Here is a 60948-nt window from a genome sequence, read left to right on the forward strand (position 1 = left end):
AGCAGCAAACGCTGGGAGTCCATTTAAAAAAAAACAACTCTTGTCTCATTTCAGTAATTTACTATGCAGAGGTTTTGTGTTTTTCATAATGGATTAGAACCTGTAATTTTGTATTTTGAATGCATGGACCTAATAACTCACGTAATGAAAATCTAACAGGCTTGAGGATGAGCCATTAATGAAACAGCAGTTTTATGATCCTCCACAATATATTGTAATAGTGAATCACTTACAGAGCTGTCCTGTGCTGATTTATGATGAAACTTGTTTGTGATGTGGAGATAGAACCATGTGCCTGTGCTTCCTGACAGTCATTAACCAATGGGAATCGTAATCGGGATTTATGGGGTTTGAAGCAGAGCAGTGGGAAAGGCCAATTAAGTACCATCCATGCTCAGGTACCTCAGTGAACCAGCCCTGCTAATTTATGCTGACTAATTAGTTTGTTTTCTCTCAAATTAGGAAGCTGGTCAAGAGCGCATGAGGGTGTGTGGGGCGGTGCCCTCGGCAGGTGCCACCTCTCCCCGCCGTGCCCTGGGTCTTCCTCCTCTGTCCCCTGCTCACACAGGTGCTGTGGGCTGCTCCTGGCTCCTGCAGTCAGGTCTTTGATCACCCCAAAGCCGCTGGCCATGGGCTGTGTTTTAGGGATGCTGGAGGTCCTGGGCACTGCGCTGGCCCAGCCTGGGGAGCCCCCGTGGCCCTGGCAGCTGTCTGGGTTTGTGGCACGGATAACCCAGTGCCTCGGGCTCTCTGGGGGATGGCTGCAGGCAGGGATGCACAGAGGGATGGTGTGTTTGCTTTCCCTGGCTGCTGCTGGCCTGAAAGTCTGGAGGGCAGTGACGGTGGTAGCAGTGCCAGGTCCCTGTGCAGGGGTGAGCACCCACTGCAGGGCCAGCCGGGCGCACAGTGCCCGCAGGGAGCTCACGGGGGCTGTGCCTGCTCACACCACAGCGGCTGCTGCTGCTGCCACAGGCTGCTGCTGGGGTGGGTGCTGGCCTCATCCTGGCTGCCACAGCTCCCTGTCCACTCCAGCCAGGCATTCCCTACCTGCTCCCTGCCTGCTCCAGCCAGGGGACCTCCAGTGCCATGAATCTGACTGCAGTGGATTTGATAGTTTACTCTAGTAATACAAGACCAATTTATAAATCTTTCCGTCCCATTAGTTTTTATTTGATTTGGATGTTCAGATGTCAAAGCAAATGATTTCATTAGTGCCAAGCTGGGCTGCAGGGATGCTGCATTTCCCCCAGGCTGGTGCTCCTTGCCTGGCCTGCAGCCCAGCTCCCAGTGCCAGAAGCAGATGGGTGTACCCAGGAGCCCATTTGCAGCTCTTGGGCCTGGCCAGGCCCCGGTGGGGTGGGTGATACCCTGGTGGGCACAAGCCCCACATCCCTGGGCAGCCCCCATCCAGCTCCCACCGGCAGAGCGGCACGGCCCGCTGGGGTCTGTCCACTGCTCCCCAAGGCTGCTTGTGGTGGTGGTGTGGCACAGCCGTCCCGTTCCTGCATCCTGGCCCTGGATGCACACTTGCTGCTGTGTGTGGGGCTGCCGGTGCCCCCGTCCTCTGCCCAGGCTGTCCCCTGGCACTGGGATGGACCTGGAAGCCATCCATGGCCAAGATCCTCCGCAGTGCTGCTGGAGGGGTCTGTGCCTGCTTGGTCCCACTGGGAGGGCACATGTCACCGGCCCCGTGGCGCTGTCACCACCTCCTGCCTGTCCCGGCTCCTTCCTTACCATCACCTTCTGCTTTGCTTGCAGGAGCCTGATGCCACGAACACTGGACAGCCAGATCACCGTGGAGAAGACCCCCAGCTACTTTGTGACCAAGGAGGCCCCGCGGCGGATCTTCAACATGTCGCGGGACACCAAGCTGATCGTGGTGGTGCGCAACCCCGTCACCCGCGCCATCTCGGACTACACGCAGACGCTGTCCAAGAAGCCAGACATCCCCACCTTCGAGGGGCTGACCTTCCGCAACCGCAGCCTGGGGCTGGTGGACACCTCCTGGAACGCCATCCGCATCGGCATGTACGCCGTGCACCTGCAGAGCTGGCTCCAGTACTTCCCCCTGTCCCAGATCCACTTTGTCAGCGGCGAGAAGCTGATCACGGACCCGGCGGGGGAGATGGGCAAAGTCCAGGATTTCCTGGGCATCAAACGGGTTATCACAGACAAGCACTTCTACTTCAACAAGACAAAAGGCTTTCCGTGCCTGAAGAAGTCAGAGAGCAGCGGCTTGCCCCGCTGCCTTGGCAAGTCCAAGGGCAGGACTCACGTGCAGATAGACCCCGAGGTGATCGAGCAGCTTCGGGACTTTTATAGACCTTATAATATCAAATTCTATGAAACAGTTGGACAGGACTTCAGATGGGAGTAAGTGTCCGGGAGCAGAGCTGCAGTGACAGGAAGCTGCAGTCTTCTCTGAGGAGGGCCCAAGGAGCCAGGACCCCCTCAGCCCATCCTGCCCAGAATTGCAAGCAGAGGCAGGCAAGGGGTTCCCCTGTCCCTTAGGAGTCTGCAGTGCTCTGGAGAACCAAGATGAGGAAGCCTCAGAGTCCTGCTGCAGCCACCAAGCTAAGGGATGAGTGCCCAGCAGCACTGCCTGTCCCGGCAGGCCAGCAGCCACGTGGCTTCCTCTGTGGGGTCCTGTTTGCTCTTAGCAACCCAGGGCCGCAGGGATGGCCCCATCTGCAGCCTGTGTTCAGGCTGCTCCAAAGCACATCCCTCTGTGTCCCAAAGCAGATGGGTGCTCCTGGACAGTGGCAGTGGGACTGTCCCTGCCAGGCCCTGTCCTGGGCTGGCAGAGCTGCACTTTGCCTTTGTCACTTGCGCGCCCTGTGTACCCCTGAGGACAGTGAGATGTATCTGCTTGACAAAGAATCTATGGAAAATGTTGTACTGATATTTTGTCCTGTGAATAAAGCACAGAATCCTGCTGTTACGGGTACTTTAGTGGCACTAGTTTCCTTGTTCAGCTTGTGATCCCTTCATGTAAATAAAGTGGCTTCCACCAGTCCGTATGCATGGGCTGTTCTTAGGCCAGGGCTGGGCAGAGCTGGGGGGCCACGGGGGCCCACACACCCCCAGGCAGGCGAGGGAATGGGCAGGGGCTCGGGCAGGACAGGGGTCAGCCCAACACCACCGAGGGGAACCAGCCCTGCCTGGGGCTGCCCAGGCTCATCCCCTGGCACAGGGCTGGGGATGTCTCAGAGTGGTGCACAGTGGCCATGTAGGGATGCAGCACACCATGGACCAGTTTGCAAGCACTTACTAAAAGTGATTAGTAACCAGTGAGCTCTAATAAAAAAAAATTGGAGTTAATTAGTGGACACCTAAGAGAGCCCCATCTGCATCTCTACCAATGCCAGCTGCAGGGGAGGAGGACACAGCAGTGAGGGGACCCAGAGGCAGTTATGGGCAGGTGGAGGGAGAGATGGGAATTAATGGCCATTGACAGGAAAATGGGATATTTGCTTGTATGATTTTTCCTTTAAAGGAGAAAAACATTCACAGCGAGACTCACAAATCCCAGCCTCACAGTAGAAAAGCCATTTCCAATCCACTCCAAGGAGGCAGAAGGTGCCAGGTTAGATTGATCCTCCTGACAATACTGTATTAGTGGAAAATTAGAGCTGGAGCCTGAGGAAACTGCTGCGATATCAAACAATTACTTTACATTTGTCCTTACAAATGGAGGGAGCAGAAATGTGCTTAAATCAAGTATTAGCTTTCCAAAGGGTGAGCAAATGAGGGCACGGGCAGGGCTGCACTGAAAATGCAGAGCACATTAGGAGCTCTTAAAAATGGCTTAAAAAGCCCCAAGCAGGCAATTTGCATGCCGAGGAGGCAGGGCAGGGGTTTGATGAGGATGGAAGGTTTGGTGAGGACCTGGAGTGGTGCTGGTTTGGTGATGTGGTGCCGAGCAGAAGGGCTGCCAGAGGGAGCCCCCCTGCCGGCCCAGCCTGGCTCTCCCCACTCAGGGGACACAGGCCCTGCTCTCAGGGCTGTCACCCCACTGTTTGCAGCCATCCCTGGCACAGCAGGGCCCCAGCCGTCCCCACAGCAGCCACCCCCATCATGTGTGCTGTGTTTTGATGGGTTCACTCAGGCCTGAACCCCAGAGAGCAGCTGTTCAATATTTATGAGCTCATAAATAATTAAACATAATGAATGTGGTTTAAGTGGTCCCTGATCCAACTGAAGAACTCTTGAGATGAGCTGGGCCAAGGGAGTCCTTCCCTGGCCCGTTCACATCAGTGATGAGTGCCCTGCCAGGAGGAGCAGAGCCACTGGCACATCCATGGACTCACGGCACTGGTGCAGCCTGGAAGCAGCCTCTCCTCCCAAAATGGTCCTCTCCCCACTGGGACTGCCCCAGGACCTCCCAGTCAGGATCTTCCCTTTGACACAGTGCCCCCACTAGTTCCTCACCCTGCCTGTCTCCTGATGAGGACACCCTGACCCAGGGGGGAGCAGCCCTGGGAGCACCACGACTCCAGGGTCTCCCCAGGGTCACTGAACCAGCTCGTTAAATTCAGTCCTGCTATTTCCAGGTGCACAAGGAGCATTGTTATCCCTCTGACCACGTTAGGATCACAGCACTGTGAGCACCAAGAAAACTTGATTAACTTCTTATTAAGCTAATATGATTCAATTTCACTGCTGGCTCCATGTTTACTGGAGCAGGCAGAGTCCTGGGAGTGGCTGTGGGGGACTGCCAGCCCTGTCCCCCCACTGCAATGCTTGGCAGTGTGCTCCTAACACACCTCCTTCCACACACACAGAGTATAAATACAATCATTAACAGAGACCTCCGACCCCTCGGGGATGATGGATGCTCAGGGGCAGCTGGGATTCACATACATTCAACTAGGTCAAGTTTCCTCCTATTGTTTCATCAGGCTGAAGCAAGGAACAGGAGCACAGGGCCAGTGTGACTCAGGGCTCTGTCACTGCTGCTCAGCACAGCTGGATGGGTATGGCTGGATGGGTACAGCTGGATGGGTACGGCTGGATAGGTATGGCTGGACAGGTACAGATGGGTACAGCTGGATGGGTACAGCTGGATGGGTACAGATTGGTACAGCTGGATGGGCACAGCTGGATGGGTATGGCTGGACAGGTACAGCTGGATGCGTTCGGCTGGACAGGTACAGATGGATACGGCTGGATGGGAACAAATGGATGGGTGCTGGATGGGTACAGATTGGTACAGCTGGATGTCACCCAGGGATGGCAGTGCCTGCCTGGGCAGCACAGAGACATGGAAGGGCTGTCTGTCCCTCTGACATCTGTCCTTCTGTCCTGGGGCGCTACAGGCTCCCCAGCACAGCTCACCAGCAGACTCCAGGAGCTGCTCCGCACTGCCAGTCCTGTCCCGGAGAATTCACGGACCCGGAGCTCCCGGGCACCGGCAGCCTCCGAGCCCCACTGCCGCCCTTCCCTCCCTCCCTCCCTCCCTCCCTCCCTCCCTCCCTCCCTCCCTCCCTCCCTCCCTCCCTCCCTCCCTCCCTCCCTCCCTCCCTCCCTCCCTCCCTCCCTCCAGCGCCTGTCCCGCCCGCCCGGGCTCACCGGGCACCGGAGCAGGCACGAGTCCCCGTGGAACACGAGCCCTGGGAGCAGGAGCTGCCCGGCTCTGGGACGTGCCCCTGCTCACAATGGATCAACACATTTCACTTGCTCTGAAAGTTTTCCACGTTCCTCTCCGAGCCCTGCCCAGGGTTCCACGAGCAGCAGCGTGCAGCCACGAGAGGACCTGATGGCACCAACGCTGCTCTGAAATCAAGGCATTGCTGCATAATTCATTACCTGGCAGCTAATTAGCCAGCTGGTCCAATTAGTGACTCCTGTACAGACAGGGCTGCAGGCAGCAGGGGACTGGCGGTCCCAGCAGGCGGGTGGCTGGGGGCTGGCATTGCCGGTGGCTGTGGAGGATGGCATTGCTGGTGGCTGTGGAGGATGGCATTGCCAGTGGCCATGGAGGATGGCATTGCCAGTGGCCGTGGGGGATGGCATTGCTAGTGGCTGTGGAGGATGGCATTGCCGGTGGCCGTGGAGGATGGCACTTGTCAGTGGCCATGGGGGCAGCTCGTGGGGCCCATGCAGTGCCAGCTGCCTGGACCTTCTGCCAAGAGCTGCTGGCGGGTGTGGCAGCTCGGGCCAGGGCAGCAGCGGCTGTCAAAGGCACTCCAGCACTGGCTGGGGCTCCTCACAGCGCCTGGGAGCTCGGGCCATGGCATCGCTGCTGCCAGCTCCCAGAGGGACAGGGGACATCGCTGCTGCCAGCTCCCAGAGGGACAGGGGACATCGCTGCTGGGGCTCATGCTGCGTGATGCTGAGTCCTGGCCAGCCCTGAGCCACAGCATGAGGCCAGAGCAGCACAGTGAGGAGGTGAACAGGTGTGTTAAGGTGTGTTAAGGTGTGTTAAGGTGTGTTAAGGTGTGTTAAGGTGTGTTAAGGTGTGTTAAGGTGTGAGGGACCTTGGCACGCTCATTCACCACAGCCCCGCTCCCGCCTTTGGCTCCTGCGGCGAGCACGGTGTGAGGACAGCAAAGCGTCTCTGGCACGCTCCAGTGGCTGGAGATAAGGACAGCTTAGGGATAAATATTTACCCAGTAACTGAATGGATTCAACTGAGTTCATTCCTATTAGAGAATCTGTTAGTAATTATCTGAAGACTCGTTATTACCTGGGGACCTATAATCTCCCACAGTAATGAGTTCAAGTGGCTCCTGTGGCATATCAAGCAGGAAAGGGAAGGTGGGAAGGGGCTGCTGCCACTGTAGCAAGGGCAGGGCAGGGCTCAAGGACAGGGGAGCTGGCTCAGCTTTGGGCAGCTGCCACTGGAGCACCGTGGCCATGGGGCACAGAGCTGCCACTTCGCCTCCCGGCCGGCTCAGGGGCAAGCCCTAGGCGGAGCTCAGGTCCAGACAGAGCTCAGAGAGCTCAGAGAGGAAAAAGCTGAGACTTGAATGGAGCTGCTGCATCCACAGCCAGGCGTGGCTGCCAGGAATCTGCTTCAGGACATGGCTCCTGTGCCAGGCACGGGTGAATCCCAGCCCCCTGGCAGCTCTGTGCCTCGCAGAGCTGGACTGAATCTCAGCAGCATTGTCCCAGTCTGCCACCCATAGGGATTAATTCTGCAAACCTGAACCCATTTTGTATGGCTCAAATAAAGTAACTGAAGAGCAAGATGCAAGGCAGAGCAGATATTGACAGATCCCACACCTGCAAGGGAGGAAAACCCCCTCCAGGGACACACATCCAGGGTTCCTGCATGCCAGCAGAGGGATGGTCCCCACTGCCATTGCCACTCAGGGCACGCTCATCCCCATGTCCATCTGCATACGCTGCAGGGCATAGCAGCTCCGTGCCACCACTCTGTGGATGCCCAAAAGAGCAACCCAGGAGGGAAAGTGCCCAGGAGGGACTGAGATGAGTTACTCTGCTGCTACTCCTGTGAAGGGTCCAAACTGGTAGCCAGAACACTCCATCTCTCCTTGTCACACACATGGACCCCTGGCTGGGCACGGCGGGGGTGGCAGCCTGGGCTCACACCAGGCTCTGCGGCCCCTCCTCTTTGCTCCTTCCCTGAGTGTTGGCAGGTCCTGGGGTGTTTGTGTGTTTTAAATAAATTTCTTTATTTATTTAAAACACACCAATTTTATTTAAAACACCCAACGAGTCTAATGCTCTCAGCCCCATCTCAGCTGCCATGTGGCAGTGATGTGTTTAGTCACAGCACTGTTATGAGACCAATCCATTCATTTAGCTCTAATCTCTAAAACAAGGATAAAATTACATGATTAAGATCTAATTAAAGTCTAACTACCAGCACCATGAATCACTTCAGCACAACTTTAATGGATGCCTTTCGAAGCCATCATGCATTCGGTTTCCTTCTGTGGCCAGTGATTTCCCTGCAGGGACTGGGTCTGCTCAGGCTGATGTTTGCTCTCACTGGCTCTGATTTGGCTGGGGACCACTAAAAATGTTTACATGTGAGCGAGGAGCTCGAAAATCCATTTCTAACCAGACAGAAAATTTCATTTGACAAGCTCATTCAGATGTGCTGTGTCTCTGCAGAGCTGAGTGGAGCAGGGGAGCACCTCACCCACCGCCAGCCCCGGCCCCAGCTGGGGACAGTCACCTCAGCCCTGCCTTGTGCTTGGTGTGGCACACAGGGTGCCCCAGTGGCTCAGCGCCTGGTGGCTGGTGGCCAGAGCTGCACTAAATGCCATTAGCTCTCCTTGGGGAGAAAAAGCAAATTAAAGTCTTTCTCGCAGCTCTTGGGTTGTCCACCCTGAGGCACAACCCTATAATAATGTTGATGGAGAATATTGTCATTTCCCTCTTTCCCAGCAAATCGCTGCCTGTCGTTGTCCCAGCGCTGTCCCTACCAGATCAACACAAGCACTTTAATGCACTTGCAGCTTGTCAAGGCAGAGACTCTGCCAAGGGCTGCCTCTTCCTAAGGGCTGCCTCCCTGGGACCAGCAGCCCTGGCAAAAATTGCAAGTCCAAATTATTAGTGCAATAGCCACCCCACTGCTGACGGCATCTTGTCCAGGGGAGCAGCTGAGGGATCCTCCCACGTGCAGCCCCACGGGATTACCCAAGGGGTTCTCCCACGTGCAGCCCCACGGGATTACCCAAGGGATCCCCCCACGTACTTGGGAGAGCACACCAAACCCTCTGCCTCCCCTTTGCTCACCCTCGTGGGACAGATGGAAATGGGTGTTGTGGGAAACAAGACAAAGAAAACTTTTGTCCAGTGTCTTTTTCAGCAGAAGGATGCGCAGTTTTCCTGATGGTGGCACATTAAGTGCACAGCGTCCTCTGGGGATGGCGGCTCTGCAACAGGTACCTGAGAGGCTCAGTGGGAGGGAAGATTATCATCATTAATCACCGCTGGGAAAAGAGGCACTTTCTCCAATCTGCAGCCCTGTGTAATGGGGATTGTGTACACATGAAGCTGTACGTCAGGGGAATGGTCCCTGGATGACTCAGCCAACCAGAGGAGATAAAAGAGTTGAAATTCAGGAATTTCAACTGCTGGCTTACATCTTCAGAGGGATGAGCCTCCTGAACCACTCATTCCTACACAGCAGGGCTCAGGACTGGGTCACTCCTGCTGCGGGCCAGACAAACACACCTTGGCTTTGGGAGGTACAGAACAGCAGCAGGACATGCCCAGGGGACAGTGGGCTCACAGGGGATCTGCCACAGGGGATTTTGGTGCCAGCAGCTCCCCTCACCCCTGTGCCAGGCACGGGGGCTCACTCATGGCCACTAAGCAGCTCTGGCTGCCACAGCTACCTGCCTAAAGCAACGTGGGCCAGCCTGCCTGCAAACACAGCTTAGCTCAGAGTCCGGCATGGCCCTGTCCCACCTGCTCAGGCTCTTCCCTGGCTGCAGAGCTGGGATGAGTGTGTGTGGTGGTGAGCAGCGTTGCACTGCAGGGACCAGTGCCAATCCTGTTGGATTGCAGGTGCCTGGGTAGCTATGGGAAGCACAGCAGGTTGACCCCTGGCTGGGCCAGGAAGAGACAGACTGGCCTGGGATTGACAGGGGGAGGAAGGGAAGAGTGTTGGCACGGGTGGAGCGGGGCCAAGGATGCTGCAGAACAGCACCACAGCCCTCCCTGCCAGCTCCAACAGGCCGTGGCTCACCTCCACACCAGGACAGGGCAAACTTCAAAAGGGGAAGAAAATGTTATTTCTCAGAGTTAATATTCCCTTGCGATCTCACTCTGCTCATTATTCTGGTCGTTACTTAAGCAGCAGCTGCTCGTCACTCGTGGTTCGGTGGTGAGAAGGGCTGAGTGCAAGAGGCTAATTTATTTTCTTTTAGTGCTTCTCATCCATGGCAGCCCCTGGCTGCTCCTCACCACTGGAAACCAACCAGAGGCATTTCAGATATTTCTAATGTATGACAGCAACTGGGAAACAGAAATTACCCTCCCTGAAATAATTCCTGAGACAGATTTCTTTTGGCACTTTGCAATGGAGACGCAGAAGAAACGCGAGCTGCATGTACTAGTTTGCTTTTCCTGGGCAATTTATTAGCCCCACCATCTGGTTAGACCTTGTTCCTCTCCCCAGACAAACACCCCTCATTGCAGGGAGGGCAGAGGAGACACAAGGGGCTCCCTGTCCTCCGTGGCCTCTGTGCTCCAGCAGCCCCAGCACCGTCACCTGCAGCACTTTCTGCCCTGTGGGGCTTTGCTGAGCCAGGCTCCCACCTTGATGGTGCTCCCGTGGCACGGGGGGAGCGTGGTGGCCGCACAGGAGGGACCAGTGGGTCCCTGCCCGTGAGTCCTGCCCCAGAGCCCAGCCCTGCAGCAGGGGGCAGCGGGGCTCGAAACCCTCCTGCTCTGGCCATCCCCGGTTCCATCCTTGAGGAGCTGCTGGCAGTGTGTCATGCGGTGTGTCCTCGCCAAGACCCAGAGCAGGAGACAAATGATCTGCTCAGGATGCGCTGCCTCCGCTCCACCTGCTCAGCCCAAATGAAATTAAAATATTGACAGAAACAATTTCCAGAGGGAAATTGGAAATGTAAGTGGCAGTGCTGGAGCCAAGTGGTTCCTGCAGCCTGGCTGCCTGTCACCTTCCAGGCAGTGGGGACAGGCAGCATCCTCCAGCCCAGGCATGGGGCAGCGAGTGCTCTGGCTGTGACATGCCACCTCACCATGGGATCTCCTGCCAGGGCACCAGAGATTTGGGCACAGTTCCTGCTGCTTTTATAACACTCAGAATCATTTTAATGTAAGAGTTTGAATAAAGCAAACTTAAAGTTTTGTGCACACATGTTTTCCCCAGAGAGCCAGTGCTGTGGGGAGGGGAGCTCTTGCTCCCGTGCCAGGCAGGCGATTCCTGCCCCAGAGCAGCAGGAGCAGCAGGAGCAGCAGGAGCAGCAGGAGCAGCAGGAGCAGCAGGAGCAGCAGGAGCAGCAGTCTGTCTCTCCTCCACTCAGCTGCCCGAGCACCAGGAGTTCCTGCCCCACAGCACCACTGCTCTCACACCTGGACGGGGACTCAGCTCCCCAGAAAGACACTGCCATCACCAGCTGCAGAACAAGGCTTTCCCTCAGTCCTGCATTCCAATCCATTTTCATCACTTGCTCCCCAGGCCATTGCTGTGCCACCACCAAACTCAGAACCTCATCAAAGAAGGAAATCAGGTCGGTTTGACAGGACCTACTTCTGCTCAACCACGCTGACAGGCATGAATTTATATTCCCAGGCTCTAATTCTCCCATTAATTGAATTTTGCAGTGATTTTTCCACATGTTTGCCCAGGATTAATGTCAGGCTAATTGGATGCAGTTGTCCGAACCATCTCACTCACTCACTCACTCACTCACTCACTCACTCACTCGGCTGTCTCTTCATTTATGCTCTCCTCCTGCCCGACACGAGGCTCCAGCTCTTCAGGATCAAGAGGGAAGCTCCAAGGGGAGCTGCTTCTGACCCTGGTAGAAACTTTCTGGTCCAGGCTGCCCAGGACCCTGCAGCAGCACCCAGCACCAGCTCTGTGCTTGCCACACACCCAGCACCCACCCCAGCTGACAGCCTCAGCCTGGCACAGCTCAGACCTGGTCCCTTTCCCTTCATCCTCACCATGCTCTGCACAGCCCGAGCAGGGCAGGAGGCAGCGCTGCCAGGGAAGGAGGGGACACCCAGTACCTGCGGCCACACTGATGGAGCATTCTCTGAAAACCCCCTGTGAGCTGGAGGCATGTCCTGCACCCACACTGGACATGGCCCCTGCCTGGGGCCACCCCAGAGTCACCCTTGTGGGACAGCTGTGGAAACAGCCGTGGCCCCACAGCCTCGGGGACACACACGTCCCCAGTGGGGCACAGCCTGCCCTGCTACTCTGCACACCACAGCCCTGGAGGGCTTGCAGAGCTGCTGCTTTACTTGTGCTTTTTTTCCCATTTGAAACCTTCTTCTTGAGCATTCAATAGATAATTTGCATCTTGCAGATTAATTTTTTAAAAATGTTTTTAATGAAGGTTCTTGGCTGCGTACATACCTGCATGTGCCACCCGTCCTGGCCATATAAACCTCTGCTACTTGTGGAAAAGCTAATTAAAGATAACCATGAAAACCTCATTAGTCCTCATTTACATAAGTTACACAGAGAAATTTCCTAACCTTTGATCGTGGCCATCACAGTTCATGAGACCTCCCTGCACGTTGGTTCAAAGGCAGGAGCACATCTCCAGCCCTGCACAAGCCAAGCCCTGAGCTCTGCTCTGGGCCACAAGAGGAGAGCTGGGCTGGCTGCTTGGAGGGCAGCTGGCAGAGCTCTGGGCTGGCACGTGCCACGGGCACAGCAAGGGGAGTGTGTTCTGCAACACAGGCACAGGTCAGCACATCCTGCCTGCCCTGAGCCTGCCCTGAGCCTGCTCTGAGCCTGCCCTGCACGAGAGCACACAGGACCTGACCCTGCCCTGGCGTTCCTTGTCCCAAGAGGTGTCACCTCTGTCACCCCCACCTGACCCATGGCTTTGCCCTGACCCCAATCCAACTGTCCAGCAACAAGAGCAGCTCTGCTGGAGAGAGAAAAGACCAAGAAATGGCCCTGGGGAACCCCAAGTTCCTGTTCCCTGCACATTTCCATCATCACCAGCCCCAGCCTCATCATCACCTCTATAATCTGTGTTGGTGGCTACACTGGGGCTCAGCACGGCAACTGGTGACAGTGAGAGCCACACTGCCAAGGTGCCCACCAGCCACCGTGTGCCAGCACAGCTCCCTCACACCGCGCAGACCCAAGGGCTCTAATGTTCCTGGTACTGCAGCAGTGCAATTAGAACCTGTCATGCCATAAAAATATTGGAGCATTAAATGTATTAGATAAAACTCCCTCTGCTATTACAGTAGCTCACATCCTGGAAATCTGAGCAGTGAGCAGTACAATTTCACCCAGTGATAGGACTGGATTAAGTTCTCCCCACAAAAGCCTCTTATTGTATGAAAAAGACCATTAGCAGCCATGGCAATCAATAGGGGCTGGCCGCGGTGCTGCAGCTCAGCCGGCACCGCCGAGAGCCGCAGCCAGCCCGGGGCTGCTCTGAGCTCCGCGGGAAGGAGCTGGGCCGAGGCCGGAGCTGGTGCCGTGCTGCTGCCAGCACTGGCAGCTGGCTGGGAGGAACGGTCCAAGAGCCCAGGGAAGCCTTCCCAGCCGCCAGCCAGGCACATGCCGGGGTGATGGAGCGCTGTCCGCCGGGAGCAACACTGCGGGGCCCTTCTCATCCTTCTCCCCACTGCCTCTGGGGCTGTTCAGCTCTTTTCACTGCAAACAGGGCTGGGAGCTTTTCCCCTCAGCCCCTGCAAGGGGCCACTCCAGAGCCCTCCGCTCCAGGGGCCGGGCTGGGAGCTCAGGGGCGCTGGCCTTGAGATGGAATTTCCAGCGATCCTCCCAAGGGTAATTCGCACCCTACAACAAACAGATGCAACGCACAAGTGAAAAGGAAAAGTTCCCTGGGTTTAAAAAAAACACTCAGTAACAGCAAGTGAGGGCAATACATTATTTAAAGGCTTTTCCAAGGAAAGAAAATATTTTCAGCTTAGTTAGCTTTTTAGGACACGCTAGCAGCGAGCAGGGAGCGCGGCGCTGCGGGGCGATGCGCAGAGCCCGCGGCCAAAGGGCACGTGGCACCGGCACCGGGACCGGGACCGCGGCCCGGCCCCGGCGGCTCCGGGCCCCGCACGGAGGCGACGCGGGGACACGGAGCCCAGCTCCCCGCAGGGTGCCGGGGGCAGGAACGGGCTGTGATGGAAGGTGCGGCACAGCAGCTCTGTGGTGCGGGCGCGCTGATGAATTAGGTGTCAACGGCGTTAATCCAGAGCCATTAGCCATGCCGAACGTCCGCATATCATTTGTTAAACTAATGGATCGCTGGAGGTCATTCGGTAATAAGAAAGGGAGAGGAGGGTTATTAGTTTTTATCAGACATTAATTGGCAAAAATCGATGGCTTGTTTGGTGTCTGCAGGGCTGTGTTTCCCCCAGCAGCCCCCGGCCGGCGCAGCGGCCCCCGCAGACGCGCCGTGCCCGGCCCGGGCCGGCAGAGCCCCGGCGGCGGCGCTCGCTGGGCCTCCCCTCGGCCGGAGCTCGGGCCGGAGCTCGGGCCCCTGCCATGGCCAGCGGCTCCGGCCGAGCGCACGCTGGCCCCGGAGCAGCCCGCAGCCCCTCCCAGGGCAGCGCCAGCAGCAGCGGACCCGCAGCTCCCCACCTCGGCCCAGCCCTCCGAACTCCCGCCGCGGCTCGGAAACGAGCTGGGAACCACTCAGGTGATGTCACATTTATCTAGCAAGTTTCCAAATGAAAACTAGCATTTGGACTTACTGCATTCAGGCTCAAAATTTGATTACATTTTTCTACAGCTGTAAATCTGCTTTCCTTTCTGCAACATTATTATTAAAGCCAGTATTGAATTGGTGGTGTGATACGTAAAATTTCAATCCTGGCTTTGACATTCCAGGAAGTTAAAAACCAATTACAGTGTGTGCTTTGCCTCAGGACAGAATGAATCATTGAACACAGCCGCTTCACCGAGAGAAATTAAAGGCTGAAGCAGCAACATGGGGAAGGTATTACGTTAAAAATCAAAGGTCAATTAAAGAAAAACGGAGTCTATTTTATTTTTACTATTTTGCTTACATTTTCATTCCTTTCTGATGATCAGGGAGACAAAATAAACCTGCACTTGTATTTATCTGCCAGGTAATAAATCCGGGCTGAAGCTGGTTTCAGGAGCTGAGGGGAAACATTGAGGTGATAAAAACTCCCAATGAGCAGCATTAATCTCGCTGTAACGAAGCCAGCACAGCAATAGGACAGCCCCTGGCCTCCCTGCAGCGGCGGCCGCCCCCGCAGCAGAGAAGGGGTACCCAGGGGACAATGTCCAGTCGCGGTCACTCTGAGCCCACAGGGCCCCCCTTTGGCTTGGCTGTGCCACACGGGGACGGGCAGCACCAACCGCAAAAGGCGTGAAAGAGGGTGCAGGGCAGCACGGCCGAGGGCAAAGAGCTTCGTGTCCCGCAGCCAGCGCCTTCCTGGGGCCGGGGAGCCCGCCGGGTCACGGCGTGGGGCAGCACCGCAGGTCCCGGCGGCACCACCAGCCCTGCAATACAAATCACCTGAGAAATCAGTGAAGCACCTGCCCACCTCCCTCCCTGAGAGCTGCACAGGGGATGTCGCAGCCCATGAACCATCCAGCCCCGGGGGAACCGCCACCAGGTTCCTCCTAAGCAGGCACGACAGGAGCTCTGCGCCCGGGGCAGGACCGGTGCCGCCCGGCCAGGACAGGGATTCAGCGCCGTGCCCGGGCAGCGGGCGGGCAGCGGGCTGTCTCCGAGCTGCGGCAGGGGGTGCTGACCCCTCCTGCAACACAACAGATCGCTGGTACTTGCCTTGCTCGGCAGCGGCTTGTCAGCGCAGATGCCTTCAACATGAGCTCTAATAGATAATCCACACCTCGAAATGCAGTCTATCATCTGCTCGTTACCCTCAATAAATCATTCGCAAAATATTAAAATGCTTCAAGACTGTCCTGGGGGCTCCGGGAGTCGCTTTGCAGCGCGCACACTCTGCCTGCCCCCGGAGCAGAGGGACCGGGCAGCAGCCGCGGCGTTATTCACGGTCTGGAGCACAGAGCTGCGGGACGAGCCCCCGGCCCCATTACCACTGCCAAGACAATCTGACCCCGGCTCTGGAAACTCATTAGGGCTGTTGGGAAATGCAGCCGTTCTCCAGGGAGCCGGTTCCACAAGATTAAAAACAGGAGCGTTCCGCGGAGCGCTCACATCCATGCGGAGTGCGCGCCACAGGGACACAGCGAGCTAATGCGTTCCCAGACAATTTAGACTCATTTCAATAAAACCACAATTAGATGGCAGCAAATGGCGGGGAGAGCAGCTGTTACAGCGCCGGGACAACCAACACAACACGCCCTGGCGCTGCGTGACACAGACAGGGCAGAGCGACCGTCGGCAGGCTGGGAGACAGGGCTGGCTGGGCGGGGAGCGAGGGATGCTCAGGAGCTCCTCCCGGGGCTGGAAGTGCCAGGCGCCTCCCAATGCCAGGGACCTGCTCCCCAAGGACCCCACGCCCCCAAACCTGCAGGAACGCCCCAGTGGGATGAAGGCCCACAGGTCTCGGAATTCACAACCAGCCTCAAGCCACAAAGCCACCAGCTTCCATCACCAGGGGAGAGCCCCAGGGGCTGGGGGAGCTGAGCAAGGACATGAGAAAGAGTTGGGGAGGTTGCCCAGCAACAGAGCCCTTCATTCCAGCGGTCTCCTGCAGCCCCAGCCCAGCCTGCTGCCCACCAGCTCCTGTCACACACAGCAGAGACCAAGCTCCAGGCAGGAGGGGACACATTATGGACTCAGGTCCTGGGGGGTCAGGGGACCCCAGCCAGACCCCCAACCACCATGGGAAGGGGCACAGGAAACCAGAAAGGAGACACCCACATCTTCAAAAGCCCCTCAGGCCTCCACCCAGGGTAGCCCAGCCCAAGGGGCTTCTAAAGTCCCTTCCCCCAACAGCTCCTGTTCCCCTGACCTGGGGACCCACTGCAAAATGGTAAATCCACCTTGGAATCAGCCTCTGGCTGATGTCACCATTTCTTATTAAAAGCTGGGTTTTTGCTCTACGATGGACTAGTTTTATGTTCCCATAAATTGCCAACAGTTAGCCAGATCCCCACAGAGCCAGAATCGATACCTGGCCGAGGGGAAAAAGTGCTGAGGAAGGAAAAGCAATACTCCAATTAGAGCAAAATTTAAGAGTCCAGGGGTAGGGGTGACAGTGCCTAATGTGTTACAATTTATTGACAGCCTCCCAAAGCTTGGGTTTGTTCTGGCTCTCAGAGGCAGGCAGGTGTCCCCCAGGCAGCAGCAGGGAGTAGCACACCCTCTCTGCACCCTCAGTCCTGACTGGCACAACCAGTGACCATTCCTGCGTGGTCTGGCACCTCCAGGTGAACACAGGGTGTTCTTGGCTCCTCTGGTTCATCCATCAGCAGGGCGGCTCTGCCAGTGGCCCCTGAGCTGGCAGCCACCCTACAGCCCATGGGCCAGTGACAGCCAAGCAGGCTCTGAGGGCACAGCACCAAGGAAACACCTGGCACTGCTCCTCAGGGACAGACCCCCGCCCCAGGGTGCCAGAAACCTGCGCCCAGCTCTGCAATGTCCAATCCCAGTTAAACACAGCATCATCCCAGCCTGGGAGTTACATCTGGGAGCCCCAGTCCTGGGCTCCCCTCCCGACCCCACTCCAAGCATTGCTGAGTCCTGCCCTGCCCCTGCCCCAGGTGCTGCCCATTCACAGAGTGGGAGGCAGCAGAACTGGGCACTCCAAGATCAAAGTTCTCCAGTGTTTTCCATGGACCTTGCACCCCCCTCCCAGGGAGGCTGGAGGATGGCAGTGGGCTCACTGTTAAATCCTGCGGCCAGAAAAACCCAGCTGGATTGGAGAAATGTTGGCAAATATCATAAACACAAGTACATTAACTCTAATTCTGCAAAGCCTTTGGCTATATTAATCTCTCTTTAATGTAATCACCTATAAATAAATGATGACCCCATGATTTAATATGACATCTGCCATCCCCATTTCCACACAAGCTGTGAAGCAGTGCCTCTGGTACATGGTAGGGGTGGGACTCGTGTGCCTGACTGGCCAGGGCAGCAACCAGCTCCTCAGCCCAGCTCCAGCTCACCACTCCCAGCAGGATGGATGGAAACACAGACCAAGGCTCCCTGGCAGGGGGCACATGTCCCCCGAGGCCCCAGGACCCTGTGGGCAAGGGGTGATGCAGCACAGTTGTTGATAAACACACCAACATCACCATTTCTGGAACCACCACCAGGCAAGGGGACAGGACAACCCATCTGGGGATTTGGGGAACAAGGGGGATTCACTGACAACTTGTCCTGCGGTGAGCACTGAAGGGCATGGGGCACACACTGATAATGCTGCCCACCTGTGCAACAGTCCCCTCCTGCAAAAATATGCACAGAGGAGGAGAGAGAAAAAGAACCCTTGAGAATCAAAAATTATGTTGAAAGGTGAATTTGTGAAGGCCAAGGCAGCCCCTGATACACTGATCCGAGGGCTCACTGGAGCAGGAGGATCTGAGTCCACAGCAGAAAGGGCTGCAGGCACAGGGGGGCCATGTCATCTTCCATCCTTCGGCCCAGAGGAGACCCTGGATTGCCAAATCTGTGCCCCCTTTGCCCCGAGACTGGGCAGCCCAACGGGCTGTGCCTGCAGCTGGGGCAGTTGGAGCAGCTCGCCCAGCCCAGGGTGGGTCACGGCAAACAATCCACCAAGGACAGAGGTTTTCCATTCAGCACCAGGAGAGGCAGCCTGTCCTCCTCCTGCCTTGCTCCATCCTCATCCTCGCTGGGCTGAGGGGCGGCAGCAGGAGCAGCCCATCCACACTCTCCTCCATGTCTGGAGCCACCGCTGCACACCCTGCTAAAGGAAAAATAATCTTTAATTAGGACAGAGCTGGAGGAGCTTCAAGCCCCCAGCGTCTGGTGATGGCAGAAGCCCCTGAGGCCACCCCAGCCCTCAATAGCTCTGGCCATTCTGTAGGCAGGGGGGGCCTGAGGGTCTCCTGGACGTGTGGGGATCTGGCTGGGAGTGTCCTGGCCCCAAATGCCACAGGACCTGGGGCCACGTGTCCCTCCTGTGGGGAGCTTGGCCTCACTGTTGTGGGTGGCAGGGGGCACGGGCAGGGCTGGGGGTGGCAGGGGACTGCTCTGGTGCTGAGGAGCCCTTCATGCAGGGGGCTGAGATGTGAGGCGTGGATGGGTGGACAGGGAGCGCTCCCAGCCCTGCCTGAGCGGTGTGAGCCCCCCAGCACCAAGGAGGAACCCGAGCACACGGGACCCAACTCACCAGCACGCGGCTCTGGTGCGGTCCCACACCCCTCTGGCACCGCGCGGAGCAGAGCGGCACTGGGCTGGAGGTCTGTGGAGAGAGAAGCATCAGGAGCAGCACGGGGGAAGGAGGAGCCCGTGCCTCCCCTCCCCAGCACTGGGCTGTGCCCCAGCCAGGCTCTGGGTGTGGTGTCCCCAAAGGAGCCCTGGGGCACACAGAGAAGCTCCCGTGCCCCCACCCTGGGCCCAGAGCAGGCAGGGCACGAACACAAGGCTGAAGCCTGCAGCCTGGAAAAACGCTCACTCAGGCAGGATGCCTAGTAATAAATTTATTGTATTTTATTACATATTCCCCTTTTTGCACTTAATTCCAATTCCTCATATTCAAACTCTTCTTTCTGAAAGAAAATGATTTTTAACATAAAAATATAAATTCTGCATATTAAAAGTGCATACACCTCGAATAATAAAACATACAAATAAATAATAAAAGGCATTGACACAGCCTCATGCAGTTGTCCTCAAATAATTTAAAATTTATGGTACAATGTTCAACCCCAAGTAGACAGCCTGCTTTCCAATTACTGTACAGGTCAAAAACATTAAAATACAGAGGAGAATATCAAAGGTGTGGGAAAGCCCCACGTCCCTGTACCAGGTACAGTGATGTGACATGCAGTTTGAGAACTGTAGATATTCCAGTGTAAAATCTGACATTGTGTCCAGAAAAGAAATTGCATTTGCAACAGGACTTAAAATTCAATTTTAACCAATGGTGAGGCACAGGTGGTGAGCAAATCTGTACAAATTCATACTTGGAAGGCCACAGGACAATAGCGAGCCACCGGTGGCCTGGATTCCCTTGTGTTACCCTACCCAAGGCAGTGTAGCACCTCCAAAGGGGTTATTGCACTCACAAACGGCACCCGAGCCTGCGGCCAGCACGTGTGCACTGCAGGGCTGAGTGAGCCGCCACTGGTGGTTACACTTAGTTTTAATCTGTGTCTTTTAAAAAACACTATTTGCAGATAAATTGAGTGCTATCACCTTTTAAAAAATAGAGTCCCTAAGCCTTTAGATCTAACACGGACATTGTACAAGTCTTCAGGTGCTTTTCTTTTACAAAATAAAGCTCTTAACAGTAACTGCTTTAGGATGCTTTTGTTGAGAAAACCATGTAGGACTTTCATCTCACCACAGATTAAAACTAAATTTCAGTTCCCTCCACAGGTATCATTAGATACTGCCAAATTCTTTTGGATTAGTAGGCAAGTGACAAAGATTTAAAAAAAAAAAACAAACTAACTAAAATTAAAAAAAAAAAAAAAAAAAAAAAAACCAACCAAAAAACCAACACCCAACAGTGAAATTATTTGGAATGTTGTTTCCACACCCTCTCCATGCCAGCAGACCAAACGGAGGGCACCAGAGCTGCAGGGCCAAGAACCAGGAGGAGTCCTGGGACCTGCAGGAAGCCCATGCCAGCCACCCTGGCAATGCAGCACACAGGGCTGCCCCGCAGGACACGGCTGTAACCCCAGCACCACGGCACTCTGAGCACAGCCAGGCAGCCCAGGGGCTCCCCCAGAAAGGCAGGCAGAGCCCCAGGAGCAGTCTGGGCAGCAGGAGGACACTCCCAGCAGCTCTGTGTGCCCGCACAGCCCTGGCACCAGCCTGGCCCTGCTCACAGCCCCTCACCCTGCACGCAACCGCAGGCTGCACACAGAGCCCCGAGCAGGGTGCCCTGCTAACAAAAGGAAAAACAACACAAAACCGAAATCAGTTTGTTCTCATCTCCCTGCTCCAATCCCTCTAACCTTAGGTTACGCTGCAGCCTTGTCAGTAACGCAGAATCCTGCAAAGGAAAGAGCCAGAGATGTGCAAAGGAAGCAGAACCCAGGGACATGCTCCTGTGTGCCAGCAGCAGCTGCACCGAGGCCAGCACAGGCTCCAAGTGCTGCTCCAGAGCCACGGCTGGGCTAGAGGCTTGCATAGTTAGTAGGGACATGCAGGGGGACAGCACGGCCATGCAAGCTGCCTCACACCGAGGAAAGTGGCTGGGCATGCTCAAGTTTCAGCTTCAGAAAGCAAAACCCCTGCAGCGACGGCAGATGAGGGCACTTGCAGTGGGAGAAGTGCAATTAAGCAGCTAGCTTTCTATCCTAAGCATCTTGTTTTTATTAATCCATATTTGATAAGTGTGAAAGGGTTAACAATTTACACACCCAAAGTGAGACACAAGTTACAGAGAACTGCAGGCACCAAATTGTCTATCAAATGTGATTAATACAAATAAAAGGTGCCTCTTCAATACATGTCATTGAAAATGTGCTTATAACTTGAATACTACTAAACACTGTCCAAAAGACACTGCCCAAAAAGGGTAAAAAAAAGTCTCTAGGTGACTCCTGTAGGAATTGAGCACTGGAATGAAGGCGCTGCTCTCCTGCGCCCAGGGGCCAATTCCAGGAGCAGGAGTGAGTGGCAGACTGGGGACGTGGGGTGAAATGCAGGTCACACGCTGGCACAGGCAAACCAACCCAAAGCCAGCTGGAAACACACTGCCTGAACGCCTGCCTTGCCTCGGAGCTCACCTGTCTGGGAGCAGGGCCACGGCTGGGCCTCCCCTTCCCAGGCATCTCCCATCAATGTGAGCCATACCTTGCTTCCAAGGCCTTGGCAGGAAGGTCCCAGACCCCACCACTCCCAGACAGGCTGGGCAGGACAGAGCTGGCAGCAGCTGTTCCCATCGCACTCAGATGCCAGTGAGACTTCCAGGCCCTACATGCCACCACCCAGGGGAGGCAGAGGTCCCTGGGCAGCAGCAGCCTCTGGTAAATGGAAGAGCCCACCTTCCCCACAGCCATGAGTGCTTCTGATGGCCAACAGGAACTTTAAGACATGACCATGTACATGCAGCTGCTCCAGAATAGCCTCAAGCCATTGCTGCTTGAAGGATCCATATGCAAAGCCACGGTGGTGTTGGCATCTAGGACTTGGCAGATCCCTCTCTTGAGTTCCCTGGTACCATGCCACATCCTGGCAGCTGGGCAACACAATACCATGGACAGGAGCTCCTACACATGAAAGGGACAAGAGAAAAGTCTGCTTTAAAGCAAGGAGAGAAGACTGATGATTTTTCCCCCAAATCTGTTTAAGTAGGGCCTGTAATAACCTACATTCCATTTCAGAAACATTTATCCTACTTCACTGATGGAGTCAGGACTGTAACAGCAACAAGGATTTGATTAACACTCCCAGAGAACAGTGCTTCCCACACCCTTCAACCCTCTCCAGTGCAAGGAAGCTCATTTACTACTGAGCCAGGTGACACTGCCGAGCAGAGGTGTGGAGTGCCAGGAGTGGCTGTCCCCAGGGCCCTGGTACCGACACAGACACGAGCAGGACTGCACTCCACTCCCCACAGGCTCACGCTTCCACGTTCTGCCCGCCGTGTGTCCTATGTCCCACACGTGCTCTGCTGCACCCTGCTAAGCCAAACCACTTTGCCTGAGGACACCCCAAGCCAAGCCCCCCTGAGCAGCAAACCCACCAGAGAGGAGCAGCACCCACCCGCTCAGAGACGAGGGCACTGCCAGGGCAGCCCCTCCTGCCCACTCACACTCCTCTGCAGAGCAAGGAGCCTGTGCACAGAGCTGCCCTTCCAGAGGGACAGAAATCCAGTCTGGCTGCATAAAGAGAGCAGATAGTGCTGGAGCTGGCAGCAATTAGCATCAGGAATTACGGAGAATGTGCAGAAGACAGTGAGATTGGCATCTCATGGGATTGCAGAGGTTCAACTACTTTTATCAGCTGCTGGAATACCAGGACCTCCATCTCCCTTCTACCCAAATGAGAGCTCCAAGGACTATTATCTTGCTCTAGATACAAACGTTGAACTGGTGCTCAGCTAAAACATGGGTCTGGACATGGCTCCAAATTGCCGTCAGTCAGGCATGCAGTGCAGGAGCAAAACCACCTCAAAACCCACACACCAGCTTCCAGTTTAAACTCCTTCAGTGAATGATGACATGAAAAAAAAGTCATTTGATAAAAATAACCTTTCACAAATGTCCATGGCAAAATGCACAGAAAGTAGTTCTGTCTATTAAAAGATCCCAAACCAAGTCAGCGTAAGCCACTGGAATTACATTCTTGCTAGAAGAGTTGTTACAAGAGAAGAGCCGAGACAGTGTAAGACCTTAATACAGATAAAACCTTAAACAAATACTTCAACATCAACATTTCAGGGAGTAATTTAAGTACTGCAATGTGAAGCTAGTCTTATCTGCTCTGCTGCATGTAACAGAAAATAATCCATGAATAATCCAAGTCATACATTTCAGAAGCAAGCAATGCAATCTTTGCTTCTTGTTGCCGCAATAAATGAGACTGAAACAATGCCTGGGTGAAGGAATGCACGAGGGGACAGTCACGTCTGGGTTGGAACAGGCAGGGCATTACACCTGCAGGCTGTGGGCACTGCTGGAGCACGTGAAGGGGACGCAGCAGGACATCACCAGGGCACTGCAAGGGCTCCATGGCAGCTGGGCTCATCCCCACACACTGACCCCAGCTCGATGGCACTCCCAGCCCAGCCCCACACACACGAGGAGCCAGCTACCCCCAACCCTTCCTTCCCAAGCTTGCTGCAGGTGTGTGGGAACAGAGAACTGATCATAGATCAGCAAGGTGTCCTGGGGGCAAGGCTGCCTGCAGGGCAAGCAGGACCTCAGCAAGGGAGGTGGCAGAGGCCAGTTTGTTATGCTGATGGGACAGAGCACACACGTCCCTGGCCCCAAGCTCTGGCATTGGGCTGGGCAGGCACAGACCTCACTCAGCAGAGAGCATGCCCAGCACACTGCCCAGCTTGTCACAACCTACACAACAGGCTGTGGACATAAAGGATATGCAGCACATCAATAAAAACTCATGGAATTAAAAAAAAAAGGATTACACCACATATTTGTAAAATTACTTAAGAAATCCACCCTAAGAGGAACCTTACAGAACTTGAGGAATCTCCCCTGTAAGAAGGGCATGTAAACAAAGACATCAGTAGATGTAGTGTTTTGACCCTGATGGAGGCTGTCATCCAAACAAGGGGAACCTTCCGCTGAGGGACATGTGGCAGCCAGACCCATGGGGAGAGGACAAGTGTGCCAGAGGGAAGAATGTACAGCACTCTGGGGAACAGGAAAACTGCCCCTCCAACCCACACCAAGGGGCCTGTCAAAGCATGCTCAGAGAGGGCAGGATGACACTTGATCTAAACATCACCCCCAGAGATAATGGAGGCTTAACTACACCACTATGATAAGGGTCTGAGCACACTAGGAAGTGCTTCCCAGGAGTTTGGACAGGAGCATCCTGACAGCATCATGGCCATCCAGGTGTGAGGACAGAACTCTCCCATGGCACTGCTTCCAAAGGACGAGCTGGCCAGCAGCTGCTGCCCAGGGATTTCTTCTATTGTTTAGTAGAGCATTTCAGAAGAAAGTAGTGAAACAGGACAGGCTAGAGGTTGCCTTAGGTATGGACAAAGCAAAACTCTTCACAGACACAGCAACAAAAACTGCAGGTTACATTTCAAACTTCCTGCTGTTGGAATGCAAAAAGGAAATCTATTACACAGACGTGCACAGAGACACACAGGTACCTTTCTGTCCGTCACTAATGCTAGTCCCTCCTATACTGGCTGAGTATATACCTGAGAAACAACATTAGTGTTGAAATATTGCCCTTTAGAAAGCTTGGAAATGGAGGGGAGCAGGGACAGAGAGTTGAGAGCAGAAAGAAGCGACAGTCTCTCCAGTTTCCTTCGCATTCTCCACAGCTCAGAACAAGGCCATACACCAGTGTGGACACAGCCCACTCAGAACAAGACCAAAGGAATATCAGTTCACAGCTCTACAAAGCACACCAGCGTCAGTACAACTGGGGGTCAGGTCCCAACCCTCAAATCTGAAGAAAGTTGTTGCACTTTCGACAGAGACTCCTGTACAAGTGCTATGGGACAGCTGCATTCAGTTCAACAATGACTCCAGCTAGGCTACTTGCACCAGTGCTGGCTGCCTGTGGCTATTTGGTTTGATGGCAGAATCAAAGGCGCTTTAACAACTTGCAGTTAACTTCTCCTCAAAACATACATTAGGCACATGAACAAAAAACAAGAGCTCAGAATAAATTAGCTTCTCAGCAGAAGAAAAGACACCTGGATTGCAGCATTTCACTGAGGTTCCAGAGAAGGCCGTACAGACACCTGCATGCTGGAAGGTAATTTTTTCAGCGGCTTGTCAGCAGACTGCTTGCCACTGGAAGGAGGAGACTGGACCCCGGGATCTAGCTGGGAAGACTTGGACTTGCGACTGGATAGCAGAGAATGTTTGTTAGATGCGGCCTCTTTTGAGACAAGTTTTTCTTTTGTAGTAATGTTGGCATTGGTTTGAGAGGCCGGTGGGACACCACCTTTCTCCGGTTTGTCCTCCAGCACATTTTTACTGCCTGACTTGGAACTGACACTCCCTGTCTTTTTTGAAAGCATCGTTGTCTTCCCCAGGTCTGCCGACCTCCGTGTCTCCTTCTGCCTTAAGGCTGATTTAAAGAAAGACAAACCCTTCTCTTCTGACTTGCTGTCCCTCTTCAGCCCGGAGCGCGGCGCGGCGTTCGGGGAGCGCAGGTTGGCCATGGAGGAGCTGCGCACGTGCCTGCTGTCCACGGCCCTGCTGTCACTCCTGGAGTGGCTGATCCGCGGGGAGCTCGTCCTGGAGCTGCTGGTCACGCTCGTTTTATCCGAGCCCAGGCTGACCTTGGAGCCCTCCCTGCTGAGGCTGCGCTCCGAAGTCCGGCTCTTCCCAGAGGAAGAGCCCTTAGTCAATGAGCCTGATGGGGTTTTCTTGGCAGCCGTGGAGGATGGAGAAGAACCTGACTTCTGCTTCTGTGCAGCTGAAGGGACAGATGCTTCCAGGGGCTTTGTGCTGTGGTCCTTCCTAGCCTGCGTGGGAGCAGGAGACCCGTGTCGCCCGCTGACCCTAGAGGAGTCTGCCTTACTTCTAGACCGGGAAGCTTTCTGAGAACTCTTCAGTGGAGGAGAAGAGTGAGAGACTTTGGTCTCTTGGGTAGCTAAGACTGTCCTTCCCTTCCTCAAACTTTTGTCTGGCTCAGAAGCTCCTTTGGAGCCATGACCCTTCTTAGGGGTATCATGTGCCTTCTCTGCAGCCATCCCCATCCCAGCTGGGGCTTTCACCTCCTTCACTGGGGAGCTGTCCACAGAATCACTCTGGTCAACAAAGGCGATTTGATTGTTGTTATCAAAAGGGTCCAGAGCAGGGTGATTCCTGTCTGGCTGCACAGAGCTTTTACCATACCCATCTGAAAGGTCTGAGCTCGATGTCCTTACAACAGACTCTTCCCTGAATGCCCCTTCCATGACAGCCAAAGGGGCTCTGCGAGCTGTCCTGTGCTCTCGCCGACTGCTGTCACAGGGCTCCAAGTAGCTGCTAGAGAGATTCCTCAGGCTGCCAAAGCACGAGGTGGAAACTTTATCGTCAGCAGCTTCCCCAATCTTCTCCAGAGTGGAAGCAGAGGTATGTACTGGGGAATCTCCAGAGAAGCGTGATGGGGAGTTGGAGCGGAACTGCAGTTTTGCAGAGAGTGACCATGAGGGCCTGACACCATTTTCACTCACTGCCAGTGGGCTGGTGACAGAGGATCTGGATGACAAGCTCTGACGTTGGACACTCCTTACAAACGGTCGAGTTGAAAATCCTCCTGCAGAGAAAGCAAGTGACAGTCTCAGTGGGAATGCCAAGGTTGCAGCTGGTTTGCCCCACCAATCCACATTTCCCCATGAGAGCCAAGCAGCCCACCCACACCACACTATGTGTCTCTCCACGCAGGCTGCAGGCACAGTTTCTTGCACAAAAGCTGAATGAGGAATCCAACAACTGTTATGTGCTAGGGGTCACCCAGGAGCAGCTCTCTGAAGCCTCTAACTGATAACCCAGATTCTTTTCTCATCCCTGAGCAGCAGATCAAACACAAGGTTTGCACCTCGAAAGTCCTTGAAACTGGCAAGAACACCAGCTAGGACTATGATTCTGCATTAAAGAATATTTCCCAGAGCATTCTGTGTAAGGCAAAGTAGGATTCCTACCTCTAGATCAAGTGATGTAATTGTATTTAGAAACACAAAATATAAGTATTTTAGAAGTGTGATTTCCATGGTCAGACCTGACAGCTGTCACAGCACTGCTGCAGCTCCACACCAGCTTTCAAGTGCTCCGACTGACCCATGAAGCTCTGCGTTTTCAGAAGTTGCAAGACAATGTGTGGAGGAACCAGGCAAAGCCAGGAACTGAACAGTAACTTGCATACATGGGTGACTTTTCATCTCCCTCCCTCCCTGGGACCATCCATAAGCACAGCAGCAGGCAATTAGTGCCTATGCTAAATCTGTCAGGACCGTGTCAGCCACCCTGCAAAGGTGATGCAGTGAGACCCGGACAGAACACTAGCACGAGAAGTTCCTGACCGAGAGGTTTTGTTGATGGCATTTGCTTTCTTTGAAAGGCTCCTTAAGGCTCCTGCCCGTTCTCCTCCAAGCTTTCCTATGAGACAGAAGCCCACCTGCGCTCCCACCGAGCCAACTCCTGCCTCTAACCATCCCTTGCAAGCACAGACTTTGCAGCTGTTTTGGTAAGGATCTTGCCACAGAAAGACAAGCGGCCCAGCGTGTCCCCAAGAGAGATACACACCATCATCTTCGCTGCGTTCCCCGGCGAGCTCCACGGACTCGGAGAGCGAGGCGAGCGAGGTGCGGCGCGAGGAGGCGGCCGAGGCGACGCTGGGCTGCTTGCTGCCCGGGAGCCGGCTGACCCAGTGCTCGCACAGCGACGAGCTGGTGGAGCCTGCGGGACCCACACGCGTCAGCAGAGCCGGGCAGCCCCGCGGCCAGGCACTGCCGCCCTGCTCCGGGGCCGGGCAATGCCACCCTGCTCCGGGGCCGGGCACCGCCGCCCTGCTCCGGGCCGGGCAATGCCGCCCTGCTCCGGGCCCGGGCAATGCCACCCTGCTCCGGGGCCGGGCACCGCCGCCCTGCTCCGGGGCCGGGCAATGCCACCCTGCTCCGGGGCCGGGCAATGCCACCCTGCTCTGGGGCCAGGCACCGCCGCCCTGCCCTAGGTCACACCTGAGCCCGGAGCTGGCCCTCGCAGCCCCAGCACCCAACACTGCCACGGGAACGGGGCTGTACTCTTATGGAGCATTTATGGTCAGAGCTGCACTCGTCCCAGTGTGCTGTGAATACCAGCATGCAGGCACTGGCATTTCAGCTGCCACCCTAACACCACAAAAATCACTTTTTTTCCAGGGCAGGAACGTGACCACAGCTCACCCTGGATTCCACCAACACATGCACTATGGGTGCCTCCTTGGGAATGAGAGTGCTGTCACAGGGAAGGAGTGAATCATGATTTGATATATTGCAAAAGGGCAGCTCTGAGCAGTCACCTATGGGGGCAGAGGGGCTCCCCCATCTCCCTGCCAAAATTGCCTTAGCAGAAGAGCTGGAAAGTTCCCATAGCCTCTGACACACAGCCACAGACTCAGACAAGCCTCGCTGAGTTCTAGGACACAAGAATGGGGGTTTAAGCAGAGCTTGGTGGAAAACTCCCCAGAAGGACAAACTACCCAAGAAAGACAAGTTAGAGCCACCCCTGGACAGTGTCAGCAGGGCTTACCTGCCACTGAGCTGTTGGCAGACCACGAGGGGATCGCTGTGCGTCGCTGGTAGAACAAGATATAAGCGGTCTGCTTGCAGACTTCACTTTCAGAAAGCTGCTGAACTTCACTGTCATCGAAGCAGTACCACTGGCCATCAACAGAATTCTTGCAATATGCTAAGGAATAATACATTACTGTAAGACTCTCACTCCTACTGCTCTCAGGTTTGCTGTATGACATTTAACATAACCTCATCTGCTATGATGGACTCAGACAATGCGAGGAACAGATGGATTCTTGTATCATCTTCCAGTCTGACTGGCAAGATGGAAGCCCGAGGCTGCCAGAACACAATAAACAGCTTACATTTCAGTACTTTCTTTTCCACCATTACCATTCAGAACAGAACATCATTTGGGGTGGCTCTATTCACTTCACCCTCTGTAACTTGTGACACTTCCATCAGTGACTCCCTTTCTGACTCCATACAGAAATATAGCCAGCTTCTTTGTGAAAGGCTCCCCCACAGACAGCATGGCAGGACACTTGCCTGTATAATGTCCCCCTTGCATGGTGCCATGGTGGTTGCAGACAGCATACAGGTCATAGATGTAGTCCTCAGGATCTCTGCCGAGGCCATAAGGTTTCCTCCAAGGTGACCAGTGTGATGGCAAGCTCCAGCTGCTCTGGCTGCGCTTCACAACGTGAGGAGTCATGTCCAAGCCACTCAAGGGAAATTTAACCATGTTCTGAAGTTTCATCCTTCGGTCTCCTTCCTGTGTACACAGAAGAGCACAAGCTGCAGAGGCCAAGGCCACCATGCCTGGGAAAACCCCAGGTGAGGAACACATAGGGCAGAATGGCTGCTTCTAAAGAGGGCAGTCTACTCACTTCCCACAGCAGTCCTCCAGCAACACTACAGGTATCCTTACCTGCCTAAACCTTTTGAGATGTATGATGAGAACATCAGGTAAGGTCCAGAGGCTCAGTGTGATGCTACCCTGCTGCAGCTGCTTACAGTGCGGGCATCGCCATGCATCATCTGGGGCAAGCTACAAGGAACAGGCAGCAGTGGGTATTGGTTTTCAAATTCCAAAGCAGCTTGCACCACACCACTGCTCCCCTGCTGCCCCAGGCCCAGTGCAGATATTGACCCCTCTGCCTCATCTCCCTCTAGCACTTATCAAGCTCAGTGGAAATGCAGGGTTCCCAATGGTGCTTTTCAAAGTGACAAGCAGAGATGTGCGCCTCACTCAGGAGGCACCTTCTGCTACAAGGCAGAATTCAGCCTGTGCTGCTGTGCAGAGGACCTTTTTGCACCCTATAAACACCAGTGCCTTGGAAGTGGAGAAGGAGGAAAAGGAAAAACCAAGGCAAAAAGCAGGCATGCTTGGCAGCCTGAAAAGTACTGTCACAAGAAAACCAGCAGTGGAAAAAAAGCAGGGACAAAAAAAGCAGAAAAAAATCAGAACATAAAGAAGAATGCCTCTCTGATGCCTCTCTGACACCTTACGGCCCTCTGGGAACCCTCTTCTTCCTCTGTAGTCCCAACAGCACAGAGTTACACACTGAAGACTCTCCCTGTCCCCCAAGCCTCCCTCCAAAGCCCAGTGCTCAGAGAACTCAGCAACCACAGAAACTCAAGCTGTCAGACAACTCTTCCCCCACCTCTGAAAAAGCAAACAAGAGAGGCTCCCAAATTATTACAGCTCAGTCCTGGGTGCAAAGACTACCTCCAGACGAGCCCTTTGTGCAGCAGATTAGAGGCTACCAAAGGAATTCAGATGGCTTCCACGTGCCAGGCAGGGGCCAGGTCAGAGCCCTCTCTAGCCTGGCTGTGGCACACCATCATTCCTGTCTCCTGTCTCTCCAGCCTCGCACAACAAGCGGAGCCAGAGCAGGGGAGCAGCCACCTTCCTGCAGAACTGAACCCATGAAGCCACACTGTCCTAACCCTTTATAATATTCACAATATTTCAGAGAAGGAAATTGCCAAAGAGAGGACTAAGTTCTTGTATCAACATTTGGGCAGCAAAGAACCCAGCATCAGGACCTCCCACAATCTTCTCACTGCAGAGGAGCTCTGTTAGCAGCACAGACAACTAATCTTGTGTTACAAATCTATTCTCCTGTCACACGGAATCAGTGCTTGCAGAACAGAGCTGCCTGGAGTGAGGGATTTCCTGCAGCATGTGAACAAGCCAGAGTACACAGTCTGTATCTACCTGTTCCTCTTTGGTGTACAGTTGGAAACACTGAGATAAAGTGCAGATCTGAGGTTGATGATGAAGCTCTCTCTGCTGGCGGACGCTTTCAGAGTCTGGAATATATTCCTCTTCTGTATTCACAAACAAGCTGCATCAGGGAGACACCACATTTACCAGCACATCCCCTTGCTCCCCAGGCTGTCCCTGCAGACAGGGGCTGGGCACAGGTGGAGTTTGAGTGGTCTCATGTTTGCTGAAGGATGCACAGTTCACACAAGCAAGCTGCAAGCAGCAATTGTGAGGTAACACAGTTTAAGGTTTTTTACTTCATACTTACTAATCTTTAGTTTCTTTGTCCCATTCTACCACTAATTTCACATGAGCAGTTCCCCCCTGTCCGCATGACTTCAATGCCCTGCAGGGAGGAGCAGAAATAAGTCAGACCATCTTTCAATCCAAAGTCTACATTATCTTCTACATGCATGTAATTTCTCTCTACAAACCCTTCACCCTTCCTTCACTCCCACAGCTCAAGTTTGCAAAGGAATAAAAGGAATTCACACAACAAAACACTTGGCAAAGCTGGTAAATGCCTTCACCCAAGAATGTGTGTTCTGTAAGGCAACATACACCTGTTATAGAACAGGCATTTATCAACATTTCAAAGAATAACAGGCACAAGGAAAAAATTAAAAATAGTGAGAGTAATACTTTCATTCTGTTCTCCATTTCCAGGGAGGACAGACTCCAGATGGCATGACACACAACCGAGGTATTCCCACACAGCTTCCTAAGGATGCTCCCTCATTTCCCTGCTCCTCAGGCCCCTGCAGTGCGTTCCACACATCCACAGCAGGACTGTTCATTTCTGCATGGTAAACACCGAGCCCCCAGCTAACACACCTCTCTCTCCACTCCTGGGAAGCACCCAGCACCTGAGGGCCAGCTCACCTTTCCACTGTTGGGTGGCAGAGGGGTCGCTCCTCCTGAGGTAGCAAGTATGTTATGCCCACAACACTGACCACTCGCAAGCTGAATGGGCAAACCTGCAATAAGAGAACAGAGACCACCTCAGTGCCTCCAACCCAACCTGCCGCTGGCTGACAAACACTTCACCCTAGAACACGTCTGACATGGCAAAGCAAACGTACAAGGTCTCAAATATGCCTGTGCCAATGAGCTGACAGAGGGCTGAGTACAGCAACGGAACCTGGGCATCCAACAGCTCACATTTGTCTCACCTGCAAGCAGGCTGCAGGCCGCAGGAAATACTGCATCTTCTCCAGTATTTCCTTCTGCAGAATATCCCAAGCAATTGTTTTTTCCAAGTGCAACACAAAGGGCAAACCAAACCTATGGGAAGGAGAAGCAATTGAGGAACAGTTAAAAGATTATTCTGCTCAGCAATCTGAATCCCAAACTACATGGGAGAACTTCATGTGAAGTTTTACGAAGCTTCAGAGGCTGAAGCAATTTTCAGGCGCCAGTTGATACAAATGCCTTTGCCATGGTTGTTTCCCACTTCTCTCCCTTCCTCCATTTTCACTCCAATTAAAAATTCCCACCCATAACAGGATCTGGTCAAACATTCTGCTCTCAAACCAGACAAAGGTGGTGTATCCTCTCAACTGGGCTGCCTTTGTTTCTTTGCAGCAATGCAATACTTGAAGCTCATCAAAATTAGAAATATTTTGCTGCACCCATTAATGCTTTTTGATCAACATGTTCTTTAGCACCTGATGTGAGCTAGGGATGCAATCTGCTGCTCCTTCACCTGGAGCCTGTACTACAGGACAGTAAAATCCAGGTCAGTTTAGGAAGCAACCAGAAGAGTAACTCCAGCCATGCTGCTGCCAGTCACCTTTTGCTCTGCTGTCCAGTGCACGCTCTGTTACACACCAGCAAGACAATCTTGTCATTTGCTGCTAGTTTGGGACAGGACTGTTCCAGTTTTCCAGACTTCACCGTTCCTTGAGAGTAAGCTATTGTTCGGGAGTGCTCAGTGCCACATTTCAAGTTATTCAGGTTATTGTTCACATGTATTCCTAAAAAATTAGGAGAAAGGAAACATTTCATTATGTCATTTGCCTTTAGTGCCCTGATGCCCCCCTCAAGAAGCCCTCCTTGGGCTACAGAGGAGCAGGTCAGTATGGAATCAGGAGCATTTTCATCTCTTGGACAAAGGCTTCAAAGAGCAACTTTCTTTCACAGTGACTGTTTCTTTAGAGAAGGACACTATATGCAAGTGCTCCCCATCTGATTTTTCACAGCAGTTTGTACAAGCACTCTCAGCTTTTACTGCCCGCAAGAAACACTAAAGTGCCAAGAACCCAACTTGCTACTTTCAATAATAAAATTTGCCTGTGATTACACTCCATCTGCCCAGGATACCATGATTACCTTTCACTGAGAGGCCATGCAGAAGCCGAGGAGTTTGAGCTTGGAAAGAGAAAGTGTTTGTTCATTCCTGAGACTGTTTATTCATCACTGGCAATCTGATTTTAAATAACGCAATTGCAGTGGCTTCATCTGGTCCCTAGCAGGCCTTTAAATTAAGACTGACAAGAGATTTCACATTAAGCCAGCCTGGCCTGCAGCATCAGCCCCGAGAAGAGGCAGAAAGGAGTGTACAACACTGCTTGATAACCTCCCAGCTGACAACACTATTAAATCTTCCGGAATGAGCCTGTACAAAGTCAGAGCTGAAATCAATACACCAGAACATCAACAGCTTGTGGGACTCATTCTTTTCCCACACAAACCTCCCTCACTAGTCACCCGAGGTGGGCATTAAGAGTTATTGACTCACCTCTCTGACTGAGGATGCCCTCAGGCCTGAAGATCTCTGGGGTCTCAAAGGCAAAAATGCAGTCGCTCTCGTGGATGGTGTCCAAGTCGTCGGTGTCGCAGAAGGAGCGATGGAACCCATCGTAGTACATCTCTGTCAGCACGATCTGCAGGCACCAGGAGCAAACCAGAACCCATCAAACCACCCACGGTTTCAGCTCAGTGCCCCATCTCTCAGCTGGGATTTTCCTGCTAAGGGATGGCACTCCTCAAGACACCCTGTCATCAGCCAGGAGCAAGGAACAGGGAAAAGGACAGCCATAAAAGAGAAGCTGAGGTAAAAGCAACATATGGAGAGATTTTGGTGGGATTCAACAGCTTTCCTGAAGCTCTTCCTACAGAGGAATTCACTGTAGGTGCCCAGTGATTGCCTCACTGCCAGCATGCACCCCATGGGGTCAGGCAGGTCTGCGCACTGCGCTGAGGGCTATTCCAACATCACTAGGATTCAAACAGCCAATGCACAGGGAAAAGCATGATCCAGATTTCCACCGCTACCTTGCTTCCCTGTTCAACCATGGGCAGCCAATTTTGATTCCTATACATCCAACCAGGGACAAAATCCTCCCCTCTCCCTCCCACTGCAGGGAGGGCAGACAGGTGAGCAGCCCAGCCCCTTACCTGCTCCGTGGGTATCTTGGTTTCTGAGGAGACAGCTTCCCGCAGCCTGGCCACGGTCCCGGAGATGGGCACGGCCACCCCGATGCGCATGCAGTGCGAGCACTTGCCCTGGTACACCACGGTGACGTAGAGAGGCCTGTGGAGAGCATGGCAGCACTGCCAGGCTGGGCTCAGCACCTCTGGGCACTGCCCGAGCAGCCTCAGCCCAGCCTGGGCACACACCACGTACAGGGCCCTCCTGAGTGTCCGGATCCACCTCACACTGCAGCTGCACTCAGCTGCAGCCCGACAAGGGTGCGTGATTACAGACTCCCTTTCTACTATATGGCTGGTGTTACGTGCTCCCACAAGCAGGTTACATCTCAAAAAGGCCCACAAAGTTAAAACCAAAACCATCTATGAGAAGGCAATCGGTTTTCCAGCAGGGATCCAGTAAGGAAGCTTGGGACAGTTAGCATAAGACAGCATCCTGAAGAACTTGGAGAGCTGTTACTGGGAACAGGCTGCCTCTCAGCCCTCAATCCTGCCTCCAACAGCAGCCAGCAGCACTACTGGGGAGAGAAGAGGGAGGGGACACCTTCCCTGGGCAGCCCACTCAGCCTCCACCCAGTGGTGAAGCAGGGATTTCCAGAGCAAATGTGACAGTAATGTCTAATCTGCCCTAACATCACTCTGTTCCATTGCTTCTGGAACCTACACAAGTTTTCAGGATGCAAACACCAGGTGAAGGAGTTTGTTTATACCACAGGTAGTTTTGCTGTGTATCTCTATCTTCACTTTGAATGTTTTACCTGGATTTTGGTCCTCCCCTAAAATTTCTTCCTTATTTGCACCAGTTGTCTTTCAAAAAAGCAAAACATTTTGCAGGAAAGATTTTAACTTCAATTTTTGAAATTGGAGCGATCAGTGAGGCAGTTCTCAAAAAACAGTGTTTCATCCTTTTCCCTTTTTAATTTTAAAATGCTATAAATCAAGTGAACAGCAAAATATTTTGGTTATTTGAAGGAAAGACTTTTTCTCCCAAAATTAATTCTATAGGAAGGACAAGCCTTTTAAGTAAAAGCCTCGATTTTCCATTTTACCTAAAAATCAAAACATTAAATCCCCATACAGTCCTATCTTTTTTAGTGACTTATCAGAAATGTTGCTGGTCTTGTCTTCCTGCAGTAGCAGATGAAGGAACACGACATGCAGGGGAAAGAGCCAAGAGCTCGGGACGGCTCCGTACCGAGTGTGTGGCAGAGGGATCGGCAGCGAGATGCACAGGAAGGGGTCAAAGGTGTTGCTCTGCTTCTGGCAATGAGGGCACGTCAAGGAGGACCTGGGACAACAGGGATAACAGGGCACAGTTACACCTCACTTCACTGGCAATGTATAAACCATCAAATCCCATATTCACCACCAGCAGCTCCAACGGGAAACCCTGGAAGGGTTTTGTCTTTGGAGAGAGGCGAAGTTACAGGACAGGGACAGAGACAGTCAGCACTGGGGTGCACACAGCCCTTACACAGGAAAAGCTCCAGACAAGAGTCCATCCTCATTCTCCAGAATTCCATTCTCATTCAGAATCAATCTGCACCTTACAATGGCTTTGTGTCTTAGACCAGGCTTAAGGCTTCACCTTTGCAAAGGAAAAGTTGGCAAATACTGGGGAGGAAGCCTAGCAATTTAATTCTTACAGCAGTACAGGCAAAAGTCATCAAGGAACACTGGTGATTCAGCTGCTCTCTTCCAATAGCTCTGAAATTAGAAAGTGCTCTTCCCAGAAAGAAGGGAAACTCAAGGGAAAGCCCTGAAAGGACAGTGATAACTTCACTCAGAATTCCCAAGTCCCAGTGACAAGCACTCTGTACTGGGGGATCCCTAACTCCCAGGCACCTTGAGATCCTGCCATGGGCTCTTCCCTCTGACAGTCAGGGTGACCCCATAGCACTAGGCTTTCCTGAGCCTTTGCCCATGAAGCACTGACTCACTCTCAGGATACACAGGAACAGGTGTAGTGGTACATACTGCAGATTTACGTAGAATATACCAATTCTGAAGCAGTGAAATTCTCTCTTTCCTCTAGAGCAAGGTCTTAGTTCAGCAAGAATTCAGAAGCAGTTGTTAACACCGTGACACCAGTCCCAGCTGTACTGGGAGCCAGTGTCGGTTTAGAATTATAGCGGGGTCACCCATACATTCAACAATTTACAAAATACCATACCTGTACTGGGCTTGAAAGAGTTCCTGCACAAAAGTGCTACTGATGGGAAAGGCTGGGCCCTCAAGCAGCACATCATCCTCCAGTGGTGGCTAAAAGAGAGAATAAACCCTTGAGGCACACCCAGGTGTGGGGGGAGCACCAAGCAGGTGGCTCCAGAACCCCAGTCAAATTTTACTTTTCTTAGCCAAAATCACTAGAAAAATGCCACATGCATTTTTAACTACCAAGCACACTCTGCTCCAAGGGGTGGGCCTGCAGGAAGGTGAGGTGGGCAGGGCAGCCCCAGGAAGGGCACAAGGCTCACACCTGACAGCCCCCAGTAACACCTCCTGGCTATTGCAGAGCCACTGAAACACAACTGCCCCAGGAAGCACTCGCCAGGGATTAGTGGAACATTCCCAGGGCAGAAACAAACGTTATTTTAACCCAAGCCTTTGTTCCATCTGAACTGCTGAAGCTGAGAAGCCAATGGGGAGAACTACTTAAACAGGACTCCCACAGTGTTTCCCAGCAGAATCCCTTACCTTGAGTGGAGGCATGCCACTGGAATTCACCACGTTGTTCAAATCCTCGTGGACTCTGTCGAGCAGCCAAAGCAGGAACTCCTGGGCATCGTGCTGGGCGTTGCCGCGGTACTGCATCGCGTTCTTGGACACGATGTTCTGCAGGGAGAAGAGACGGTGCAGCAACAGCTCATGCAGAGCACAGGCCACTCCAGCACACCTACCCAGCCTCAGAGCACTTGACACTTCTGCCCTCATGAAACCTTCTGTTTGTTTCAGCTGAAGCAAAACAACAATTTAGTCTCCTAAAGCCCACATACTCTCTGCCTTGCTCATTGCAGTTTTGGTGAGGTCACACATGTCCCAAAACCTTGATGCAGGTATTCAATGCTAATCTAGGTCAACAGTTCCAGGACTCAGCCAGGATCAGGACATCTAAATCACAGATGCTTCTACAGTCTGATCATCATCATGCAGGTAGAGCAAAATTACTTCCCATCAGCACCCTGTCAAGCACAGGAGTAGTACAGGCCACCATGGAATTTTTTCCGCTGGGTATCAAGACTCCACTATGCATAACTCGCTCATGCTAAACACTATCTTCTATAGCCATCCCAGCCAGGGAGGTGCAGCTTTCCCTGGACACAAGGAACCCAGAGCAACCAATGCTGGAGCAGCACCTGTCCCATGCCGTGCTGCACCTACATGCTCGGCACATCTGCGGAGAGAAAAACTGCTCACACAGGACTCTCACTTACTGAGCAGGGTCCCCAAGACAGGCAGTGGCAGAGCAGAGGCCGGACAGCATCTGCAGGGCAGGAATGGGTGGGAAGGCTGCAGAGCCTGGGCCCAGCAGGCTGCACATGTGCCTCGTGCCAGAGCTCCTCCACTCCTCTAATCAGAGTTCACAACAGATTTGAGAAATGAGGGTGGGCTGCTCGCTTTATCCCTCTGAAAATGGGGTCAGCAGGGAGGGGGGTGGTAATGAAAGAGGCAGGAAAGGACTGATAAGTATATACCCTCTATGCTCTATAATCTGTCCACTGTCTCAAGTCTGCAAAATAATGGGAAACAGAAATAATCTGCTCTCATTACCTATGTGCAGGCCTTCTGACAGCAGATTTACTGCCCTTGCTGTGCAGGGACCAACACTCTCCCACATAAAATATGTGCACACAGCTTGAGCCATGGGAGTGGTCCCTAGCCAATATTGTGCCACACTGGTGTGACCCCAGCACCTCTGCTTGGTGCCCAATGTAACCTTGCGCTTGGGATTCTGCTGCAAATCTTTTCATGGGGGACAGAAATTTGAAGCAGTCTGTGGGCAGTTGAAGATTAATGGAGACCAAACAGCCTTCTCTGCTCCTAGCTCCTGTTAAGCAGCACAAAATCCAGTGGCAGAAAAAAAAGTGATAAAATATAATCCATAAAATGGATCTAAAACAGTCTCTTCAGGTACCAGCCTGATACCTCTTGCCCTCCTTCAGCAGAAAGATGAGCTGAATGTACCCAGACAATGATGCAGGGAAGAATGTAAGGCATACATGTGGAGACCTGCTTTGCAAACATTAACTTTGTTCAAAAAAACCTATACTGAAAATTAAATTTAGCCCTTAAATTACTGTGTCACGTTTCAAACTGAAAATCAATCACTAACACCTGAAGCTGAGATGGCAGTCCAGTCTAGTGGTTACCTCACTGCATCTCTCCAGAACAGGCTCCTACAGTAACACACCTGTAACAGTTGTAGCCATCCTTCCCAACCCATGGTGCCCAGCTCAGAGCCAAGGGATCACATCCCTGACCCCCACTGAGGGAGGGGGGCTCCAACAGCACTGCAGGTTACAGCAAAGCCAGGCTCACCTCTCAGTGAGCTGACCCAGAGAGCCAAGAGAAGGACGTGCTGAGCCACCAGCCATGTCCCCCAGGCGTGTGGCCCCTCTGTGCCAAGACAGGAACAGTGTGATGGGAGCAGGCCCTGATGCTCTCTCCCACCAGCCAGAGGCAGCAGCCTCATCTGGTGTCCTTTGTCCCAGCCAGCTCAGCCAACAGGCACTGTCACTGCACTTCAGGGGGCCGTCCAGGCACAGCTGATGATAAAAGGCTCCTGGCATTGCTAGCAGGAAGCAAATCCAGTATTTCAAGTGAAAAGGGGACATGGAGGGGCTCTGTACAGAAACATAAGGACTTCAGGAATCCAGGCTAGTATTTGTTATTGCCTCTTCCCGAGAGGCACATGCAGTCCAGAGCCTCCCTGGCGTTTGCTGATGCGTGTCCCTGGTGCTGCAGCGTGCCCAGGGAGCAGCCAGCCTGTACCAATCACAAGCACAGTGAACCCAGGGATGCACAGCAGTCACGTGCCCTGCTCTCTATCTGTGCCACTGCTCGGCTCAGCAGCATCTCCATGATAATTGCTCTGGTTTCCTCAACACTCTTGCAGCCTGAGTGGACTAACGATAAAGAGCTGCCTGTGGAGACACATCACAAGATGTTGGAAGTGATTCAGGAAGCACTACAAAATATCAGATGCAACTTCCTCACCAGAGGCTTTGCTAAACAAGCACTCCAGCACCAGCAGCGTGTTCCCAGCACCACTCACAGCTCCTGCCAGCACCGCTACACGTGGGTCCATGACTGCTGAAACCCCTGTGGCTGCTGCTCCAGGGAATGCTGTGCGTGTGCCCTCCTCCCAGCCTGTGTCAGGGGCTGAGGCAGCAACCCCAGACATGCAGGGTGTGTGGGGGAACAATGGAGACACAGTCAGAACAGTCAGTGCTGAGGGACGTGATCAAATCTGAGAGAGATACAGGTGCCAACTCTTATAAATAAACAATTTAACAACTGAGACAAATACCAGGAACTCCAGCTGACGGGTCAGCACCAAACACAGCCCCACGCACCTCCCTGTTCCCTGGTGGGCTGAGGGCAGCAGGCAGACCAGCATGGGGGTCCCCAAGCCCTTGGCAATAGACAGGGCTGTACAGCAGCTGGGGGTCCCCACAGCCCTGGGCTGTGGATGGGGGACTGCAGCCCCTCAGCAGCCAGACTGGCCACTCCTGAACAGCTCCAGGAACGTTTGACAGGCAAAGGAGACAAATGAACAAGAGCCTCATCACTGAGCACTTGGCCAGCCAGCACCTCTCCATATTTGCTTTCCAAGTCTGCCCTTCCAGCCCAGCAGAAGGTTTGTTGCCCTTGCCATAACCCTAAACTTTCACCCCTCTTTTGCTCATCACTTAAGACAACACCTAATTTTGCTGGTCCTGCAGTAATGCAACAGCAACTGTAACTAGATTCAGACACGGAGTTAGGAAGCAAATGCTCTAAAAACACATGACAACCACCACATTTACCATCCCCCAGGAACCGTTAATCCTCTGCACCTAATCTGGTTCTCCTGTAAGCAGACCTGGCACATCTGACCAACTTCTGTCCAGCACCACAGGGTGTTAAGAATGACTCTGGAACAATTCTGGTGCAGCTGCTTCAGCTACGAGGCACCAGGAGTGGGCATGGTCTCTGACACTGCCTCCCAACACCTTCCACGATGCACAGCACCTCCAGCCCTTTCCTCAGCTCAGCCCTTGTGAGCCTGGCAGGAGGGGGGTGGATCCTCCATTCCACCAGATGTGCGTGCAGTGGTACACAGACACCCTGAGTGAAGTGGTTCCATCCAAAGAGTTAAGGGGGAAAATCAAAATTTCCCATCAATCCCACTTATGTACCCCTACAGATCTACAGCAAAGACACATTATCGTTTTTACCAGGCCACTAAAAGTTTAATAATAATTCATCTACTGCTCCAAATAGATGCAATAAATAGATCAAAACAGAGCTGAACTACTGGCCTCTTCTTTGCTGCTATTATTGTTCCAGATCACAAAGACAACTACAGGAAAAATGCCAGTCTGCTGCTTTCCAGTGTAGCCCTGCTAGGAAGCAACTGTGGAAGGATTCTGCACATAAAGTCAGATAAAGTCAGTTCAGTAGAGACCTGACCCAATGACACACATGAGCAGGAGAGAAAGGCTATTCTTTATCTTCTGTTTAACAGTGAGTTATGCTCAAGCACATTATTTCTCTTGTTCAAGCCCACAGCCACAGTTTTGTGTTTGAGTAAGTTCTACAGCAGACAACCACTTACCTGAATTGCCCTCTCTGCTCACACACAGCCAGCTCTTTACCCTCTCTGGAGATGCTCTTTTCTGGGGAGACCAGTACCCAACCAGCAGCATGGTTCAGGCCCCAGGGCTCAGGAAGGGAGCTCCTCCATTCAGGGGCAGAAGAGATCAATGTGGACTTGGCCTTAGCACAGGCATCAAACAGGGAAAAGGGAGCTTTGATGACAGGAGGTCTGTCACAGCGGCCAGGGCAGGACAAAACATTCCTCCCTTGCCCTCTGGGCAGCCAGAGGCACCAGGGCTCTGGAGGCAGCACCCCACGGCACATGGCAGCTCCATGTCACAGTCCTGCCCGGTGCAATGCAGAGGGGAACAAGCACAGCCCTTATGAGAATACTTCAGGAAGCAAAGCCATGAGGAGCACTACAGGGAGCAGCACGGCAGCACCGGAGGGATTCTCCACCACGTTTAACAAGCCCAGACAAGAAGCATCATCGCACCAGCCCCTGCCTAACACCTCTCATGCCAGCAGCTGCTCTCACCCTCCCAGGCTGAAGCCTGTTAATCCTCATTAAGCACCTTCCTTCAGTGCATAAGGAGAGAGTGAAGTTTGCCCAGATGATGCTGTCCAGGGCTGCCGAGTGTGCACGGCCACAGAGGCAGGATGTGGGTGCTGCATTCCCCAGCTGGCACACTCCTCTCCAGGCCCTTCCCAGGAGGGCAGCTCTTGCTGCCAGGAGGCACTGCCAGGAGTCAGTGCTGGCTGCCAGGGGAATTCACCCTTACGAACAGCAGAAATCCTGAATTGTTCAGCAAGAACTTGTTTTCCTGCTACACTAATAGAGCAACAGGTGGGATTGAAAAGAATAAGAGACTGAGGAGCAGGAGAATACCACAAATGTGAAGCAGCCCAGTAAAGGACTATCAGTAAATGCTGGCACAGAGGGCAGACAGGAAGGTTGGGCTCAGCAGCCCAAGGAGCTCGTGCTCCAGCTGCACACCTGTACCTCTCCTGCTCTCCCCAGGCTCTGCTTCAGGTCCCAAGTTGGACACAGAAACTAAGATGGGGGGATCCCATCATGACCACTCTGAGAAGCCTCCCCTCGCACTGTTATAACATTCACTTCAGTGACACAGCCATATGCAAACAAGTTCATTAGCAGTGCTTTGCTCAAATGGCAGGAAGAATGGGTTCACTCCAATGAAGTGCGGCCATGTACAAAGCACAGGGCAGCACAGATCCAATTAAGCTGCCTAGGAACGTGCATCCCCCTCACCCCTTCCACGGGCTGCCAGGCACCACACAGTTCTCATACTTTCACCATGCGTCATTTTGCACAAGCAGCACGGAAATAAAAACCTGGAAGCTCAGAAGACAGAAAACACATTTTGGCAATGATGTACATTTGCCCTCCAGCCTTACAGAGGGTCCTGCCAGCCCCCATGGCCACCTGGCAGTGGAGCAGCAGAGCTGTTCCACACTGGGGTCTCTTCTCCTGCCTCACCCAACCTTCTGCTCTGGAAAGGAGCACCCACACCACATTTCTGCTGCCCCCTCTAGCAGAACCCCCTCAGCAAACCACATCGGACCTCTGGACTCTGCTGCTCAGCCTCGGCTCCCCAGCCTTGTGCTGCACTCACTCAGATCAAAGTTTGAAGCATAACACAGAAATCCCCAGAAAGCATTTGGATTTCACAGGTAAGTCAGACAGCTGCCTTAAGGCAACCAGATCTGCTGCAGGAAACCCTTCCCAAGGGGTTTAGGAGTATGTGTGTGGAAAGAGAGTAAAGCAATTGTAAGGAAAAATAGGCAAGAAAATAAGCAAAACAAAACAAACCATACATGCAATAACGGACTTACATCTTATTGATAATGAACATTAAAAAAAAAATAGGTGTAACGTGGTCAACTGCCTTAGAGCCTCAGAGAAAGCCTCAAAACAGTAAGAACCTCATCATCCACAGAAGACCCACACTCCACAGAAGGCAGAGGATTTGCATAAGAACATAATTTTTCAAGTCCAATTAGTTTAAACCAAAATCCTTCTCACTGACGACCCCCATCACCTCTGAGTGCTGCAATACAAAGGGCACTCTGTCCTCCCAGTCTGACACTCCCAGGAACTTTGCAGGCAGGACGGGACAGCTCCCTGCAAGAAAACAAGCCCAAAACCCTGCTTATACAATAGATGTTTGTCACCATTGTCACCCCATCACAAAGGGGAAAGAGGAAGCACAAGCTGCAATATCGGCCCCTGTTATGAAAGCAGCAGCTTTGTTTGGGCAGGATAACAAAACCCACTGAGCAATCGGAAGAGAAGGCTTGTCAAAGCAAAGAGCAAAGGAGCACAGGACCAGTGGGAAAGGCATCCTCAGCAGAGACACCCAGGAACTACCAGCTCTGCCACGGTGCTCCCGTTCTATTCCCAAACCAGGAGCCAAACCCTTCTGCTTCCACCTCTCAGTCAGTCCTTAGGGACCTTTTCCTACCCCTTCAGGCTCTACAGCCCCGGCTTTCCCCTGCTCTGTCAGCACCCCCGACCTCCCCTCTCTGTGCACAAGCTCTCTGCCAGGCTCTCCCCTCAACCTGCAACTACAAGATGAACCATTTATCACAAACGAGTTGTCTGAACTGCATTTCCTTAGTTTCAGCTGCATCATTCAGAGACCCATGACATGGATTATTTCCTGAAGACCAACTTAAAAAGAGAGAAAACACTACCAAGGAAAACCAGCTGAGGGTAAAAAGCATGCCAAAAATTATCCTTTCAAAGGCCCCTGTCCACAAGGACTCTAAGACATGCTTCCTTGAAAATAATTTCCTCTCTTCCAAGACAGAAGCCTATAGATATAAAAATGAGCAAAAAATTAAGTATCATCCTTTGTCCTAAAATACATTTGGTACCTGCAGAGAAGTATTTAGGAATTAGCAAGTGCCTTTGCCCCGTTACATTTGGTGCCAAAAGAGGAAAAATAGCAAACAAAACAACACATGGATTTGAAAGCATGCTGAATAAAGAGCCTTTTGCCTATCAAATAAATATTACCGTGAGTGGCTATTACTGTTGGAGGGAAAGCCCAAAATTACCCTGTGAAAACACTTTACACCCTTAAATACAATTACATCAAGGCAGATCAGGAATGTTCCACCCTCTAAGCAGAACAAGCTGGGGGGATGTTTTCCTTGTTTTGGGGAGAAGCAGCAGTTTCCAGAATGAAAATACTGATCTTTGCCTTTCTCCAATCTAAGCCCACTGTTTACATTTGTAAATGATGTGCACAAATCTGCTGCTGAGAAAAAGTTTAATTAAAAACTGAATTTAATAGAAGGTTCAGGCAACTTAACTGTCTTTAGAAACATTAATTTCATGTTAGAAGTAATAGACCTCCACAAGGGAACAGCACTTGACACAATGACACAGTCCTGCAGCAGGACCCATGCTGCTGGCACTGTGCAGCGCTGAACTGGATCAACTGGGACCAGATTCCCTCCAGCAAGAGGCTTTTCAAAACCTCCAGGGACCTGGCAGGTAGGAGATACATGGGCTCCAGCTCCATCCACAAACAGAACAGCACTGGCTTGCTGTCAGCAGTGCCTGCAAACGGCAAAATTCTGCTCTCAACACCCGCGGAACATGGCCTTAATTTAATCCCTGGCCTTGATGCTCTTCCTCCTGCTGTCACTCGTATCCCAGCCCTGCTCCCACAGCCTGCTTGAACAGCAGAGCCTGGCCTAGAAAGAGAGCTGCTCCCCCTTCTATCAGCTCCACTGACAGAAGACAATCCTGCTTTCACAACCCTTTTTCCTACTATTACTCAGGAGAAATCCACAATTTCTTCTCCTGCCACAGCACCTCAGGAGCAGTGACAGGTCAAGATGAGTGGCCCGTGGTGCTGCCAAGACTGGACTCAGAGAGTGATCGGCTTTCCAAGTGCTCCCCCATAAAAACCTCTGAAAAGACCAGAGCCACACGTGGTCCTTGTGGCAGGCATCCTGAGAGAAGGCAAACAGCCAGGGTCTCCAGGAAACACCCCCTGCAGGACAGGTAGGTGCAGCTGCCTCAAAAGGCACAGGAGAAGCAAAGAGAAGAGAGGGAAGAGGTGCTGGCCATCCAAATGACTGAGGGTGCCAAAGGCCACTGCCACCTCAGAGAGCCCTCTAGGACATCTCACCATCCAGCAGGTGCCAAGGCAGAGCTGACTCTGGGACCCAGTCTCCACCTGCTGTGCACCCCAGCTGCAAAGAGGGCCCAAGACTATGTCAATGTTCTACTGTTTTCATGCATTTGAGCATCTCCTCTGCAAGTTACTCTGGAAGAAAAATACCCCTAAAAGTGGTAGAGACACTCCCTTAAGTGTCTCTAAGTTGACAGTGTGGAAGCTACCACTCACCCTCTGATTCTCTCACACAGCCAGAGACTCTTCTATGCCAGGAATAATACTTCTCCCTGTTCCAGGAGGCAAAGCAGGCCTAGGGCACTTTTAAAACAGTTGTTTTTCATCCAAAGCCATGGCAGGGTGATTCTACGCCACAGTGCAAGGACCAAGCCCTGTGCTCCAACAGCTCCTGGGGCAGGTGCAAGGCCCGGGCAGGGCAGGGGCTGTTGGACTGAACCAACACCGCGGGGCCAAACAGCAGCGAGTCTGAGCAAGAGAAGACAAGCAGGTACTCCTGAAACACACTCCCCAAATCAGCCCAGACTCACGAGTTCTTGGTTAGCAGACTACGAGGTTAGCACCTGTCAACAGCCTCCTTCCTTGCACGCTCACAACTCCCAAACTACAGTTAGTTGCAACTTCCCTAATGGCAGCACAGTAGAGGAATAAAACAGTAAAATGGATATTTTCACCGATAAAAACCATCCAGTGCCATCAGCCAGCATCAAACACCATGAGCAAAGAGCACAGCGGCAGCACCTGTCCCATCCCCAGGGCGCTGCCGTGGGTGCCCAGCGCTGTCACTCGAGCAGGGTCTGCTGCTCTGGGAGGATGCTGGGAGCAGGCACAGCACTCCAGGTCCACCGGCACGCAGCTGGCAGGGCCAGAGGGCTCTTCCCACGGCCTGCTTGCTCGGACCAGCGGCAAGATGCCCACCACAGCTGGTGACCGGGGCAGCCTGCGGTGCCGGTGTGACGGTGACGCGTCGTGTCACGTTTGGACCTGTTGTGAGCCACGGCAGCACCGCCTGAGCCCCGAGCCCCGCCACCTCCGCACCGCGGGCACCGGCCCTCGGGGGCTGCTCCCGGCGGCCTGGCGCTCGCTCCTCCCGCCTCGACGGGACGAGGCCCCGGCTCACCTTGAAGTCGCGGCTGTGCTGCGGGGTGTACTCCAGCGTCCAGAGCGCCCGCACCAGCTGCGCCAGCTGTTCCGTGACCTCGCCGGGCGCGGGCGGCGGCCCGTCGGCGGGGGGCGGCCCGCCGCGGAACTGCTCCAGCGCCAGGAACTCGGCGAAGAGCTCGGTGTTGCTGAGGCACTGCAGGATGGCGTTCATGAAGCAGGTGTTGCCGTGGTTGCGCAGCCCCGCCACGCCGGGCACGGCCTCGGAGCCGCCGGCGGGGCGCGGCGGGGGCTCGGGGCTGCGCGGCGGGCCCGGCGGGAAGCAGCTGCCCAGGCCGCCCGTCGCCTGCGGCGGGGGCAGGCGCGGGGCGAGCGCGCCGCGGGTCTCGGGCTCGCTGCTGTAGTGCGAGAGCGTGGAGAGGGTCTTCAGCACGCGGCTCATGAACCCGCCGAGCGACCGCCCGGACGGCGCTGGGGCCGAGGTGGCGGTCGGGGCCGAGCCCGCGCCGCCGCCCGCCGCCCTCCCGCGGAAAAGCCGCTTGCTGAAGGAGCGCTTCTCCTTGGCGCTGCCGGCCGGCCCGGGGCCGCTCACCCGCGACATGGCGGCGCGGCGCAGCGCGCATCCCCGCCCGGCGCTCGGCTCGCTCGGCCCGCCCGGCGCTCGGCCCGGAGCTCAGCCCGGCGGCCGCCGCATCCCGCCGGGCCGGGTCGGGCCGCGGCTCCGCCGCTTCACGGCGCCGCCATGCAGCGGGCGGGGCGGGGCGCGCCGCCACGTGACCGCGCCGCCACCTTGGCGACGGGCAGACGCTGCCGCAGCGCCGCCATCTTCAGTGCTGGCGGGGCCGGGCCCCACCCCCGCGGCCGCGCCCCCGGTCCCGGCGCTGGTCCCGCCCCCGGTCCCGCCCCTCGCGGGGCCCGCGCGCCTCACCGGGGGCTCGGGCACCGCTCCCGGGACCCGCCCGGCCGGGCCCGCCCCGCCCCGCTCGGGCCCGTTACTCCGGGCACCCGCGCAGCCCCGGCCGCCGCCGTGGGGCGGCGCTGCGCGGCCGCGGAGCGGAGGGGGGCGGGCGGGGCGGGGCGGTCCGGGGCGGGGCGGCGGCAGGGGTAGGTACCGGGGCGGCCGCCCGCCGGCCCATCGGCAGCGGCGCCGGCACTGCGAGAGGAGCATGGCGCCACCGGGCCCCGAGGGCGGCCGAGGTGAGGCGCGGCGAGCGCGATCCCCCCTCGGGACGGCCGTTCCGGGGATCAAACAGCGGGAAGGCGTGGGATGGCGGGTGACGGCTCCGGGCGGGACGGGACCCTGCGGCCGCGGTGCGGCCGGGCGGTGGGCGGGCGCCGATCCCCCAGCCGCCCCCTCAGTGCCCGGTTCGCCCGCAGCGGCCCCCACGGCTCCCGGTAAGAAGATCACGGCGCGGCTGAAGCGGACGCTGCCGGTGCGCGGCCCGCAGGCGCCCACGCTGAGCGAGCTGATGCGCTGGTACTGCCTCAACACCAACACGCACGGCTGCCGCCGCATCGTGGTGTCCCGCGGCCGCCTGCGCCGCCTGCTCTGGATCGTGCTGACCCTCAGCGCCGTGGGGCTCATCCTCTGGCAGTGCGCGGAGCTCCTCATGAACTACTACAGCGCCTCGGTCTCCGTCACCGTCCAGTTCCAGAAGCTGCCGTTCCCCGCCGTCACCATCTGCAACATCAACCCGTACAAGTAAGGCTTGGGGAGCTAGCGGGAGGATGGGAGCTCCACACAGCGCCAGATTCCTTCCCCAGCTCGTCCCGGCGCTCCTTGTCAGCACTTTCCCTACTGTGGCTTTTCCCTGTCGGGCACCTGGTGTGCCACATCCCCCTCTGTGCTGTGTGCCTTACGGTCTCACCTCTCACTGCTGCCTGCTGACCTCGGCTCAGTTCGTGCTGCTTTCTGCTCCAGACAGTCTCTGTCAACTCTTTGGCTTTCTTCAAATGCCCTTCTTCCCAGGACCGAAGTTCCAGGATTACAAACATCATCTCCTAATAAATGGAAAGGGCAGATCTCTCACTCCTCTCTTTCTTCTTTCTTTCCTTATGGGAGATTTTGCCATGATTCATCAGCAATACTTTTTCTCCTGTCAAATCATGCTTTACATTGCTCTCTGTTCTGCTGCCAGATTCCCACCCTGGTCCCCATGGGGATCCAGCTCTGATGATGCTTCACAGATGAAGTCTTATTTCCACATACTCTGCCTCCTCAGACTTCCTAACATAAGGAGCTTGAAAGTCTTGGAAGAACTTTCTCTGTAGTTCAGTCTGCTCTGCTTCCTGGGGCCCCTGCTCCAAAATCTCTCCATGGATGTAGCTGTGTCTGCCCTCACTGATGTGAGAACCTGGTGGGAGATCTCCACAGGGAATTCTGTCCCAAGGCACGGTATCCACAGTGCAGCAGGCAGAGAGGTGGGATGGGATGTCACTGTCACATTGTCTCCCGTGCAGGTACAGTGCCATGAAAGAATATTTATCTGAACTGGACAAAGAGACAAAAAAAGCTTTGGAAACTTTCTATGGATTTTCTGAGGGCAAGTCCAAGGTGCGCCGGTCAGTGGATGACTGGAACAGTACAGGGAGCGACTTCTTCGAACAGATCCCTCTGCTGAAGGTCGAGGACTTCTCCAGGACAGCGACTGAACTGCACAGTGGGCAGAAGAGGAAAATAGAGGGAAGTGTCTTTCACAAGGACTCGTCCATCGTGAACTCGGGCGATTCCAATGACATCATTGGCTTTCAGCTGGTGAGTGTCACTGTGCCCTGGCCAGCAAGTTCCCTGTGGGGCAGCAAGGGGCTGTGTTGGGGTCAGTGTCCCTGGGCCAGGTTTTATTGCCTGCCCTGTCTGCTCTTCTGCCTAAGCCTCCATGGCTGCTGCAGATCCACCTCCATAGAAGTACCTTCCTGAAGTCTTCCCAAATAGAGTCAGTGTCATTTGTGACCTTTCTTTTGGTTCTGAAATATTTGATCATATCACTTAGCCCTGCATAAAAGGTCTTTGATGCCCACTGTAACTTCATACATGGTTATTTCTGTGGAAGAGAAACACTATCAGATGTACAATCCTTAATTTACACCTGCCTTGTAGAATCTCTGATTTCAGTCCATCTAAAATGCTTTTCCCCCCTCTTTGCTTGTCAGTGTGATGCAAACAACAGCAGCGAGTGTGCCCTCTACACATTCAGCTCGGGTGTTAACGCCATCCAGGAGTGGTACAAGCTGCATTACATGAACATCATGGCACAAATTCCACTGGAGGTTAAAGAAAAATTGAGTTATTCTGCTGAGGACCTTCTACTGACATGTTTCTTTGATGGCCTATCTTGTGACAAAAGGTCAGTGCACAGAAAATTCCTGCCATCTTAACAGCTTATTTCCAAGTCCATAATATGTAGGAATGGAATATTTGGTATTTGCTGAATTCCAGCAGGAGCCACTGCTAGTTCTGTGAATCTGCCTCCCCCATGCTGTTAACTCCCATTCCCACATTAAAACTTCCCCGAGTTTCCACCTCCTGAAATATTAAACTAGATCATACCACCATGTAGTTTCAACTTACTCAGAAAGAGACCCACATCTTTCAACAAAATCAATTTCTTGAAAAGACCATGCAGTCCTGGTCTGTCTCTGTCAAAACCAAAGTCCAAACGTGCTGCCTTTCTCCCACAGACAGAACTACAGGGAACAATGTAATGATATTCGATTTCTTCCAGGCACTTCACTCGTTTCCATCACCCCCTCCATGGCAACTGCTACACCTTCAACAGCGGCGAGAGTGGGACCATCCTGAGCACCTCCACGGGCGGCAGCGAGTACGGTGAGTGTCCTTTGCACACGTGTGGTGTCCCGGGGCCCTTTGCACACGTGTGGTGTCCCAGGCCCCTTTGCACACGTGTGGTGTCCCAGGGCCCTTTGCACACGTGTGGTGTCCCGGGGCCCTTTGCACACGTGTGGTGTCCCGGGGCCCTTTGCACACGTGTGGTGTCCCAGGCCCCTTTGCACGCCTGGGCTGTCCCGGGGCCCTTTGCACACGTGTGGTGTCCCGGGGCCCTTTGCACACGTGTGGTGTCCCGGGGCCCTTTGCACACGTGTGGTGTCCCGGGCCCCTTTGCACACATGTGGTGTTCCAGGGCCCTTTGGGCTGTCCCGGGGCCCTTTGCACACGTGTGGTGTCCCGGGCCCCTTTGCACACATGTGGTGTTCCAGGGCCCTTTGGGCTGTCCCGGGGCCCTTTGCACACGTGTGGTGTCCCAGGGCCCTTTGCACACATGTGGTGTCCCAGGGCCCTTTGCACACGTGTGGTGTCCCGGGGCCCTTTGCACGCCTGGGCTGTCCCGGGGCCCTTTGCACACATGTGGTGTCCCAGGGCCCTTTGCACGCCTGGGCTGTCCCGGGGCCCTTTGCACACGTGTGGTGTTCCAGGGCGGTTTGCAGAGGAACTGTTTGATAACAAGTGGTTCAGCAAACTGGATCCTGCTGGAGCGTGAGCGATGTGTTGGCTGTAGATGTACAGGCTGATTGGGGAAATGCCTGTTTGAACTAGTGCAAACTCTTGCCTGAGAATACAGATAATATCATTGCATCACTAATGTTTTCCAGCTGAAATTACTGCTGCCCAGTTATATAACTTTTTAAAGTGAATTCCAGCCACGCTCTCGGCAGATGTTATTTGTTTGCTGTACTCAGTACCACAAAGGGATATTACTGGCTGCAGGTGTCTTGGTCTGGCTGGCCAGAGGCTTTGCTTGGCTGTTACAGTTCTACTTAAGGCAAGATAACATGAAACAAACCTGCCCTCCCTGACCAGAAAACGTGGCTCTAGCTTCTAGTGTAACTTCCTGCCTTGTCTCTGTGGTTCAGGATTGCAGGTTGTTCTGTACATCGATGAAGCAGACTACAACCCCTTCCTGGTGACATCCACAGGAGCCAAGATCATGGTCCACGACCAAAACGAGTATCCCTTCATTGAAGACATTGGCACGGAAATTGAGACTGCAGCAGCCACCTCCATAGGGATGCACTTTGTGAGTGGCAACAATCTCCTTTTTGGGCGCATCTTTGCCTTGGAACAGCTGTAAATAGGAGCTGATGGGGTGATTTCAGAGAGCCGGCAGCTCGAAGGCCTTTAAATACCTCCCACTCAGCAGCTGAAGTGCCCTGAAGGAAATCCTGTGACAGCACTTCTCTGAAAAATAGGCCGTGGGAAAATCAGGTCTTTCTAAACCAAACTGGCCTGGGATATTGTTTGTTCTCCCTTTTCTTCCACCCCTTGGCTTTCCAGGGGATTTTTGGATTTGTTTTCACAGCAAAATCCACAACCACAGAAATGTGTTGTCAAGTGCCTCGTTTGGCTTTAGCAATGAGCAGGGAGTTTCATCCCACGAGGGTCCCCGGGCAGAGGAGCCAGAGCTGGAGCTGTGGGTCCCCGCGCTGGGCTCAGGTCCTTAGGAGTGGTGACAAACACTACCCCTTGACGTGTTTTGTGAATGTAAGCCTCATTTTGCTGGTTTTCTCTCTATCCCAGCAGTAAACCACCCCCCTGGGCAGGGCAGCAGCTTTGCTTTTGCCAGCAGTGAGCGAAGGCAAGGAGAGCTGCAGCTCCTGCTTTCCCCACGTAGTGTAGTTCAGAGGAGGCATTTGGCCCAAGGGGGTTTGGCACAGCAGCGAAAGCTGTACCAGGTCCCCTTTCATCTGGATGGGCTGTTAAGTGAGCACTTGTGAGCACTTCGGCTCTGCCTTTCTTTCTGGTGGTCTGGTGGAGCATCAGCCATCCTGCTTATCTGGGTGTTCGGAATGTGATAGCCCCTGCATTAGAAAAGGCATTAAAAGAGGGCTGATGTTTCACAAGATGCAAATAGTTAACTGTCTTCCAGCTGTCTGGAAAACTGGCAGCAACTCCTTGGTCAATCACGACTGAGAGGTTTGGGAACCAGGATGGTGTGAGGACGCAAAGTCTCAAGACTTTTCTTTGTCACCATCACACTGTACAGAGACGGTCACACTAGGCAGTCCCGATATTTAATGTAGATGTTCCTAGCACAATAGGGTTGAACTTTTGCTGTAGTATAAAAAACAAGATTGGGCACATCTTAATGTCTTTATATAAAGGATTTGTCATGAGGAAGGGATCCAATTGCATCCTAATGAGGCAGCCAAAATAGAAGCTGGACACAATTTCTGGTCTCAGAAGAAAAGCTGGGGATCACTGTCCTCCTGGCAAAAGACAACTCCAGAGAGCCTGCTGAGTGATGGGGGATCAGGACTGTCAGGACAGGGCTGCAGCACCGAGGTGCCAGATCAGTGCTTGTCCCCGCATGCAAGGTGACAAAGGAGGACACAGCAGTTGTGTCCCACACGGTGCTGCTCGCTGGGCTCTGAACATGGCATCAGTGTCTGGTTATTGCTCATGGCTTTCTGATGGGTACTAGGACTGCCCCCCACCTCCAAAAATATTCCAACGTGTTTGGCATGCAAACAAGGCATTGCTTGGTCAGAGTTACAATGCTTTAGTTAAATGTTTCGTTTGGAAATTATTTCAGTACCTGAAGGAACAAGTAAGTTTTGTAGGAGCATAAGCCACAACAAAATAATTCTGTACAAAGGATCGATCATCTCTTGGAAGCCCCAGGAGCAGTAGTAGTGTCTTGGCACTACACTAGATGTGGAATTTAAAAGCTGGTTTCAGTCCGCTTTCAGAAATAATGCATCTCTGGTACTGAAATCCCATCTTTCCCTCCAAAGAGAGATTTGAGCATCTGTAAAAGTGTTGACTTGCACCATACTGGCCCAGAGCCTTCTCTTGCTGTAGACAGTGGTGAGGTATGCTCCTATCAGGTGTGGCCTCAGGAGCTGCATTCAGTGCCTTAGGGGTAACAGCCTTTCTCACGTTCCTGCTGGATTGATCCTTTGTACAGAATTTTAAATTCTAATTTTAAACTCTGTAGAGAAAGATCAGTGAATGGATTCTTAAATGGCTCTTTCTTGTGGTTTCAGGCCACTCTATTGTAAAGTGGATAATTACTGCAGAAAGATAGCAGGGGCTGAGGGAGGTAAGGCTTCTGCAGGAAGTGGGCCATGCAGCTGGAATTAGATTTCAGGAATTTGAGGGCTCCCAGCCCTGGTTTCACAGAGCTTGCAGGCAAAGACTTGGCATGTCAGAGCACTTTGCTCTGGGCAGAGATTGGGAAAAGTCATTAGCATTTGAGAGGAAGGGTCAAAGCAGCACTTGGAAAAAGGTTTGAGGGAGACACAAACATTTGATTTAGAGTGGATTGAGAGAGGTGCTGTTGAGCACCAGTGGAGCCTCAAGTGCTATTTACCCACAGCACGGGAGCAGCCAGTGCAACAGCAGCTAAGGCAGGTGGGGATCCTCACAGAAAAAACCAACCCCCCCGCCCCCCCACAACAACTGCCACCCCTCAGAACACAAACATCCAGAGTAAAGGACACACAGCCTCTAGGACTAAGAGAGAACATGCATATGGATTACTCTGCTTTGAAAAATCCTCACTGCCATGATTACACCACCTTGCATTCCTGCAGAAGGTTTCCAGGAAGACAGCAGAGAATCCCAGCAGAGCAGTTTTTTGGGAAACGGATATTAGAGACAAAAAAAAACCCTTGTTTTGACAAGGGATCGACAAATCACTTTAGGTAGCAAAAGGTAAACATTCTATTCAAAGCTACCTTATCACTTACAGTTTCAGAGTTGGGATAAAGTGTCACTGAATCCTTTGGTTTCTCTGTGAACTCCAAAAACAAAAGTTTTTTCTTTTCTGTTTCCCAGACTCAGTCTCGCAAGCTGAGCAAACCCTACAGTGACTGCACAGAGACAGGAGCTGACATACCTGTGGAAAATCTCTATAACAAGAGCTATTCTCTCCAGGTAAAACCATTACATTTGGGTTTATCAGTTGCTTGAAAACTACCTGCATGAAAAACTTTATAACAGTCTGTGGTTCAGGACCTGAGACTGGGAATACTGAATACAGGGTTGTTGCTTTTACCACTGATGTAAAATGCAACAGCACTTCTTAAAACCCAACTTTTATGCCTAAGTGGTTGCTCTTTGAAGTTCCCTCAGCCACCCTGTTAGATAAAGAGAGAACATGAACTCATTAGGCAATTTTCAAGCAATGTGAGACTGGAAAATATTGGCCAAGTAAAGGTTGCAGCTTAGTAACCCTTGAAGCCAGAAATTGTGACCTTTAGGACTCCAAGAATAACAGAAACCATCTAATCAGTATCCAGATAGCAGGATGTTTGTTTACAGAGTAAGTTTCCACTAATTTTGCATGGTTTCTGTAATTGGGTCTTCTTGGAGAGTGTCAGTTGTTCTGGCACTCTCCACTTGAAGAATTGCACTTACATTAGTTCCTGCCTGCTGCAAAGCCCAGGTCTAGGCTGAATTTCTGTTTTATGGGGAATATGAAATCTGTGGTGTAGTGCCAGCTAGGATCACCCAGACATTATCTCAGGTTTGTAATAACAGTACTTCACCGAAACTCAATGCTCAGGAGGGCTGGGACTGGGACCGAAAGGCTTGACTGGGATTTAAAAGAGAAGTTCTGTTCCTGCATGTCCCAGTGTTTTAGCACAAGCCACAGCTCTGCTGCCCTGTTAATCCTCCCAGCTTCACCTCTCTTAGTAGGCACCAGCAGGGTTTGGTGGAAGCTGTGAACGTTTGCTGCTGTGAGTCACTTCCCACACCTAGTTAGTGATTCATGGGCCACGTGCCATGGCAGGCCTAAAACCCTCTCCTTGACTCTGTAAAGAGCAACTGCAACACTGAAGCTTTTGGTGGCTATAGGGGAAGTGGGGGCATTCATAGAACCCCCATATATGTAATCCTCCATGAAGATTGTTCTCTTTTTTTGCACTAGAACCTCAACCTTCCACCATACGCAGTGTTTGTATTCACTCACTGCAGAGCCTGAAGGCCCAGGGAAACAGGGTTCCCATCCCGCTGTTGTTGTCTTAAGCAGGATATTTTTAGGTGCACAGGAGCCTGGAGCTGCCTCTTAGCCCCCAGGTCTGTTGTTTCTCCCCAGATCTGCCTGCACTCCTGCTTCCAGAAGGCCATGGTGGACTCGTGTGGCTGTGCCCAGTACGCACAGCCCTTACCCGCTGGGGCCGAGTACTGCAACTACAAGAAGAACCCAAACTGGAGTTAGTATTGAAACACCTCTGGCACTGCACATGCCCCAGCTGCCAGTCCTGTCCCCTGCAGCCCCAGTGTCCCTGTCACACAGCCCCTGTACCCAGCACCCCCAGTGTCCCTGTCACACAGTCCCTATCACAGCTGCTGCACACCCAGCATGCTGGGATGAGGCAAATCTGCCTTAACCCACTTAAGCCCCCACACCCAGAGCCAGAAGTGCCTCCCTTGCTCACACTGACTGGTTTGTGAAACTTCCCCTGATGGCTTGTCACCTGTGCCCACCACAGAACTGTCGAGTGGAGGGCTTGACCAGGTGTGGCAGTTTTCATGCCTATATCAAGTGACAGCCGCTTCTCAAGAGTCTTTTGCAATATTTATAGGGTAAATCTTTTTATCCCACCATGTAGGCGATGGCCACAAAGGCCACCTATGCCCCAGATGTCCCACTCCAGCCCAGGTAGCAGGTTTTCTTTCTGGCTTCTCACACACATCTTGCTCCTCCCCTGCAGTGTACTGCTACTACAGACTGCATGAAAAGTTTGTGAAGGAGCAGCTGGGCTGCCAGCAGATCTGCAAAGACGCCTGCAGGTAAGTCCTTGCCACAGCCAGAGGTAAAGCGTGCGTGGGAGTTGGAGCTCACGAGTGACATCCTGCCTCTCTCTGCAGCTTCAAGGAGTGGGCGCTCACCACCAGCATTGCTCAGTGGCCATCCATCGTGTCAGAGGTCAGTCCCCACTTGCACTCCACCAGAACAGCAGCCTGGCACAAGGCATTGAGTAACCCCAGAGGCTCAGCACAAAAGCAGGAGGCCCTGGGGTAGTCAGTAGCATTCAGTGATACTACTCCCAGAGACCAGTCTGTAATTTCCAGCTCAGAGATTCCGCTCCAGGAGTTCATCATTAAACTGAAATTTGTCTTGGGAGATCCCCTTGGGCTCAGCTGGCCTGTCACACACTCAGTTCTGGTACCCATACTAGCCAAAGGAGATGTGGAGCAAGAGTCCCTTCCCAAGGGTCTCTGCACAAAAGCCTGCAGCTAGAGCAGCATTTTCTCTCTGTTCTCCAGGACTGGATGCTCCGAGTTCTCTCTTGGGACAAAGGGCAAAAACTCAACAAGAAGCTGAACAAGTAAGTCCCCCTGTGTGTTCCTGCCTTGCACCTCCAGCTCTGATACGATCTCAGCAGCCCTAATGATGGCTATTGGGGAAAAAGCTCCCTTGGAGCAGCCCAGCCCTACTGGTCCAACTGGTTATTTGCATAGTTTTTCAGTATGTTTCATGTTATTGTTTTACTAAACCCTCTGCCTGCCTCCTTCTTCCCCAGGACAGACCTTGCCAACCTCATGGTGTTTTACAAGGACCTGAACGAGAGATTCATTTCGGAGAATCCTGCCAACACGGTGAGTGACCATGCTGGTCCCTGCTCCCAGGAGACGCAGCGCTTCCTCCCACGCAGCCTGGAAGCTTTCACCTGCCCAGGGGAGTAATCCCACACGGGCAGGGGCAGGAAGCTGATCTCAGATATGCACCTCTGGGCTGGTCCTGCCCTTTCCAGCCCTTATCTCGAGCCATGTCTCTGCCTGTCCAGCCCCGAGCCCTGTGCAGGGGCTGCACAGCAAGCTCAGCTCCAGGCTCCTTCTGAAGCTGAGCCAGAGAGAACAGCAGCAGAGACGGGCCCACTGCACTTGGGAGTGCTGAGCCAGCCCTGGGTGCCCCAGCCGCGTCTCCCTGCCTGCTGTAATGGCTCCGTGGACACGTGCCCATTGCAGACCCTAACTTTGTGCTCTCTGCCCCTGCAGCTCGTCATTCTTCTGTCCAACTTCGGGGGCCAGCTGGGGCTGTGGATGAGCTGCTCCGTGGTGTGTGTCATCGAGATCGTGGAGGTGTTCTTCATCGACTCGCTGTCCATCGTGCTGCGGCGCCAGTGGCAGAGGGCCAAGAAGTGGTGGAGCGGCCGCCAGCAGGGCAGGGCGGCCCGGGCCAGCGACGTGGAGAGGCAGGGCCACGAGAACCCCGCGTGCATCGACGAGGACCTGCCCACCTTCACCACCGCCCTGCGCCTGCCGCTGCCCCAGGACAGCCCCCTGCCCAGGACTCCCCCCCCCAACTACAGCACTTTGCGGCTGGAGACGGCCTTCACAGAGCAGCTGCCCGACACGCTGGAGCTCGGCCAGCACTGACACCTGCCACCCACCCACCCGCTGGCCCTCAGGTGGGTGCTGGACCCACGTGCCTGGGGCCAAGGCACCGATCCAGACAAGCACTGAAGGGCTGCCAGGTCAGACCCTTACTCAGGGATTGAACTGGCAGTCAAAGCTGCCCTGAGCAGAGCTCAGACACGAGGGCTCAGAGACATTAGGAGCTTCAAGCAACATCAGTTCTGGAGTTAATGATGGCAGGAGATGGCTGGAGCAGGATGTGGTACTAAGCTGGGATGTCTCACTAGGCAAAGGCACGCATTAGCCACCAGCTGCACACACCCCATTGCATGTGGGCAGGAATTGCTCCACAGCAGCAGATTGATGCCACATTGAGCATTAACACTAATTGCTCTCTGCTGTGTGGCTGGACTTGTGGGAAAAACCCCAGGCTGTCAGGAATCCAGGAAGGGCATGACAGGGGCTTGGGTAAAGCACAAGAGAGCACGAAAGGAAAGCTCTCGCTTGAATTTTCATTAGAAACCTGATTCCAATGGTGGCCTGAGGAGCTCTTTCTTGTGAGATGAAAAGCCAGGACAACCAGAAATGGGCTTGTAGAGCAAGTTGCTACACAGCTGGGGTAGGAAAGCCCAAGTCATCCCCAAAGAATCATCTGAAAGGGCATGAAATCCAATTTGGAGCACAGTAATGAAGTGCACCTCTGCAAGCTTATTCCATTCCACATCACTCAGACAGCCCTTAAACATTACTTCCAAGGAGCTCATTAAATTACTTCCCAGAAGCCTCACGGGGAGTTAGCTGGCTACTCTTTTCCTGCTCAACCCCAGGCAAGGACTTCCTCCTGCAGCCAGTTCCCCACCTGCCAATGCCTGGAGGAAGTTTTGCCCCACCTGTACCTCATCCACCTTGCCCCCACACACTCCTGTCCGCAGAGCAATGTCAGCACCCACATTTTACCTCCTGTGCTGCTCCCCCCTGGGCCAGGGGCTGCTGTCTGTGCACACAGCCACGAGTGCTCCTGGGGGAGCTGGGGCCTCCCCCGTGCCCCCCAGCCTGCAGCCAGCTCCCTCCTGCCACAGCCCACTGCTGCCTTCGGCTCCCTGTGGAGATGGTGAGCAGAGCCCACCCCGCACTGGCTGGTGGGGTCTCCAGGGCCAGAGCCATGCAGAGCGTGTCAGGGCTGTCTGAGTGGAAGTGTCTCTCCTTTCCTTTCTCTATGACCTTATTTTACAGAGGACAGTGAGAATCCAGAAAGGTTCTTTAATGTGCAATAAAACCTATTTTAACTGAATTATTTAAATATATGATAAACTGAAGAAATAAAGATATATTTTTGAGTAACTGCTTTGCCCTTTTTTGTTTTTAAATCACCACTGTATGAGTTTGTTCCCTGCAGGCATCCTGAGAGCTGAGAGGACTTGTCTCTGCCTGCCCAGGGGCTGTAAATTCTCGGCAGGGCCAAGCCTCCCAGGCAGATCCCCAGGCCTCTCAGCAGAGCTAGAGCAGGGGGGTTCTGTGGGACCCAGGTCAGAGCAGGCAGGAGGAGCATGGGGTGCAAGCAGAAACAGTGAAAAGGCCTTTCACAAAGCAATGTTAACCAGCAAGAGACCAAAACCACTGGAACTTTAGGTGTCCCCAGACAGCTCTGCACCCGAGCAGTCCCTCGGAGGCCACAGGAAAAGTGGGAAGTAGATCTGCCTCAGCCCCTGGTGCAGACCTGGGTGAGCCATCCCCATCACCTCTAACAGCACCAAATACCAGCTCCTCACGGCAACCTTGCCCCATGGGTAGCTGTGGCAGAACAGATCTAGAGCAGAATGGGGCAGCCCAGGGAGCCTCCCCCTCCCCTTGCTGTTGCAGGCATGAGCTGTCCCCCCTACAGCAGGGACAGGAGTAACAGCAAAGTGCAGAGCTAAGGAACACCTCACCACAAACACCTTCCTTGCCAGCTTGGTGGTGCTGGCACAGGAGCTGGTTTGGCCCCGTTACACCTGACTGAGGACCTGCCTTCCAATGCAGAGGGTCAGCTGTCCCCAGCTGCCACGGAGCATAGCCTAGAGGGAACATTGGGGAGCTCACCTCCCAGGGAAAGCAAGCAAACATCACAAAGTGGGCCACACCACAGTTCTTCCACTCCACGTCCGTACCTGCCTGTGCAGCAGCCCCTGAGACCACAGCTCTCCACAGGGTTTGCTCACATCCGCAGCAGGCAGCGCTAAGGAAAGACGGCCCAAGCCCAGTTTGATGCTGGTACTGGGCTTCTTCCCCTCAGGCTGCTCAAGCACCTCTACCCAGCCCTAGCAGCCCTCAGAGCTGGGTTATATCAGTGAGCAGCGTTGATCATGCAATCAGTGAGTGCTAATCATGCAATCAGCCCCCTGACAGGAGGGAACCCCCCAGCCCGGCTCCAGGGCTGGAGAAGGCACTGGCAGCTGGCACAGATTGGGATGGGTCAGGGGTTTGTTTTTCTAAAGCTTCCCTAGGGCAAAACAAAACCTTGCAAAATAAACAGAGTAGTTAGTGCCCACCCTGCACAAAAGCAGGGGTAGGACTGGTCAGACTTTATACCAAGAACTGCAGTTCCAGTAACGGGAATATCCTTTGATGGAGAACAAGGCTGCTAACCTGTCGTGGTTCAGGAGCAGAAATGTCAGGGCTCTCCCACTGAAAACCCAGGATATGTGTCCTGACAGGTGCTTTTTTTGGAGAACACTTGCTTTAAATTCCTTGGAAAAGCACAGGTGTTCCGCAGGTGCTGTTTGCAGTTACTCTGAGGGCAGGTGCAACACCTTCTCTCTGTGTATGAATAATCCTCAGAAGGCAGAGAGCCACGGAGCTACAGAAATGGCTTACTTCATCATGAGTTACACACTGAACTGTGCTGAACTCCTGAGTCACCTCAAACACAGAAAGCCACCGGGGACTTGAGAATGAGGACTGGCACACGCTAAGTATCATAAACCCAAAGTGCCTGAGAAACTCAGCCCGGAGTTTATGGGAACAACAGGCTGTAAAACCCAGGGCTCAGCCCCATCCCCTGTTGCACTGTGCTGGCTCTGGGCTCAGGTGGGAAGCCCGGTCTCCTGCCATAGGGACGGTGCTCCCAGGAGACCTGTGGCAGGCACTGGGAGCCCAGCCAGCCCCGCTCGGGGCTCCAGAGCAGGCAGCCTTCACTCACAACAGCCCCGCTTGCCTCCTGACCCTGGGGTACA

At 53.6% G+C, this 60948-nt stretch overlaps 3 protein-coding genes across 9 annotated transcripts in view; 2 read left to right on the top strand and 1 right to left on the bottom strand.

Moving 5' to 3' along the window:
• The window catches only part of HS3ST2 (heparan sulfate-glucosamine 3-sulfotransferase 2), a gene marked incomplete at both ends in the record, with an annotated part of 9689 nt that extends 7312 nt beyond the window's left edge, over positions 1-2377 (top strand). Inside the window, one exon of the mRNA XM_084216270.1 lies at positions 1759-2377. Coding sequence (XP_084072396.1) covers positions 1759-2377 — 619 coding nt within the window. The remainder of the gene's footprint in view (positions 1-1758) is intronic.
• A 15072-nt stretch (positions 2378-17449) lies between these two features.
• USP31 (ubiquitin specific peptidase 31) lies at positions 17450-47131 on the bottom strand. 6 transcript variants are annotated; one of them, XR_014616556.1, is made up of 20 exons: positions 46430-47131; positions 37034-37171; positions 36510-36598; positions 35532-35624; positions 34304-34439; positions 33645-33789; positions 32697-32880; positions 32077-32188; positions 31787-31881; positions 31173-31250; positions 30854-30983; positions 29561-29680; positions 29179-29404; positions 28646-28804; positions 27662-27814; positions 24616-26675; positions 21758-21982; positions 20723-20760; positions 18925-18996; positions 17450-18498 (listed from the first exon to the last, which is right to left on the bottom strand). XR_014616556.1 is itself a non-coding variant. In XM_084216703.1 (16 exons), exons 1-16 carry the CDS (start codon positions 47009-47011, stop codon positions 25135-25137), a joined length of 3981 nt encoding a protein of 1326 aa, XP_084072829.1. In that variant the 5' UTR covers positions 47012-47131; the 3' UTR covers positions 22830-25134. The 6 variants fall into 6 exon arrangements, 1 of the variants encoding a protein (XP_084072829.1); XR_014616557.1 differs by having other exon boundaries at positions 17450-18495; positions 21500-21982; XR_014616558.1 differs by having other exon boundaries at positions 21500-21982.
• A 396-nt stretch (positions 47132-47527) lies between these two features.
• On the top strand, positions 47528-58929 carry SCNN1G (sodium channel epithelial 1 subunit gamma). Of its 2 annotated transcripts, XM_084216559.1 has the most exons (13): positions 47528-47607; positions 47788-48112; positions 48871-49165; positions 49561-49754; positions 50133-50236; positions 51280-51443; positions 54206-54304; positions 55470-55587; positions 56089-56167; positions 56246-56303; positions 56645-56706; positions 56902-56977; positions 57377-58929. In XM_084216559.1, the coding sequence occupies exons 1-13, from the start codon at positions 47577-47579 to the stop codon at positions 57755-57757; spliced, it is 1986 nt and encodes a 661-aa protein (XP_084072685.1). In that variant the 5' UTR covers positions 47528-47576; the 3' UTR covers positions 57758-58929. The 2 variants fall into 2 exon arrangements, with proteins under 2 accessions (XP_084072685.1, XP_084072684.1); XM_084216558.1 differs by having other exon boundaries at positions 47571-48112.
• The last annotated feature ends 2019 nt before the right edge of the window (positions 58930-60948 follow it).

This window comes from Fringilla coelebs, assembly GCF_963513975.1.
Source record: "Fringilla coelebs genome assembly, chromosome: 16".
Lineage (NCBI taxonomy): Eukaryota > Metazoa > Chordata > Aves > Passeriformes > Fringillidae > Fringilla > Fringilla coelebs.

What these genes read in the sequence shown, in the direction of transcription:
- USP31 (XM_084216703.1), bottom strand. Translation starts at nt 47,011, where the DNA reads ATGTCGCGGGTGAGCGGCCCCGGGCCGGCCGGCAGCGCCAAGGAGAAG. An exon ending in CTCTTTCAAGCCCAGTACAG is followed by an intron (nt 35,625 to 36,509) that starts GTATGGTATTTT and finishes CTGTTGTCCCAG; the next exon opens with GTCCTCCTTGACGTGCCCTC. An exon ending in TGCCAACAGCTCAGTGGCAG is followed by an intron (nt 27,815 to 28,645) that starts GTAAGCCCTGCT and finishes TGGGTCCCGCAG; the next exon opens with GCTCCACCAGCTCGTCGCTG.
- SCNN1G (XM_084216558.1), top strand. Translation starts at nt 47,577, where the DNA reads ATGGCGCCACCGGGCCCCGAGGGCGGCCGAGGTGAGGCGCGGCGAGCG. An exon ending in CAAGAAGAACCCAAACTGGA is followed by an intron (nt 55,588 to 56,088) that starts GTTAGTATTGAA and finishes CCTCCCCTGCAG; the next exon opens with TGTACTGCTACTACAGACTG. An exon ending in ATCTGCAAAGACGCCTGCAG is followed by an intron (nt 56,168 to 56,245) that starts GTAAGTCCTTGC and finishes CTCTCTCTGCAG; the next exon opens with CTTCAAGGAGTGGGCGCTCA.